Source organism: Scardinius erythrophthalmus (assembly GCF_964197995.2).
Source record: "Scardinius erythrophthalmus genome assembly, chromosome: 13".
In the NCBI taxonomy this organism is placed as follows: Eukaryota; Metazoa; Chordata; class Actinopteri; order Cypriniformes; family Leuciscidae; genus Scardinius; species Scardinius erythrophthalmus.
Genome location: NC_138233.1, coordinates 21,363,480 through 21,424,427, shown reverse-complemented (window position 1 = coordinate 21,424,427; position 60,948 = coordinate 21,363,480). Strand labels below are relative to the sequence as shown.

Sequence of the window (60,948 nt, the reverse complement as noted above, 5' to 3'; positions counted from 1 at the left end):
GTAAAAATATGCTGTACAGTACATTAAATCCATTTGAAATCATGTCTTTCACAAGCAATAGCTATTTCTGTCATCAGTACCAACACATTTAAGGATGGAAAATGAATCTGTTGAGTCTGAGTGGACTCTCGAGACATTCCTCCTCTGGCTACTGAAAAGTCTTAACAAAGACGTAAAGCTAGGACTGGCGGCACCTTAAGGGAGGGGACAGTGTGATTGGAGGGTGACCGGGGGGCTTGAATTATGGGTGTATCACTTTCAACATGACCTTTCAGTACCTCTCATCGCTGGCCCTCCCAAGACGACGCCAGCTATTCATCTCTCCACCTCCTAGGATTCACAGCCCCACGACCTGATGACCCTGACCACACAGTATCCTCTTGCACTATTTATACGCACTTTTCATAAATAAACTTGCCACTGAAGCACCATAACAAGCACACTGGCTCAGTGTTGACCCTCAAAGGAATTGACGCCACGGATCAGTGAATTAAAACTGCAGTGATTATTGTTTCTCCACAGAGAAACAAACAATTCATAATAGTTTCAAATTCACTGATATATTCCATAACAGCTGATGTTTGTCTATTTTTCTTTTTATCGTCCCTCATATTACTTCAATTTCTTTTCCCAAAGCTTTCAATACTATAGCAGAAAATATGGACTATTGGCCCTTCTATCAAGAGATATTGGATTTATACAGTAAAGTACATATCTCTATAAATAGGTTTTTATTTGTAAAGACATGTCCCCTTTTCTCAAAGCTATACAGGAGCCTAATGAAGCAAATCCCAGGAGGTCATGTGGCATATTAGCCTACCTAAATAGCCAACTCTTTAGTCTTTACTAATGGGCCTTTTGCTATTTAAGTCGTTGAATGTTTCCAAATATTGAAAACACGTTGAATTATTTAGAAGAAGAAGAAGAAGAAGAAGAAGAAGAAGAAGAAGAAGAAGAAGAAGAAGAAAATAACTTGATGCGAGAAGAGCTAAGAGCAAACCTAATCTGCTGTTCTATGGCTCCATCTAGTGTTCTACGTGTAAATTGCACCAAGGTGATATTCTTGATGTGATATTCTTGATGTATTTCAAAGTTTATTTTGCATCTGTTGTTTATGATTTCTATTTTGTAAGTATAACAATATATTTAAAGAATAGTAAATAACTATTTTTACTATTATACTTATAATTTAATTTTCTCAAGCTTAAATTGGTTTTACATTTTATGTTGATCTTTAATTAGGCCTATATAAACCGTGTCCGAGACGAATAAATAGCTAGGCTACTGTTACATACAGTATTCATTGTGTTTTGTTGATGAATCGTTCGGAACGAAATCTAACCGAAAGCACTAGAACGGAAAACTGTAGCCAGTTACCTTCTCGACGTCTTCGATTTTGCGCGAGCCGACTAACTTGCTAATCTTTTGTGATTACGTAAAGTTTGTTTTAAGACGTGTAGGTTTGTAAAAGAGTAGTTACTCACTTCTGAGAAGGCCTACCCTTCAACCTAGCGTTTGTCTTCCGTCGAGTCTTAATCAGATTCCCCAAAATTCGAACTGTGGTTAATGTCGAAGATGTTAATGGCAGATAGTAACAGCGTCTCGTTCGGTGAGTGACAGCTTGTCACCTGCTTTAGTGCTTTGTCTAGTCTACGCGGGGCGCGCGCATCTCTCGTTATCAGCGCGGTGAAGCTGTCAGTCACAGTCATTAATGCAGGTGACCGTAGAGCGCATTGAGCCAAGCGGACCGAAGTACCAGCATGGCTTTCCGGACAGAATTTATCACTGTGGTTTCGACAAGTCCCCGCTAGACTCGGAGCGAACACTTAGATGGAAGAGGACAAGAAGAGCTCAGGACAATATGAGTCCGGTCCGAGAGAGTGATGACAGCTTGAAGTAAGCGCCTTCTCTTTCGCCTACATCGATTCATACATGTGTGTCAAGCATTCATTCAAGTTTTAGAACAATAACCTGTACAGTCTTTGAGAATAATATTTAGAATTTCTTTGTTATTCAAGTTTAGGTAGCCTATATTGGGGTTTTCTGTCTGTCTAGGGAAAAAGTTATGTCTAGCTAGCAGCAACACATAGGCCTAGCTAGGCTAACTGTTACTTGAGGAATAAGGGGTAAATTAACTGTTATTTAGTTCTGCTGTATACATTAAAACTTAGAAAATAGTCAAGACTGTGTTCTTTCATGGCAAGACCTTCAATGTTTAATTGAATTGTGCTCACTACTTGATAACTAATTAATATAAGACTAATGTCATCGAATCAGGGTATAGTCTTTCCTCTGGCACGAGCATATCTAATTGCTCAATCTACACCAGCATTTAGTTACGACCGAAATCCCTCTAGAGCTGATCTTTAAAAAAAAAAAACTAAAGTAGGCAAATGTGTCTCTTTCCTTCAATGCAGTTTTATAAAAAATAAAGATAAAAAAAGGGCTGCCTTTCAGACACTGTCTTCTGAATAAAAGAGAAATGGAATTAGGCCTATACAATGCCTTGGAAATTGTTTAAAGGGTGAAATTGTGCTTAAGAAGAGTTTAAGAATACATTTACTGTGTTTTTATATAGCTAATGTATGGTTAAATATCACTACACAACTAAAGTATTTGTTTTATAGTTACTCAATCTTCCCCACAGCACATAGGCCTAGGCCTTCAATTTAATTCAATTGTTTTAAATATTATGGTTAATGATATAAAATGTATACATGTATTGATTGATTGATTGATTTGTTTGATCAGTGCAGTTCTTGTGATGCCAATATCCACTGTGCTGACTTTTGTATTCCATCATATGCAAAAAGTGACAAGGTTTGATTTTTTATCTGAACTCTGGAAAGGTGTAACATCTGACAGGCTTGTACTGAGTAAAATCACTGTCCCGTTGTGCTTGCTGCTAAAAGGCAGACACGAGAAAGAATCCATGTCAGTCAGCTGAGGCTTTCTGCTGCCATGCTGGTCATGCATGTTTCATTAGGCCCTGGCGTTCAACCTGCTGAAATTATTTGCTGTTTGCTCTGTGAGAGAAACCTGAGCCGCCACTGATGCTGGGCTTCCTTGTTGACCCCTGCCAACTGTTGAAGCCCTCACCCGCTGCTAATTAGTTTTCCCCTTTCTCTGTGCTACTTCTTCTGTAGCTGTGGTGTCAGTTTGTGCTCCTGTATGCACAGGGTGCTCTTGTTGTCTTCGTTATCTTCATTAACTTTTAAGAGAAATATCAAGATGACATAAAATGCTTTTTGGAACGGGCATTATATACTGTATTATTGCAATATCCCATAGGTTTGCAACTTTCATTACCTCATTTTACACAAGCTAAACGGTGCTATTTGTACTGTATGTTAATTTTTGTCTGATCTTTCTCTTTAAAACTTTAACCTGAAATTAATTCAATTAAATAAATAAATTAACTAAATGTTATTGTAACGTGTAGGACAACGCGCAAAAATCAAAGGGTTTTCAAAAGTCCTTTTTTATCGACAAGTAGAATCCGCAGGAGAAATTAGAATTAAGCAACTACACATTGTGTAACATAATGGAGAACAATGAACTGAGACAACCAAGGGCTTATAAACACAGGGAGTTATAAAGGGAAAACAGAACAGGTGTGGAACTAATTACAAACCATGACAACAGATGAACGAGGCAAAATGGAGACAAAGAAAACCAAACTAACAAGGCATGCATTTAAGAGTTAAACATCAGCTATAGAGGGCTGCAGGGATGATATATTTTTGTAGGTCAAAACCCTGGAAACAAGGTTTCATCGTCCCCAAGTCAATGGGTTTTATGGATTTTATAAGGTCTGTGGTGAAGATATTTTCACATTTTATTCTACGTCATAAAACACACCAATTGAAAAATGTCTTAAAAAAGGCGGTTGCTAAATGGGACGTTGTCAGGGAGGAAGAAGTTGTTGGAAGCTTGGTGGTAGTGATGTTGAATTTGAGCGACCGTGACCTTCAAAATTAATAAAAGTTGTGTTCATTTGTGAAAATTATCTTGATGGACAAAATGTGTGTGTATCATAAACTTTTGATCACAGAGCTTTTTTTGTTGTTGCTATAATTCAAAGGCCTAGCCTATAATCCAATAGGGTTTTTGCTGAGGGAACTAGTGTGATGCAGTGTGATCACCATCACTGCAGACCAAAAGCCTTTCTTCCAGTAGGAGGAGCTTATTCAGAATCTGTATCATCATTCCACTTCCAACTATATATATATATATATATATATATATATATATATATATATATAGTCATCAGTAGTGTTGTCAAAAGTACCAGTACTTCGTTACCAAGTCGGTCACGTTTTAAAAATTTCAGTAACGACTTGGTACCAAAGTACCGGTACTTTTGACAAAACTAATATATATATATATATATATATATATACATATGTATATAGTCATCATCAGTATATCATATATATATATATATATATATATATATATATATATATATATATATATATATTTATTTATTCGGAAAATTTTAAGCTTGGTTGTCTTATTCCTTGAAACATTTTCTAAGGGTTTCTAGAGAATGGTTATAGCCTACTCCAGGATAAAAAAAAAATCTTATGGAAAAAGAAAAAGTCCACTGGGATGGATGGTAAGGTGTCTGTGAGTCATCCAGGGGAGGGTGGGGACATTCGTGCACCTGTGTTGTGCCACTGTAGCGTATCCAAACACTCCCTTGATGGAGCTGAATGAACAGATCAGAGGCACCTCTGCACTGGGCGGGAGGACGACAAGGACATTCATGTTGACCTGCAGGGGAAACAAGAAGTCACACATTTCTGATGGCTGATCTGAAAGTGTGAATGTTGCTGTTTAGTCTTTGAGCTATTTGGCTGGGTCCCACTGATAGGAGTAATTTACCCATGCACAGTGCACTGAGCTTTGGGTGGGCCTCATCTTTGGCCACCCTACATGTACCTCCTGTACTCTCTTACTACCCAGACAGCTACAGGGCAGTGTGCCATGACAGACATGCTGGACTCATTGTAATTGGGTAAGTTGTTTGTGACGTTGTAGCATTTTTGAAGGAACAATCACAAATGTGTCATAACGTAATGCGTTATTGGAATTTTTATAACATATGTTACATTAACAAGGGCACTTGTGAAGTATGCAAGTTAATAATCCCATTACAATTGTCATTTATGTGACATATTGCTGTCAGTTGGTTTGAATAATCTTTTTTTTTTTTAAATTTCGTGGGTTACAGTTATAACCAACACTTATTTTGTTCATAAAGGTCTTGACAAACACTGATACTGAATGGTGACGAATCTTAAGAGACCGAAAGAGATATTTAAAATGATATAAAGCAATGTGAAATAAGCACGAAAAACTTTGTTACAAATAAATGAATGGTTTCTCTGTTCTTTATTTTACTGTATAACATTTCCAGATAAAGCTTCTTGTTGTCATAGTGATAAATGTGACACTCCAACATGCCTGTATATTGTACTTTGATCTTGTACTGTTTAAATTATTCATGATATAATTGTCTGATAGATTAGAGGCAGTTTGAGACAAAGAGTGAAAGCTTGACGGCGACAGCATCATGTGACCCTCTTATACCTGCAGGTGGATATGCTTTTCATAACAAAAGGTCTTTTAGCTATTTGCCTTGATTAGTTAATTTTAAATAGTCCTGCTAAAAGACAACAACAACAAAAATGATGTACTGTAGTCTCTAAAATAATATGAGGTTTTAATAGCTGCCTGCATGCAGTTATTATAAAACAATTTGCAGAATCCATTTTAAAATAGTTTTAAATGAAGTTTAGCATGTTAACCAAAGGATGCTTATTGTGCTTTTCAGTTCATAAGTGCCTCTTAATGTATCACTGTAGCATGTGTTCTGTACAAGTCATAAATGGACCTGTTTTCATTAACTGTATGGACCCATCTTCATTCTTCTTCCCATATCATGTATTAGGAAAAAGCTGCTCAACGAACCTTGCAAAAGCATTTATGCAGTGCCTGCCTCCTTCACCAGAAGTGTCAACAGGGTCTCAAACCGTGGCCTCGGGTAATACATTCATTATTTTCATTTTGGAATATTCATAACTTATTGTAAGGTTTTAGCTCTACAACATACTAATGTCCTTAGAGTAATGCCTCATTTCTTCATTGGTAGCATCTCGTCATGTGGTCAGTCGTCTGCCGGTGGCACTACCCCCGTGAGTCACCTCCCCTCCCGCTCCGGCAGCCCAGGCACTGGCCCCGGTCTCTCCACAGACCACAGCTCCATCTGCTCCTGGAGATATGATGTAATGCCTCTGTTCTTCTTCCAGAGGTTTTTTTTTTTTTTTTAGCTTTTTCATCAGGGTTGGGCAACATTCTGAATTTTAGAATCAACTCCTATTCAATTAATGAGGTTTATTTTATTTTATTTTTTTCAATTTTTAGTTCATGAGAACTTACATTTAATTGGCCACAACCCACAGGAAGCTCAATTGGAATTTGAATTGGAATGACAAGGGAATTTACAGATTATTATTTATTTACTTATTTATATATTTTTTTAAATATTAACTTGGGTTGAAATAATTTCATTATTTCTTATTCAATATAAAACATGTTGAATCCGAATTTCATAAGGCCATGTAAAGATAAAAATGCTGATTGATAATTATTGTTTTTGAAAATGTATGACAGCATGTTTATGGATATACTGTATGTATACATACAGTATATCCATAAACATGCTGTCATAGATATACATTCAGAGAATTCTGAGAATGCATAAATCTAATATGAATTAGAATTTAAGTCAAATTAAAATGGAATGAAATTCAAATAAATGAACTCTATCACTATATATATATACAGTATATATATATATATATATATATATATATATGTAGTGATAGAGTTCATTTATTTGAATTTCATTCCATTTTAATTTGACTTAAATTCTAATTCATATTAGATTTATGTATCCTGTTTGCTACCTCAGTTGAAAATTAGTTAATTGAATTGGAATGTAAATTGAATTCTCAGTTTCTGAATAGCATGCAACACTGCTATTGATTATCATTCAAATGCTCTAGGTAATAAACAATTGAAAAATAAGAAACATCTACAACAGGGCATTTTTCTGTTATTTAAACGCTCTCACAGTTTCCTGTTTTTAGTGCATGTGTCTAACTGTTATTTTTGCAAATGCATCACTAGCTGCTAGCACCATCTCCTCATCTGTGTTTAGTGAATGTTTTAGTGTTTGTTTTTTCTTGCATGCAGGAGTTTGAGCGGGCGAATACTCAGCGTGTGCGTCAGCTCTTTAACTCTGTGGATGAGCTCCTGTATGAGAGGAGAGGAAGCAGCCCCTCGGAGTCCCTGCAGGAGGAGTGTGAGGAGTGGAACGGACACACCCCCCATCTCAGGTACAGCTCCTTTCAGCAAAGAGAATTCTGACTGGTCTGAGGCTAAAAGGGTTAGGCAAACTTAGTTTTTTAAAGGTAATAAATTGAATTAAAGTGCTGGTGCTGTAGCTTTGTTTGGAATTATTCGTTGATGGAGCAAAAACAGAAAAAGGTAACTTCTAAAATGTAAGTTACTCAATATGAATGATGATGTCTTAAAGTTTAATATCTTCTTTCACAAAGGGTCAGCACCGCCATTATCATATCATCTTGACACCATTACGACACTGTGAAAAACTGGAGATAAATAAAATTACATTTAGATGCATAATGTGTGAATGCATTTTCCAAGGCACAGTTTAGCCAAGTCCACAGCTTATTGAACCACACAGCTAGTACATTTAACTTATAAATTAACAGACGAAATCCAAAAAACAAACAACACACCGTGTGTCTTCTAATCAGAAAGCACTGATCTATTCTTTCCGATCAGACACCTCTTAGTCCATGTGCATTCTGATATTCACACAGCAACTGTGGCTACATGGTTCAAACCAACACTACACATTGTTCACCTGTAGGTGTCGCTATTACCAAATTATTGTGCTACTCAAAGACAATTTCCAAATAAACATTCATAATACATTACACAGCATTGCACAGCCCTGCTAACTGATACTGTCTCGTTGTGTTGCATCCTTGAGCACAGAATTTTAGGAAACCAGTTGGAGCCTCCCAAACAGGAGGGTGTTCAGTACATCTGCAGACATGAGTCCAGTGCCAGAACCTATTCCTTCTCCACACCCACCTGTCTGGACAAGGACCATAGCGAGTAAGCCTCTCAATCAAATTAAATAACAGTTAAAAGTACTAAAACACATGGGTTAGATTTAATGTTTAATTGTTCAGTTGTTTCGGTTTAAGAAAATAACAGCTCTGGGGAGGGTTACTTTTATGATTTCAACTATACAAATATTTTTCTCTTTGAAAACAGAATGAATGAAATTGTGATTTAAATGAGGATCTATTTAATAGTTGTACTACACTGTTAATGAGTTGTTGACAATGCTGATTGTCCAGTTGAGTCTCCACTCCGGGCATTGAGCACAGCAGTGATGGAGGTCTGTCTGACTGAGGGCCAGTCTAGATGGTTTCAAACAACCTGTAAAACTTATCTGGGAACAATAGAAACCTCAGCTATTTGTTTTCAAGTAACTGTATTTGATTACTTTCTGTCTGTTTCATGGCTTTTTTTGTATGAAATGATTTGACATCAACCAGGTGTCATAACTTTAATTCGTTAATTTCTTAAATTGATTCAATAAATTCATAATATTACTGTTTTACTATATTTAATAAATGCAGACTTGGGGAGCATAAGATACTTCTGTTAAAAACATAAATAAAAAAAATGTAATTCTCCAAACTTTTGAATAATCTAATGTAATCTGAAATATAATATAATAAATTATATATATATATATATGTATATATAATTTTCTTCAACGATTTCTTGGCATTATACAATTATCACGGTATTTTGTTTATCGCTGGAGTTACTCCTGAACTTTTTAAGGTCAGTCTTATCTTACCAAAAAATATTGGGGTCCTTTATCTCTTGATTAATGAGCTCACTCTATTGATTTGTTTCTGGGTTTAGCTCTTTCGTTTTGCTTGACTGCACTTATCTATTGTTTTGAAATATGCACTGAAGCCTATCATACATTATACATTTGATAAAACACATAAAACCAACCCTTGAGGATGAGGCCTCTCACCTGATTAAAAATATGCAATATGTTCTAAAGATACTGCACTGAACATGTCCACCGGCACAGCATTTATCAGTCTGGGCTGGCTGTGGCAAGAATTTGCTTCCTCCCTCATTTCTCTCTCTCTCTCTCTCTCTCTCTCTCTCTCTCTCTCTCTCTCTCTCTCTCTCTCTCTCTCTCTCTCTCTCTCTCTCTCTCTCTCTCTCTCTCTCTCTCTCTCTCTCTCTCTCTCTCTCTCTCTCTCTCTCTCTCTCTCTCTCTCTCTCTCTCTCTCTCTCTCTCTCTCTCTCTCTCTCTCTCTCTCTCTCTCTCTCTCTCTCTCTCTCTCTCTCTCTCTCTCTCTCTCTCTCTGTCTGTCTGCAGGCTGTATGTAGCAGGCCGCAGTCTGGCCCCGGGCCTTTGGTGTGAGCAGTCTTTCCAAAGCCCCAGCTCTCCTCTCTCTGAGCATTCACTCTACCTCACTGAGGAAGAGGAGGTGTATGAAGCAGAGGGCAGCATAGAGGAGTTTTTAGCTTATGATGGAAAAGAAATGTACGTCACAAGTTGTCTTTTACTTAATCTGACTACAACCTTTTTTCCAAGATTCATGTACTTAATTTAATCTTTTCACATTTCTTGGTTTCTCAGAAGTGGAAGTTGTCATAGTTGGTTGAACTTCTATATCGGTGAATGAATAGATTACATTAATTATATTTTTGTGTTCCCAAAAACCTGCTTAAAAGAAAAAGAGAAAGATTGATAACGGCAGTCAGTAGAGAGAAAGATGTCAATTTTACCGTCACTCCCACAGCCACTGTATTAGAAACTCCCTCACAGTAGCGTTAACTAGTTTTTTGTAATCGAATGCATAGGTAATATAATACAAAGTATAGTGTTATAAATGTACATACATTTATAAAAAAATATATATATATAAATATATAACTATATCAATCCTGATGACTGTTAAAACGTGTCATCACAGTCTGTAAAAAGGGTCCATATACTATCATACCCCTCTATTATAATGCAACAGAAGATCTTTTTGGCTTCTTTTTTGCTTCATAAACAAACCATAATTATAGGGAAGACAAGGCAAGTTGTCACACTTTTTAATCTCTAATATCCCTCAGTGTAGGTTTATTTTGAAAGTACAAATTCCTTAAATTTATTGGCCTCTAAAAAGCCTGAATTGAACATTTGCCCCAAAATATATTGAGAAATTTTAGTTTGAAAAAATTGTACTTTTTCTATTTAGAATGTTGAAACAACATCCCAAATTTGAGCAAAAAGAACTGACTGTGATTACAATAGACATAGCAAAAATTAGCCCCAGTCTACCGGTGTCTACCGGTATTCCCATTGAATCAAAAATAGTAATTTTTTTCCCGTTTCTTTAGCATTTCAATAGGTATTCAGTAACTGGTCATCTAAATTCTACAATTACTCTACAGCCTTGTTATTACATCATGTTTTCTGCAGTTTTACTGGTGGATAAAACCATCAGGACTCATAATAGTGTGCACCCATTTTAAGGCATCCTGTCTTAGGATGGGAATCATTTATTGTAGCTCTGCAATTGTTTTAACTATAGGGAGGATGAGGAGGTGGATCAGAGGAAGTCTTCATCCATGGCCCCCAGGGGTGGAGTCCCACCAGTATCCCCTCATGCATGCATCCGTGACGCTGTTGCAGATGAGCTGTTTGATGACGTGTGGAGGGAGGTGGTGGGTCTTCTGGAGGAGCTCTTACATAAGTACTGGGAGAAACAACTCCCGGGTGTGTCTGAATTACTGAAACCAACTAAACAGAATTAGCCAACAGTGCATGTGTGATCAATAATTCTTGGGTGGGTGAAGAACACCGTTTTTGCATGCATAAAGACCCCCTGGAAATAAAAATCGAGTTTTGTGGCTTTTAGTCGATGTATGTACACTAGTGTGCAAAAGTTTAGGGTCGGTAAGATTTTTAATATTTTTGAATGAAGTCTCTTATGCTCACCCAGGCTGCATTTATCTGATCTATCTCCAGTCTTCAGTGTCACATGATCTTTCAGAAATCATTCTATGCTGATTTGCTGCTCAAGAAATATTTCTTCTTATTATTACAATGTTGAAAACAGTTGTGCTTCTTAATATATTTGTGGAAACAATGATACAAATGAGTGAGCCCTTTGGTATGGTAAATATGTAAAAAAAAAAAATTATAAATTCATATTCGAAGAATAATGATCATTGATAGAAACCTCAATTACAGTCTCCTTGATGCATCAGCAGAATGAACTGTATTTGACCCTATGTGATTTTGTGCTACTCTGTGCTGTGGCATTTTGGAGTAATAAAATTCTGTTGCTAATTTGCCAGCAGTTAAGTGGATTGTTGGAGATTTCCCTCTATTCCTAATGTTCTTTTGGCATCAGATGGAGCAACACAGAGGAGAACATTAGAGAGCTCCAGTCAAGTGCCTTCACCTCAGATCCCAGTTAAAGGACATCACCTTTTGTTGTCCAGAGGTTCTAGTAGCAGAACCACATTCCTGTCAACATGCAGCAGTAATGTACAGGTGACATTCTACGAGAAACATGCACTTTGCTGCAAAGTTGAGGTTCTGTCTGTTATTTTGTTCTCATGTTATGAATTTGCCATTTCTTCTTTCAGGACTCAAGTGCCTACAAGATTAATTTAAATGGAGTTATGACAATCCAAGCAAAGCCACTGCAACAGAGACATCAGGGATTTAGCGAGAGAGCCCTGTACGTATTTTGGAGTTTGGAAAGTTCTTATCTAACACTACAAAAACTAAACTAAACAGTTTTTCTATTGCTATTTCTATTTTAAAGACTATTTAATAAGATACAGAATTAAGGAGAATATTAACTAGAGATAAATCAACATGAAAACAAATGAAGGCCTACAACTTGATCTGTCTTTGCTTCTCCTAAGATATGACCCAGATGATGCACCAAGCGTCTTGATGTGTGTGAAAACCCAGGCTCTGAGAAGGTCCAGCACACTCTTACAGAAACCCACAGCCCATCGCAGACTCCCCAGACTCAGTGGCAGGGTTCAGATGTACCACAGCCTTATAGGAAACGGAAGCCAACTTTTACGAGGAACTAGACTGTAAGATCAGCATACATTATCAAAGGAGTTGTTCATCCAAAAATGACAATTCTGTCATCATTTACTCACCCTCGTGTCATTCCAAACCTTTATGACTTTGTTTCTTCTGTGGAATATAAACAGAGATCTTTAGTATCATTAAAGTGGTTCAAATGAAATTTGCACTATAAAGCCATATGACAACATTGTGTGAGAAACTGAATGAAAAGTTGGCATGAAACGAATTTTGCGATAGTCTTTTCTTTTCTGTTGTGACGTATATCTGAATGAAACGTGTTCTCAAACAAGAAAAATGTGACGCGGGGCTTGATTTTTGCTTATCGGTAATCGATTACATCGTTGTGGTTTGCTATTGGTGTGATCTCCTTTGAGTGACAGGTTGTCCCGCCCTCGCTTCAGTAAACATGTCATCAGAGAAGAGAAGAAAATAAAATAAAAGAGAAGAGAAGAGAAGTTACAAAGAGGAGAGGAAGTAATTTTGATTAAAGATTGGGCACATGAATAAAAATTATGTGCATGGATAAATCATTTATAAAAAATACTGCAATATTTCATTTAAAAAAAGAATTGTCAATTTCATGGTGACTTTAAAGTCGGTATTAACTGATAATATTGACATCCCTAGTTGGCACCATCATGAAACTTCATGAAAAAGTAACGATGTTTGTTTAACATAAAAAAACTATCAAATGGCTTTAGAACACTTGTAGTATACAAGACATATGGGCTGCTTTTATGGTTATTTTAATGTGATTTTATAGCATCCTTTTTAAAGCTTGGAAGCTCTAGTTGCTATTTTTTGCAGTTACATGGGGAGAAATACTGTATCTCCTTTTGTGTTTCTCTGAGAACATTTTTGAGTGAACTACAACTCTGTGTGCATCGTTTTATATCCTCACAAGTTTTACGTAACGATTGTGATACGAGAGGTTCTGCTGCAGTAACAACTTAATGCATGATGCAACTCTTTCATAATATGTTATTGCAGATTATTCAATGCAAGGTCTACTGGGGTCGCGTTATAACAGGCTGAGACCTTTTGAAATTCAGACTCTTTTTAAAAGCGCTTGTTAAATTAGTCCCTCAAGCTGCATTGTACCTAATTAATTGTAACACTTTTAACCTTGTCATCACTTGGAAAAATCATAGTAGTAGCCTTGAGCTCCTGCAGGGGTATCAGGCATGAGTAAACATGCAGATTGCTAATTAGAGTAAGTATGTGTTCTTGGGTTTGTTTCTCACAGATCCACTGTGAATGAAAGCCTGCCCTCTCCCCCAGTGAGTGCCGTTCAAAACCACAGGCTTCCTCAGATACACTCTGAGTCTCCAGAGCAGGATTGCTACGCACCTATTTCCAGGCTTTTGCAGGTAACAAGCCACACCGGTATCACAGTGACCTGCAGACTATTGATCTGCCTTATCACATACATACATAACCTTTCAAATGTTTGGAGTCAGAAAAATGTATACTTTTATTCAGCATGAAATTGATCAAGTGACAGTAAATACATTAATAAAGTTTCAAAATATTTCTATTTCAAATAAATGTTGTTCTTTTGAACTTTCTATTCATTAAAGAATCCTAAAAATAGTGTGCAGACTTTGATTTGTGTAAACAGAGATAGCAGCATTTATTTTTTTATTTTTTATGGGTGAAGGTCATATTGCCTCCATACAGTCTAGTTGACATGGCATTAGAAACTGTAAACATGGTTGCTCTTTGCTCTTTTATAGAAAGTTCAAACTACCTTAAACTAATATCTAATTAAAAAAAAAATATGTGTTAGTAAATGTGAATTTAAGTATGTTTGGCAATTCAGTCTGCACTGATTTGGTTTGATTTCAGAGTCAAAGCTGTGATCTTTCTCTGTGTCTCCTAGCTCAGAGGGAGGGTCATAAGAGGCGGAGCTACCAGTGTCACGCACACAGTAAACAATCTCCCACCGTTGAGAGAGCCCACCCTGATGCTGGAGTCTCTGTCTCGGCCCAATACTACTCATACATTCAGAGTAATTTCCTACAACTATGATCATAGTACAGTTTTTACACTGGGAAAAAAAGGTGTAGAATTTACTTTGAAACTATTTGTAAAAAATGCTAGTACATTTCAAATACAAATAATTACAGCAAGTAACACATTGATTAAACATGATATTTTTGAAGTAGAATGACTGAAATAGTATTTTCTTGTAAAAAGAAGTCCAATAGTAGTCATTGTGGTGTCAGATGTTAGGCAGTTATAGCTATGGGTAACCAGCAGTTTAATGTGAAACAAAACCAAATACCAAAAGAGTTCTATACAGCTTTGTAGAAACATGACACCACATCCTACAAGAAGTGATATAGATACTTTCCTGGTTCAGACACTGCTGTGGTAACACTGCTTGAAATAGCTGGTAAATTCGACAGAGTCTATTGTTTAGATGTAACCCATGCCATGTTTTTGTTCTGCAGTCCGACACCCCGATGAAAAGGTCATTCACTCCTATGGATTTTGCCTGTAACTTGAGGACAAGTCGAGGACTTGTCAAAGGTGCGTCACTTTTACAAAGTAGGTGCCTGATTTGGCCAGTGGCATGAAGGACAACACAAACAACTATGGCTTTGCTTTCTACAATTTTACTTCTTAAAAATAAGTCATTTAAGAAAAATAAGATGACAATAAAAGCTTTTTCTGTATGCCTCTTAGGTGAGAGCACACCTATGGGTGTGACAGGCTTCAGTATGGGTATCACCAGTTCTACAGCTAGTGGGTTCTTGGAGTGTGCCACACCTAGTAGGAGGCGTCTGCCCTGTGCTGATGGGGAAGGAGGGAACATGCCCCTGTTCGGCTCTATTGGTCAGTGCTGTACTGGCTTATTATCTTTCATCTAATATAAATGTAACAGTTTATTACACTCTTAGAAGAAAAGGTTCTACATAGAACCTCAAAGGGTTTTGTCAGCCGCCTCATATATAGAACCCCTATTATGCTATTTGAAAGGTTCCTAATTTCTGTTGTCCCCTACAATTGGTTTACATGCATCCAAGGTCAAAAATCACTTACATAATATATATTGCACATCACCTCATTTCTTAAAGAGTCTGAAAAAGGTTAATTCAAAGATTCAGTCTGTTTAAACCCCTCAGAGAGCCTACTCTGCTCTGATTGGTCAGATGGCCCAGTCTGTTGTGAATGGTCTACTGGTTACAACGCGTGTCGAAAACAAAACACCTATTACCTCAGCACTTGATACACAGTGATAGGAACAGTGGATGGCGTTGGTTTTTCTGAATCAATTCCAGCCCGAGTCCTCATCCTTTTGAAGTGCATACAAATTGTATTCACAGTGCTGAAAGCAGCATCTTCTTGACACACTGACAACACAAGCCAAACTCTTCCAGGCCTCACCTACAACTACAGAGTTTGAGGGCGGGTCAAAGTAGACGTTGTTCATGGCCAGCTAATGAAGACCATAGGCTGGCATTATGCAAATTTGTTACATTGTCATGTAGGTACAGTATGTAACAGCAAGTGAGACTGGAATTGCTGATGACTATTTTCAGCAGTTCAGAATCGATTCTTTCTTTAGGAGATAACTTTATTCGTCAAGCACTTTGATCTTTAAAACTTTGCAGACATTTTACATTCACATACAGCTATATTACACACTGCATGAAAGGTAATATTCAAAAAAGCATAATAGAGGCATTTTAAAATTGAGTCAAAATCCCTAGGGTTCTATATAGAACCCCATTGAACCTTTTTTTTTCTGTGAATTGGTTTCACATAGTTTAAATTCATTGCCCTTTGTTGATGTTTATGTAATACAGAATCTATCTTTAAAGCCTGAACCAATTAATTGTTCAGTCTACACAACATATGCTGTGTAGAATCAACAAATAAATGAACCAGAAAAATAAGCAATGACAAATAGGGCTTTAATTAAAAGGAATATGTGTGAGTTGTCAGTAAGATATGGACATTATTTAGCTTTTGGGACACTGGAGATTAATTAATACTTTTAATAAGGCAGAGTCCTATGGAAGCATATGGATAGCAACAATGCAATATGTAAAGTGGCAATGCATTTCTGTATTTAAATTTACATTTACATTTTTTGAAGTTTGCTACATTCATTACGGGACATTTAATGAAAATGCAATCGCAAGTATCTTAACTTTGCAATTAAGAAAAATAACATTTAAATGATCATTTTGCTACAGATGTTAAACATATCTAATCATTTCTGTAATACATTTTAATTTTAATTTTGCAACTTATAAAGTGTTAAAATATGTATTCAATTTACATATTAAAACTAGTGTATGAAATGGCAATAATTGAATTTTCATTTTCATTTTGCACAAAACGTTTCACAAATGTAATGGAAAATGTAAATTTAAATACAGAAATGCTTTGCCATTTTACATATTACATTGTCATTTTGCATATTACATTTCAAATTGAATATTACTACCCATATGCTTCCATAGTGTCCTAGAGAAGAGGTTCACATAATGAAAATATTTCTTTAAGACTGAGTAAACCACCAATACAATCTGCTTTCAGGTGGCCAGACTCATCGGAAACAGTTGAGCCGGTTTCCACTGCATGTGAGGAAGAAATTTCAGCCTGTCATGCCATAGCAGGGGAGTTAAATTTGTAATTAAATGAAAGAGCTTAACAGGGCAGACATGAATGCAACAGGGGGATGCGCACTGATATTCAATCACTGTCATAATATGACTTTATTGTACATATTTTGTTTCACCATATGTCCGTTACAAACTGTCACATGTAGTGCCTTTAGTGTATGGACTTGATAGTTTTTCCTCATGCATCCCTGTTGTTTCCTTTTTTACCATTTTGAAGGATTAATGCCAAACATGTTTTGTTAATGCATATCGAGTTTAATATTAATTTGTTTTACTGCAGATGTCTGAGGCCAACAGGTTGATAAAACAAAATGCATAGCCTAATTATTTATTTTACATTGATGGTTGATAATACTGATTGAACCCTCCAAACTGTTTATTTCAGCAACATTTTATTGAGACTTCTCCTCCTTGGTAGAGTCATTTGCAATACAATTGTTATAAAATTTGGCAAAGGTTCAGTAATATATCACAGCAATCAAATATTAGACGTTTGTTTCCTGGTCTTAAAATTATTTTATCTATGCTCACTTTCACCAAAATAAAAGGTTAATATTTTTGCTCTAGATTGTAATTTGATGAAGCAAGAGATAACTAGAAAAAAATCCAGACCATTCAAGGTGCTTTTCTATCTTTAACAATAGACTTGACAGACCTCTTCCATTGGAGAAAGACAGCTGAATTTGTGCTAGTAAACCACAACACACAGTTGTGCATTATTGCTGCATTACTTCTGTTGTCTGTTAATGTTTTAGCTGGAGGCAATTTACCCACAGATAAACTGCACGTGTCCCAGTTATCATAACTAAATCTGTTTGATTAGCCCAGGGTGTTTTTCTCTCACTCTCTCTCTCTCTCTGTTTGTTCTAAGAGAGTGAAACTGTTAAGTCTGAAGTTCACAGTGAAGCAATCCGTGCTCCTCTTTCAGAGCATTAGTTACAACCAGCTTCATCGAAACAAAATGGGCGTCCTTTTTGGATTATACATCCTGGGGATTATATTTATAGCCATTCTTCTACTTCTTTTGGTATCTACCACATATCATCCACTTAAAAATTATATAGGAAAATGGAACGAAATGAGACCAATTCCAGGAATGCCAGGCGCTTATCCAATCTTTGGCAATGCACTGCAGTTTAAAGCCAATGCAGGCGGTAAGGGATTGTGATCTTTTTGACTAGCATCAGCTCTTGTTACCATTGATTGATGATAATTTAACACTGCAGAATTATAAAAGTGTGTTTCTGTTAAAGATTTTTTCAATCAGATTATTGAGGGCACAAATGAAAACAGACACCTTCCTCTAGCAAAGGTGTGGGTGGGTCCAGTCCCCTTTCTGATCTTGTATCATGCAGAGAATATTGAGGTGCCTATTTCTCAAATTTTATCCTCTCCATTTACTTTTTGATGTGCATAATTTTTTTCCTCACAGTTTCTTCATACCTATGTTTTTTCATCAGGTGGTCCTCAGTAATTCCAGACACCTTGACAAGTCATACCCATATAGGTTCCTGCACCCGTGGCTCGGCACAGGCCTGCTCACTAGGTATGGTGGGTTTACCACCAATTTTTTGGTGAAAATTACACTGTGCTTTCTTTCTTTTGCAATTCTATTACAATTTGTTGTAATGCTCACTATAAATATGTGAAATTAAATAAATAGAGTAGCATCAGAAAAAAATTACACTGTCAATTTTTTGTTAAAATAGCTTCTCTTATCTTAATATAGATGAATAATAGACATATTTAAGTATTTACATTTGAATGCTAATTTCCCCACAAAATGTGTAAACACAGTGACTTTAGACAGTCTGGAAAAGCAACATTGACTTTGACAAGCAACCAATGGAGTGAGTTTTGGGTGGGATAATCTCTTTCTTCGACCAATGAGAGATCAGTTGGGGGACTTTGTTAATTGCTTATATTACATTCTGAATAATTTTTGCGACAACTTTTTTTCTTGATATTGTTTGACAATCTGAGGGTATTTACATTTACGCATTTGGCAGCCGCTTTTTTTATTCGAAGTTTCATGTGTTTATGTGAAATTTGCTGGGATTTACCCCATGATTTTGCCGTTGCTAGTGCCTTGCCCTACTGTTTAAGCATTAGGAAAACACACAAAAATGAAAAAATTTAAATAAATAAATATATTTTGTGATTTTTTTTTTTTATTCTTAAATACAGTTTTAAAAAGCATATGCCCTCGTGTTTTCTTTTTTGTAATGTGTGAGAAGTTCTGTTTTACCTTTTTCATTGGGTCACACCTGGAAAATAACAATTGTACCCAGAATTTTAACATAATGCAAGGATTAAATACATCATTATATTTGCAATTGGTGATGTTAGAAATAACTACATATGTGTTATGTATTAAGTAGAAAGAGCAGTGCTGTCTTGATCTCTCCGTTACCTAAAAAAAAAGCCTCACTCATGTCCTTCAAAGCTCAGAACATTTAAAGTCAATCTAAACTTTGTTTCACACAAGGTAGAGGACCACCTGCCAAACTGGCAGATCTCATATCTCATATTCAAGAGCAGCTTGCATCAAGCACTGCAAACAAAGTCTATCAAAAGCACAGTTTATAATCAGCCACACTGGACACAAAGTCTCTGGCCATCTGTCCAAATGCAGAAATTTAATACAAAATGATCCCCATGTTCACTTTAGGCCTTTACAGTATGTAAGATAGGTTGAGGTCACAGACTTGACTCTTCTCAACTTTTCTTCCCACAGCACAGGGGACAAGTGGCGTAACCGGCGTAAAATGCTGACTCCAACCTTCCACTTCTCTATCCTCTCTGACTTCCTGGAAGTGATGAATGAACAAACAGATATTTTGATTCAGAAGATGCAGAAGCAGGGAGATGGAGAGCCGTTCAACTGCTTCAGCTACGTAACCTTGTGTGCTTTGGACATCATATGTGGTACAGTACATCCAATCTTTCCTTAGCACAACGTGAGAGTGCTGTTGAGGTTGTCCTGCTGCTTTGTTTACACACTGCTCATGCATGCTAATGTAAATAGCCCTACACTTATCGCTTAGTTATAATAACCATTGATGAAACATATGGGATATGTTTGTCTGCAACAGAAACTGCAATGGGAGAGAAGATCTATGCACAGAGCAATGCTGACTCTGAGTATGTTCAAAGTGTCTATAAGTAAGTAGTGTACGTATGTATGTAAATACTTAAATGTTAGAGCATGTGTTCTTGCTAATAAATAGGGGAGCCATGTTGTCCTCTCTGAGAACTGACAGTGTTTATATTCCTTTTGCAGAATGAGTGACATCATCACCAAGAGACAGAGAGCACCATGGCTGTGGCCAGACTGGATCTACAACATGTTGCAGGAAGGCAAAGAACATTCCAGAAGATTGAAGATTCTCCACTCTTTCACTGCAAGTGTGAGTGCTCACACTTTTTTTTTCTGTGAATGTGTGAGACTTCCGATTCAATAGGTAAATAACTAAAACAATAACAGTAAAGTCCAGTCCAGTAAATTTTTAAACTATTTGCACTGAAAAACAATGTGTTTAGAATTATAATAATACATAAAAATAATATGATAAGAAATGCTAGCTTGCAATATCAAACAGCAATAACGGGCATTTTTTACAGGTAAAATAACTGAAAGAGAATAACACCGGAAGCCTTGCACATTCAAGTTATGATTTACGTTAAAAATAAGGTGGATAGCACATGCTACCCCCCCCCCCCCACACCACACACACACACACACCTTAAATCTAATTATAATTGTTATATACAAACCTTTAGATTATTCATACAGAATTTTCTGTTTTCTTAACCTGAAGGTCATCAAGGAGAGAGCGAAGTTCATGAGCTCTGAGCCTGATAGTGATTCTGACCAGGGGCAGAGGAAGAGACAGGCCTTTCTAGATATGCTGTTAAAAACTACTTATGAGAACGGACAGCATTTGAGTCATGAGGACATTCAGGAGGAAGTGGATACCTTCATGTTTGAGGTACAAATAAAACTATAAAAGGAAATTTGTCATGACAAAGGTTGAACATTATTTTAAGGACCATTCTTTTTAATAGGGTCATGACACCACAGCAGCTTCAATGAACTGGGCCTTACATCTGATTGGCTCCCATCCTGAGGTCCAGAAGGCAATGCAGGCAGAACTACAGGAAGTGTTTGGTACACAAGTCTTTTCCACAATGTGTTCTCAAGAAAGCAGCTTGGGAATGTTTCCTAATAACCTCATTTAAAGTGCAGCTGCATCTCCTGTGTTCTGATTGGCAGGTTCGTCAGAGCGCCACGTGGGGGTGGAGGACCTGAAAAAGCTGCGCTACCTGGAGTGTGTTATCAAGGAGAGTCTGCGGATCTTCCCCTCCGTGCCTCTGTTTGCACGCAGCATCTGCGAGGCCTGTCAAATCAGTAGGTGGCAGCAGTTTGTCACCTTGCCAAACAGTGCAGCAAACGGCGCAAGATCAAAGATCTGCATTTTTTGATGCCACTCTCATTATTTGCATCTCAGCATAACAGCAGATGTAACAGCAGATGTCATTTCCATCTCACATTGTCAAATATGAAGCACTCTGAGTGTTTATTCCTAGCTAAGAGCTAAGAGTCTTTCATTTCAAGGTTAAATGAAAGAGCAGCTGGATGGGAAATAGCAACTTTTCAGGACAGAAAGTGCAATGTGCAATAAATACATTCGTTTATCAATTATTAATTAAAGCTTTATTCTGTCTCCCACACAGTGGTATAGTTTGGCATGTGTATAGTGTGCTAAATCCTATTTAGTTGTTAATTTTCTGTGACATGTATAAAATAACTGACTGAGGTTGTTTTGTTGCTCGTTTGCAGATGGGTTCAAAGTTCCAAAAGGAGTGGATGCTGTTATCATACCATATGCTCTTCACCGGGACACGCGCTACTTCCCAGAACCTGAGGAATTTCGACCGGAAAGGTTTCTGCCAGAGAACAGCAAAGGGAGGCATCCATATGCATACATCCCTTTTTCTGCAGGGCCAAGAAACTGCATCGGTAAGAAAAAGAACAGAATGATAACACAAAAAATGTATCTAAAAGTGACATATAATAGAAATGATAAGACTAAATGCTATCCAGTATAATATGAATTAATGTGAAAAGGAGCACATTTTAATTTTGGGGCCTTCTTAATGGGGCTGTGGGGGTGCTTAAGACAAAAAGGCTGGGAAGCACTGCATAACGATATAACTGCACCATACAAAAGAGTGCATTTTATTACACGGGCCATATGCATAGAGATGGGAATCATAAAGAATTTATCGATTTTGCTTAAGTCTCACGGTTAGCTGAAAGCTGTATGTTTTTGATTAATGGAAAAAAAAATGGCTCATAAGAGACATTTGTCCAAGAATCAGACCAAAGTACAGTGGTTGCACAGTAAGTGTTTGGTTCACTAAAAAGAACCGACTCACTAGAGACATTTGTTCAGGAATTGGACTTCTCTGGTTGCGCTGCATGCGTTTGATTCACTAAAAACAAACGGCTTAGAGTAATTTGCTTTGTAATCAGACTACAATAGTTGTACACTACAGGATGTGTTTGATTCACAAAACAAATCAACTCATTTGCTCCCTAATCAGATACACTGGTTGTGTAGTATGTTTTGATTCTCTAAAATGAACTGGCTCATAAGAGTCATTTGCACTTGTAAAGTGACTACTCTGATCGTGTTGTATGTTTTTGATTCACTAAACAGAACCATCTGATAAAGAGTCATTTGCTCTATAATCAGACTACACTGGTTGTGTTCTATGTTTTTCATTCACTAAAAAGAATCGACTCATAAGAGTCGTTTTCTCTATAATCAGACTACACAGGCTACGTTTTCGGTTTCCCACTGTAGATTCAGTAGCGTTATTCAGGTTCTGAACTTGAACCAGTTCTTGGTTCCCAACCTATGACATTATTATTATCAGAACTTTTTAAAGTGAGGTTTCTTTTTCTATTATACTTCACCCAAGAGTCAATCTGCTTATTGAGCATCATTATCTGAACGAGAGACTCAGCGCACGTATCTCCCACACTCATCTCCAGAGTGTTTGGGCCTCTATCCCACCTCTGAATGAGACAGATTGTTTCACAGCGAGTGGTGCTCGCAGGTTCAGGTCACTGGCCACACACAAGAATAATCTTCTAACAAAACTGAAAGAGTGCCACATAGCTTTGGAGATTTATTATTTCAGCACTCGACTCATCTCCACTGCCTTCCAGGAATGAAAGCTCCAAATTTGAACATTTGTAGAAATTTTACTTCATGAGCGTCTCCCCTCTCATAGTCTTGTTGCCATTCCAAGACCTTATTTTTCTCTTTCCCATTTTCTCTTTTTCTGTGTATCTGTGGCTCCAGGCCAGCGCTTCGCCATGATGGAGGAGAAGGTAGTTCTTGCTACGATCTTGCGTCACTTTGACGTAGAGGCGTGTCAGAGCCGTGAGGAACTGCGGCCTCTGGGGGAACTCATTTTGCGTCCCGAGAAGGGCATTTGGATCAAACTACAAAGAAGAACCAAATAACTCTCAACACCATTAAAACTTACGGTTGCTTCAGTCCTCACATCACAGACAGTTGTTGTGCTGCTAGCGTTGTTGTGCTTCTAGCTTTGAGCAGACTCAAACGCAATGTGCTGTCATTTTTGTATTTTCTGTGATTGATTTTATGGGTAATTCTGTGGAATGGATGGTAAAAGGAGAGCTGAAAGTACCAGACTCTTTTCAGAAGCTGAAAAAGTAATAAAATTAGCAAAATATCTTCAAACAAACACCCAAAGCGAGGCAGATTTCTGATTCCATGTGGACCTAGTTATAAGTTAGAAATCGTGTACAGCCAGCCACTTAACAGCACAAAATAAGCCAAGATAGTGTGATCAGTTAATTGACAACCTCAACACTGCTACTTACCATAATGCACATGAAATATTGATTTAAGTTGAAATTATTTTACTATATGAGAAAAAAAGAGACCGCAGAGTACATTAAACTAGCACAGCAAGTGCGACAATGATGAATTATAGAGTTTAGTGGTCATTCAATAAATATATTTAACCACATAATGTCATAAATGAATTGAATCAGAATCAAGTAAATCAACTCATTTGAGGTAACTATTTTTGCACATTTGCACTCTAGTTTTCCCGTTATAATGTTGAATAGTCTTTCATTCTCACTTGCGGGGGTAATTACAGAAAAAGAGGATGTACAAAACTGATCATTTGATTTCAAGCATACACTGCTGTTTAAAAGTTTTCGGGTCAGTAAGATTTATTTCTTTATTTTTGGAGAATAATAAATGTATACTTTTATTCAGTAAGTATGTATTACATTGATCACAAGTGACAGTAAAGACATTTATAAAGTTGCGAAAGATTCTATTTAAAATAAATGTAGTTCTTTTGTAAACTGTTTTCAAGATTTACAATAATAAGAAATGTTCCTTGATCACCAAATCAGCATATTAGAATGATTTCTGAAGGATCATGTGACATTGAAGATTGGAGTAATGATGCTGAATATTCAGCTTTTCCATCACAGAAATAAATTACATTTTAAAATAGAAAACAATTATTTAAAAGCAAAGAGATTGGTTTCAAAAGCACGAACAAACATTTGGCGAATCGCAAATTGAGAGATCTGTTGCAGATCTAAAGCCCTCAGGGCTGTCCATTTATTAATCGTCTCGAATCACTGGATGAAAACAAGTCTTTGGCAAAAGTATTTTCAGACTAAACAGTGTCTGCACATCCAGACAGCACCTTATTCAAATACACAGATTGAGTATAAGTGATGCTTAATCAAACTGACATTCATCATGGTGGAATGTCTCGAGGCTTTCATTTTGTGGAAATGTTTTCTTTAATTAAGTCTCAGTGTGTATTTTGTCCCAGTAAACAAAACACTTTAAAAAGAAGCTCAGAGTGATTTTCATCAAAATATCAATTAAGCTCAGAAATGCTAAGATGACGTACAACATACCATGTCTTTTTGATATTAACAACAACCAAATCTTTCTATTCATCCCCAGGGAGATTTTGCTAATTATATGAATTTTCATGAATAAATATCTCAGTCTGTGATGTCCAGTACTGAATATCTTTCATTAAGAATTACTTCACAACACTCAGTTCAGTTTCTACAAGCGTCACCTGTATCTCTGTATCATGCTCTTTAAACCTGCTCTGTCAGCTCATTTGGGGCTGATGGGTGATAAGGAGCAGGGCTCCTCCACAGAGAGGCAGTGTTGCTCCTCCTCATCCCTCGTCTGTCCTGAGCAGTGCCGGTGAGAGGACACCTTAAATCGTCAGACTGATGGGAAAGTCACTTGATCCTGCCAAGTCCCAAACTGCTACTGCAATTAAATCAAGAATCAAGAAAAAAAATGATTTGATGGAAAAAGTATGGCACAAACGTAATGAAAGTGATTTTAAATGCATGTTTCTCCTGTAATTTAGATGAGTAGAAACAATTATGTAAATTTACCAGCAGCTCGAAGTGATTGTGATTGCAATTGTGCGGCTTTGCACCATGACATTATTTCATGTCCATATTGTGTCTGCTGGTATTCTTGTGTCTTGGCAGACAACAAATGGAGTATTCTGGGTAAAATGTCTGTATTAATGTTGTAAGGTATCAATCCATAATTAAAACTGGCAAGAAAAATAACAGACATTTGAAATTGATGATGCAGTTTGACGAGTTATAGATGAAAATGTGCATTCATATTTAAGAGATGAGAGATTTCAAAAAGGTTTATATTCCATCTGTGTTATTAGATCTCTAGGTTCTTGACTCAGTTTTAAAGAACCCTTTATGCCAAAAAAGTGTCTTGAATGATTGCATAATACTTTCATTTTATTTAAATTGTCCTTGTAATAAAGAATGTTGCTGCTTAATTCATAAAAAATAATTAAATTTATATTAAAAAATAATAATATGAGCTGTTTAAATCAAATAAAAAATAAAAATAAATAATGACAACAAAATCCATAAAATAAGATGGGAACCCCTATGAAGCACCTGGTAGAACACTTTAAGGTTATATATAGAACCTTTTCTTCCAAGAGTGTACATTGAGAGAGAGATTGACAGATAAACATTAATATCCAAAAGTCTTAAGACAACTAGTGAAAATGTTTTTTGTTTTGTCATTACATATTGAGTGAACAATTGAACAACTGAAATTATAAAATGCCTTAGTATTTGGTTTGTCCATCTTTTGCTTTGATGACGGCAGCACTCGAGCTGCATGAACTCAACAAGTTTGTGTGAAACCTGATGATCATGTTTTCCTGCATGATTTGAGAATCATCCAAAGAGCCTCTTGTGCTTTTATGGAAGCAAGAACATCTGACTGTCTGTGCAAAGAATCATATGATTATAGTCACAAATTTGATTATTTGATTAGCAATCTAGAAATAGAGCAGAATCTTAAATATTTCATTTATCATTCATAACATTTCTTTGTTTTGAATGTTCCAAAGTCTGAAAACTCTCTGCTCTGTTTTCAATTTCAAGGTTTAATAAAAGAAAATATCCAAGATTTTCTGTGAGGTCTCAGCCAACTGTACTTCTAAACATATGGTAGTATCCACCTGTACTAACTGTGCAATGGGAAGGTGATAATGTGCCAGTGTTTTCTTTAGCTGGAAGGCAGAGTCATTATAGCACAAAGAGATTACAGCAGATAACACAGTCTTAAGTGTTCCATTCTTCAAAGGACACATCTCATCAAAAGCCTCTACCTACGTCGCCGCACAGAGATCAATGCTATCCAAAACATAAAGGCGAGTGTCAAATCCCTTCTTCCGGAAACAACTTGAATTACTTTGAATAGTGGGGGGAAAAAAAACCTCACAGAACTGAAATACTGGGGGAGGGATGGCATCTTTCATACCAATCAATTAAGCAAGTATTTTCATCAATGAACAATTTTAATATTAACTAAATATAGCCCTATATTCATTGAAACTTAAAAAAAAAAAAACAACCTCCTTTTATAATGTGACACATACTACTATACACACTAATTGCTTCTCTGGTCTTTTCCCTGACTTGAGGCCTGGACAGGTCCGTCAAGAATAAAAGGCATAATTTCTTTGAGAATCTATTTGCAGTGGCCAATAGGGCAACTCATTTTCGATCATTGTCTTAGAACTTATGAAAGCTGTCTTTGTTTTTTCTAAAATACTCTGAACACAATGTAAATATGTTCTGATGTCAATAATTAGTGTAAATTGATTTGTCTCCTGGAATTAAAAAATAAATGGTAGTTTAACTATAGCGGACAATACAAACAGCCTTCTGTCATTTTATACAAATGCAACTTGTACCATCATTGCAATGTTCATTGTAATGTTGGGAGGCAATCGGGCTGCTCGATCTGCGCATCTGGTCATAAAATCTCTTCCCTTTTTGACACTAAATCATTAGTCCGACTCCAACATTCTACAAGATAATGGCCACTAAAAGACCCGGTGTCACATTAGTTGCCTTTTCAAATTTTAACCAGAGACATCTCTAAATCTCTCCCGTGACAACAAAAACATTACATCATGAGGCATGACAAGCACGAAAAGGCCAGGTGGCAAAGGACAATGGAAAGCACCCAATACACATAGGCACAGATTTGTCGCATTTAACTCATAGTTAAACTATTCCAAAATGTATATGATGTATTCCTTTTGTTGAATGTATGTCCCTTTGTTATATTAACCTAGTTAGGTTTCTTTAGTTATGTTAGTAATAGTTAAAAAGTTAGTAATATTCAAACTTCCTGTGGACAACCAATCTCCGGAAGAATCCAACGAATGCTTAAGCTCTTGAACTCTCGTTCAGCACCAAAACCAATGCAAGTAACAGTTTTTATGGATCTATAGATGCATTCTGAAGCTTTGCCCCTTTTAAGAAGGTGAATTTGATTCTCTGATGGGTCTCAAAAGTTGTAATTAACTGATTGTAAATCTTGCCATTCTTTGCTCTTTCTCTCTTTTTCTTTTTCTTTTCTTTTTTCTATAGATATATTCTTCGCTTAAGTTTAGTTTTATGTATCCGTAGTTTAATTTATTACAAATAACATTATATCCATGCTCTGATGTCTGAGTTTGCTGCTCACACATCAAAGTCAATTTAACATCTGATCTTGCTGCATGCTTGCTACATGCATTGTAATTAATTATATACATCTATTGTATATATATATATGCATACATGGGCTATTTATTTCCCTTTTTGGTTGATTTAAATATTTATTATTGATCATAATGCGTTATGATTACAGTTTTTCTCAGTCGCTTTGCTGCATTTCTCAGATCAGAAATGAAATTCTCAAAACTACTTGTTCAACATCCACGTCATCTAGTCACTTGTGCACATCATAAAATCAGTTTCTCATTCTTTTGAACAAGTTGCGATTGCTTTGGTGCATTCATGCAATTGATTATGTACAATTGTTGCTAATGCCATGTTGCTCAAAATATATTAAAAATTAAATATTCTCTGTGCAATAGTCTTACCCCTCAAAACATCTAGTCATTAGTTCATCGTATAAGTCATTAAATGCAAAATGGTTGATCTAGTTGTCAAGCATATTTTCTACACATTTCTATTAGACTTTTTGTAAATGTGCAATGAATCGAGAGGAAGAGGAGTAAGGATGCGTGGTGGAAGGGTACAGAGGCAAAACAGAGGAAGAGGCAGAAGAGGTCAAGGGCATAGGCTCACACCTTCTTAGAGACCTTCTGCAGGACTCTCATCCCTGATAATGAGAGGGGTCCATTTCGAGAGATTGGGATAATGTGAGATTCCATCACTCAAAGCCCATCAGGCAATGGTTTGTGACCCACTATAGAGCCGCGTTTCCACCGCAGGAACTTTCCCCAGGAACTAGGAACTTTGGGCTGGTACTCGATGTGTTTACACCGCAGGAACCAGGTTCTAAATGAAGTTCCGGGTAAATATTTCCCCCTCCGATAGTCCCTGCTCACGAGGTAGTACTTTTTCAAAGTTCAGGAACTTTCAGGGGTGGGACTTGTGCGCTGCACAAGCTGATTGGTTGTGTTCACGCCGCATTTTGGTTGGATGACTCCACGCAGCATTTTCTTTATTTTTAACCTCCCTTTTAAAAAGTGGCTTCATGCAGTAAAGTTGTCTGTCTGCAAATATGGAATTTAATAAAAAAAACTGGGGGACTGGCGACGAGTTTCAGGCTTTATTATTTGGGTATTTGTGGAAGAGGAAACTTTCTGCGCGTTCGTCACAGCCATCTCACGGCCAATGTCCGCAATAGCTGATAACATACAATTTTATATTTAACGTTAGCATTACGAGCTCTGAACACGCTTTATCAGTGCTCGTCTCTTTTATGCCACAGCTTTTAATATTAAGTCATTATGTTTACACATTTGTCATCTATTTCAAGGCAAACCATGTTACAAATTTACTATAACAGGATTGAAATAGCGCATTGAGGTGTAACAAACAACTATTTACAAGACTGTCACTATTTATGATTGATAGACGGGGTTCAGGCTTTTTTTAAAGAGTATTTACGCAAAAGGAAATTTTTGCGCGTTATTCCCAGTCATCTCACAACGTACCTTGTCTTAATTTTATACGCATACAAGCTTTCTGAACACGCTTTAGTATCAGTGCTCGTCTATTTTGTTATGTTAATTACCTCGTTAGTAAACCAATAACTGCAACACAGTTTGAATCTCCTCCAAACTTATAAATGTGGCGCTCAAAACTGATTACTGTCCGTCGCAGACTGGGAGGAGCAGTTGCGCGCAGTTTACCTTCCCGGTACTTTAGACCGCGGTGTAAACGCAGAAAGCAACCGGTCTGGGGCAAAAAAGGTTCCTGGGAAAAAAGTTCCTGGGACAAATTGTTCCGGGTAATTTCGGTGTAAAAGCGGCTTAGGATGCTGATGGAATTCCTCCCACCTTATTCTCCATTCCTTAACCCAATTGAGGAGTTCTTCTCAGCATGGAGGTGGAAGGTCTATGATCGCCAGCCACATACTCAGATGACCCTGCTGGCTGCCATGGATGTAGCCTGTGATGACATCACAGTAGACACCTGCAGAGGTTGGATAAGACATTCCAAAAGATTTTTTCCACGTTGCATTGCAAGGGAAGATATTCGTTGTGATGTAAATGAGAATCTGTGGCCCAACAGACTGGCACGTCAAGAGGTGTAGACAGACTCCACTGCAATTCCTCATACAGTGCTGCATGCAAAAGCAATTTCTCCCTAATTGGTCTTTCCTGTGTTTGCCTTTCTAATATTGTATTTTTTATTTTTATTTTTTTTAGACCAGTAGTAAAAGTGTAACTGTGAATCCTATCCAGGCTCTTTCAATCAATAACTGATGTACAGTAGTATGTAAATTTGTACTTTTGAAATGGATATATGGCATACAGAAGAAGCGCAGCTTTGTATATTTCAAACTGTCATACAAACTGTTGCCATAGTTTACATCAGGCAATACTAACAGAGTGCAGTGTTTTATTGACAACATGACTAAGCATTTTGACTATCTTGTTTGTGAACTATGGCACAAGGACTTTTCATTTGTACGAATTGTTTTGAAAATGCAAATACTTCTTTGCAAATATTAAGGATGATTTGAGAAAGACCACTTAACAGGATCGATTGATGTATGAAACTCCTATGGAAAATCAAAGTCAACAGAGTATTTATGAGTCTGGAGGGTGGAGGGCCGGGGGAGAATCTTTTGTTCTCCACTCCCCACTGCTCAGCGGGCAGCACCTTATTGTGGTAAAAGAAAGAACTGACACACCCATCTCTGAGCCCCCAGAGGTCTCGGATGACAGTGTGCGCTGCTCACAAGCCTCGCCACTCTCGTACCCCTCTGTCGCCAGACCCCTGGCAGAGCAGGCCCCCATGGAACGCTCCACCTCGCTGCCCATCAAGGGTACGTCTGTGGTTCACATGACCCCGCTGGTTCAGTTCTTGGGAGCTTGGTTAGAGCTTCCCAATCTGTCCCGCTGGGTCGCGAGAACCATTAGGCTTGGCTACACGATTCAATTTGCACAGTCTCCTCCCCGCTTCCGGGGAGTCCGTTACACCATGGTTGGTGGCAATGCCCCGTCATGCGTGGGGAGGTTGACACTCTACTGGCGAAAGGTGCGATCGAGACTGTTCCTCCGGCCGAAATGAAGTCCGGCTTCTACAGCCCCTACTTCATTGTACCCAAGAAGACCGGTGGGTTACGGCCAATCCTGGATGGTGTGGTGTGGCGCAATGGATAAGACACATGCCCTTGGTGTGAGAGACCCGGGTTCGAATCCACTGTGAGACACCAATGTGTCCCTGAGCAAGACACTTAACCCCTAGTTGCTCCAGAGGCGTGCGACCTCTGACATATATAGCAATTGTAAGTCGCTTTGGATAAAAGCGTCAGCTAAATGAATAAATGTAAATGTAAAATGTTGACAGCGAAACGCATTTTCGAATGCGTTCGTCCATTGGATTGGCGTGCACCGATCGACCTGAAGGACGCATACTTTCATGTCTCCATTCTTCCTCGACATAGACCGTTCCTACGGTTTGCTTTCGAGGGGCAGGCATACCAGTACACTTTTCTTCCATTCGGGTTAGCCTGTCTCCTCGCTTGTTCACGAAAGTAGTCGAGGTAGCCCTTGTGCCACTCCGGCAACACGGGGTTCGCATCCTGAATTATCTCGACGACTGGCTGATTCTAGCTCACTCTCAAGACCAGGTTTGCGAATACAGGGACCTGGTGCTCCGGCACCTTGCCCGTCTGTGCCTTCGGGTCAACTGGGAAAACTGCGGTTCCACTGAAGTTATTTCAGAAGCTCCTGGGGCATATGGCGTCCGCAGCGGCAGCCACGCCGCTCGGACTGCTTCATATGAGACCGCTTCAGCACTGGCTTCTCGATCAAGTCCCAGGGTCGGCATGGCAACCGGGCACGCTCCGAGTACCAGTTACTCCGGCCTGTCATCAGACCTTCATCCCGTGGACGAACCTCAGCTTTCTGCGGGCCGGTGGGCCCTTAGAACGAGTTTCAGGGCATGTTGTTGTGTCAACAGATGCCTCCACCACGGGCTGGGGAGCCATGTGCTCCTGGACAGGACCCCAGCGCCTTTGGCATGTCAATTGTCTCAAGTTGCTGGCGATACGTTTGGCTCTGCACCGCTTCTGTGCGTTGCTCAAGGACCAACACGTACTAGTCCGCTCAGACAATACCGCGACAGTAGCGTACATCAACCGACAAGGTGGTCTACGCTCTCGCCGTATGTCGCAACTCACCCGCCACCTCTTCCTATAGAGTCAGAAGCATCTGAGGTCATTTCGAGCCATTCACATCCCGGGAGAGTTGAACCTTGCAACCGACGAGCTCTCACGGTTTCAGCCACTTCCTGGGAAATGGAGACTCCATCCCCAGTTGGTTCAGCTGATTTGGGAACAGTTCGGTGACGCACAGGTAGATCTGTTTGCCTGAGATCTGAGACGTTTTGAGTGAGCTTTTGTCTGGTATCAATCTTTAGTCCTTTAATAATAGATCTCTTCTATAGTTATAACCATGTGCTTTTTGAAGTGTTCATGGAACACTTCAATATCCCTAGCAGACCCTGAATCAAGCCAATAATCCAAACCCTATATAATTGGAGTATGACTTTAGGTCACGCTTTCAGAGGCAGCCTGGACTTAGATTCCCCCGGAGCTACATAGATGCTCTCCATTTCAACCTTAATTTGGGCTTCAGTGTGGTGGATCTGCACAGATCTTCAACATGAAAGTGAAGGGAAATTGATTTTCTGGAGCCTGGTCTTCATGAGCTGAATATTTAAATTCCCCCAATCCCTTCAACAGCTCCAGGCTTTGGAAGATACCCAGTTCCTTATCGATGTTTCGCTAACTCATTGGTTTTTCATTGTAAAACATCAAGGGCATGTTGTGAAGAGCTGTCAAAGAAGATTTCAGATAAATGTATTTTTTTTTACTTAAAACACTGTAAATGGCAGTCTAAAGTTGGGTTTGTCCTCATCCTGACACAGTTAAAGAAAAGCTCTAATGAGATGGAGCGAGTTAACTATATGCTATATTGAACAGTACTTCATCTCTTCAACATAATACAGAGCTCATTACCTTGGCAATTTTTACACTATTAATATGCCTGGGGAGTGGAAGAAGTCATGTTATTGTTTGTGGTGTCTATCTGTCTCCTCTTTTGCACCAGCAGAGTGTAAAATTACTGTGTGGCATAGAATTAAATTATTTTTTTCTCATAACACTGATGAATTTGTCACAATATCTAGAAGCTCCATTCATTAATTAACACATGATCATATTCTGTGTTTATTATGTTATCAGTGAGAAGAAAAATGCCCTTCAAGTGCCTTCTCCTGCAATATAGATCTTTCTCCATTGATTTTGCATGCTACAAGCGGTGCCCAGTGCCTTTGGGTTGAGTTTATTATATCAGTCTTTGCCTGGCAGTGGCAAATAAAGCTTCGTGATCACAGATATTTAATATATAAGAAAGAGATCTATAGAGATCTAAGGTGGGTAAAAGCATTCATACATCCCTGTACTCTGTGTGTTGTATAATCTCTTAACTCTTTGGAAATACTGTATACATTATCTTGATGTCAGAGCTGATCTGTGTTATGTGGAACATGAGTAGGACTGTGCATGACATTTGGAAGGTCATATAGATAAACATATAGGGACAGAGTCATTGTCCCTGATGTCAAGAGTAAAGGTCAGCTATTTCCAGAAATTAACAAATAAAAGTAATATGTGACAATATTCCAGGGATTACATTTCAAATATACAGTTCATGACAATACATTTCATTAACTAAAAAGAGTCAAGTTCATCTAGTAGAAATTATGGTAACACACATGACACTACAACAATGCAAGGAACATTAACAAACAACACAAAACACCTATAATGCACAACTGATAACATAAGTAAACACTTTTATTCAATTAAATAAAATATAATCAAATGTAAGGAATCATACAGAGACTTCTGGTAGCACCCTTTACATATGAAGGTTTTAGTCAAGTAAAAAAAAAAAATGTAACATCACTGAATCAACCAAAACATATAGCAGCAAAATTAATTTATATATGTTAAATCAGGTAGAAATAGGTCAATAACAACTGCAAGTTCCCACGTTTTACAGGGGTAATTTAAACTTTTTCTTTCATATGAAATTCTTCCTATATGAAATGTCATTTCATATAGAATGACATTACAATTACACTCATTGTCCATTGAATCTAATATTTTTTAAAGGTATAGCGGAGGATTTTCTTTTTCCGGGTGGATCATCAAGACTATTGGTCCTCCTAAGTGTCAATCATTCTGGTGATATGTTTACGTAAGGCCGTCGTACGTGCTCGCCCCTAGGTAGTTTTCGCTTTCTGCGCTTGTGCACTTTCAGGTGTATATGTGTGGTGAGCTACAGTTTCAGCCATTCCTTTGAAAATGGCTGAGGGTCGCAAGAGAAAAAAGTCTACGAGGTGTATGAGAAGAAGAGAAAGGCCGCAGAAGATAGAAACAAGACCAGAGTGTTTTTGGGAGATTCATTCACACGATGGCGTGCGCTCAAAACACAGGTTGGGCATCCCACTGATGCCTCAGTCGCGAAGTTTCTACTCGACTGGTAAAGTTTGGCATGCTATTTGGAGAAATCCATTTAAAATCACTGCTAGTAAAAGTTAATGTAAGCTATGATAAGCGATGCTAGCCCTGGCACAAGTCACGCACCGCGTAGACACAGTAAACATCTCAATTTGCTCTCTCGTGCACACGTTTAATAGGCGTTCCCTCTCAGGAGCAGGTAAAGTGTTGCGCATGTGCATTTTTTCAAAAAGTGGAGAGGGCGGTTCTTTTTCTAAAATTCAGGAAAATCCTCCACTATACTTTTAAGTAACTTACAATTAGCAAATTAACAGTTTTAACTGTAGCATGTTTACTGTTAAAATTCTACATTGCAGAAAAATTCTCTTGATATACATATCACTGCCTAAACCTATTCATCCCAGAACTAAAAAATCTCACTATTGTTATAATCAAGAATATATTACAATATAAAACGTCTCGGTTACGTATGTGAAGACGTAGTCGACGTGTCGACTGATTGGTATCACGCCAGGGAGCCACAGGATGGCACAAACACAGGATGGCCTGTGGTGCGGAAGGATAGAGATCTGAAGTACATGTCTCTCAGGTCGAACGGAGACCTGACAAATTGAACGGAGGCTTTCGAAAAAGGGCCAGTCTCAATTAACACAGGACCAAGATGGTCATGACCCAACTCTCTAGGGTACAATGAAGTATGGGCTTATAGAAGCCGACCTTCATATCGGCTGGAGGGAGCGGCTGCATCGCGTCCTTCGCCAGTAGACTGCGATGTGCGCACACAAGACAGGAGCACTGCTCAACACTTAGGTGTGACTAAAGTCACAAATTTTAGGAGCATATTTGCTCAACACCTAGGTGTGATAAATATCACAAATTTTAGGAGCATATCTGCTCAACACCTAGGTGTGATGATGAATATCACTGAGCTTGGGCGGAAGCAGAGCGAAATGGAATCGCAAGCTGAGTCTGATGGTATAGTTAGGGGCCAGGGGACCACAGACTTAACCGAGGTGGGGCAGCAAGGTGGAGGACAGGGACACGGCTCGGAAGGCCCGAAGAAGGGTCTGAGTGTGGTGCACAACACTTACCTGTCTCCACGAGACGGCCAGGGATGCGTGAGAAGGAGGATGACCGGGTCCTTGAACCACACCCAGCTGGCGTACTGCCGAACAAGAGGGGGCTGAGGGGTGCAAGACTTTACAGGGTCGCACACCGCCAGACTTGCCCTCTTGGGACCCAGGAACAGATAAATTTGCTCTTTCTTTGAAATGTGGGTAATGCTTGCTCAGCTTTTTTGGGAGCCAGCGGTGGAAAAGACACAGACATTAACGAAGACTCCACCTGGCCCTCACCCGGGGGGAGGGAGTAGATCGGTGACCAACTCCAAGAGCATCCTCCTCCATCCCTGAGCAACCCGCTCAGGAATGCTTTTGCTGTCACTTGTCACCTGGCTTGGCAGCGTCTGGAGCGGGCTGGGCATCCCTACTGCGGCCGGCTCCATGCTGAGGCCTGGCTGGAGGCTGCTGCGGAGTCCCATCGGCAGTGGCGGCAGGAGAATGCCCTCGGCGACGAGCAGGTGGAGGAACTACCATCGGCGGCGGGGTGGAGGTAGCAGCAGGCTGCCGGGACGGGATGTGCCGGATGACCTCCGTCTGCGCTTGGGCGGCAGAGAACTGTTGGGTGCAGTTCTCTGCCGCGTCGCCAACCAGCCCAACCTGGTAAATTGGGGAGACCAGGAACCGAACCTTCCACGCCCACCATATCAACCAGGCTGAGCCAACGATGGCGCTCCTGAACCACTAAGGTGGACATCGCCAGACCGATCGCGCACGCCACTACACTCAGAGGGCGAGGTCGGATGCAGTGCAGTGCTCACCTATGAGTGCACGGTCTGGGCTACCATCGTGCATGTCCATGAGTGCCCTGGCCTGATAGACCTGTAGCAGCGCCATGGCATGCAAAGAGGTGGCAGCTTGCCCGCAGGCTTTGTAAGCTCTGCCCGTCGGAACGGACGAGAATTCACAGGCCTTAGGGGGGAGACGAGGATCCCCCATCCAAAATGCAGCGGCCGCCGGACACAGGTGCATCTGTGTCGCGACAAACCGCTCCTATGGAGGGATAGTCTTGCAATTCTTCTCCTCCGTCAAGGGTAGTGAGGGGGAAAAACTATTCAGGCAGTTTCTGGCAGAGAAAGGTGCCGTCCACAACCACAGCTCTCCATGCACTTCGGGAAAGAAAGGCACTGGGGCGGCGAGCTGAGAACCAGCGCGGCCCGCCCCGAGATATCAATCCTCCAAGCGAGACTGAGCGGGACACGGTGGAGGATTCCACTCGAGCCCGGCAGCCTCGACGGCCCGTTTCAGCATTGCTGACAATTCTGGATCCGGCTCGGGCAACGTTACACTCCCAGAGGGACATCACGCAGTCGAGACTTCATCTCCAGAGGCCAGCTCACTCTCCGATGCTGCTATCGTCATCCTATCCTCTGGGGGAACCCCAATTGAAACGGCTGATCATTCCATTACAGAGGGAGCAGCACATTCAATAGGAAATTCCACCGGCTGCGGTGTGATGGAGGAGTGAGGAGCCCACAGGGAATGGTTACCGGGCAAGACATCCATCACTATCCTCCTATCACCCATCCCACACGGCACCTGGGGGTGGGGCATGGTAATGGAGACTCCAGCTTCGCGGACGAAGGCAAGTCTCGATCTCAACACCGCGACAGTCATATTCCCGCAGTGGGAACATGAACCGTCCACAAAAGCTGCTTCAGCGTGCTGTAAGCCTAAACACGTGATGCAACAATTTTGACCACCAGAGAGGAACAGGGAACGACCGCATCCATGTTACTCTTTCAGGAAATAGGACCCATCACCAGTGCCGGAGCACACAGGGGAATGACCGCGACAACACTGAACAGTGAACTACAACAGTGAAGCACTCACCTTTCCGCCCTCTAACCAGCCGCCAACAAACACAAACATTTAGAAATTTGTTGCTGTAAAAACAGCAGTTGAGAGCTCAAAGCTCGCGATCACCACTGCACTCGCACTGTAGAAACCACCAGCACTGGGAGAGTCTTCCAGAACACCAACACACTCGCTCGTTGTAAACAACAGCACTCTTCAGAGACATTAAACGATCGGCTCCGAAGCGAAAGGCAACTAGTGCGTGCATCCACTTCCGTATTTATACCCGCGCCGCGGGGGCGGAGTGTGTGATGCAAATCATGCACGTCAAATCAATTGGCTCATTTCAATAGTACTTGAAGATGACTGGCTCCCTGGCGTGATCACAATCTGTCGACAAGTCGACTACGTCGAACGTGAGCGACTGAAAGGGAACACATTTTATGTAGTGACCAGAAAAAATGCAGTTACAGAAAAAAAAGATTTTTTTGAAAATAGTTTATTTAAATAGTATCTAAATTTCATACCCAGTAAAGGCAAGATGCAACAGTTACAAAGTAAACAAGCAACACTATGTTTGCTGTCAATTACACACTACATATGTCACACAGTGACACAAGATCCTCCTGAATGCATGCTCATTTTCATCCTCATTATTATCACTTAGCCTACTGTAAATAACCATTATCTGATTTAACCCAGGCTATGATTGCTGCCATGTGATATATGTTTATGGTTATGCAATATGCAATAGAAGTTAAAAATGTGTAGCGAGAGAAGGGAAGTGACAGGAAGGACCAGTTCAAAGACTTGTATTTATACCAGCAGAGACACTCAGCCGAGGTGAACAGCACCATACTGGCCTGGGTGACATGAGAGCTGCAGTCGGCTCATCATGAAGGTTACCATAAGCTTTCCCAGCTCTCCATAGCTTTTGTATCAGATTGCCCCCGTCTGTGTTTATTAACAACCAAACACAGGACAAATGGGGAAGCTGCACACTGCCTGGGAACATCAGTGAGGGAACTGATAGAGTGAACCTGAATAGAAAACTGAAAAGAAGCCACCCACTTCTCATCCTACACAGCCCTGCTCTTTAACTTTGAAAGTGTCCTCAGAGAATGGGAAAAACACATGGCATGATTCCAAAAGCATTGCCAATACATATGTGAGATGAGCAGCCTCCTTCTGGGATCAGACAGGATGCTTTGGTGTAGGATCTGCCAGCGCTTATTTCTTTGTCATTTGACACTCTTTGTTTTCTATATATGGGGAAATATGTATCATTAGGATGCACAGGTATCTGGGCTGTGAGCTGACAACTAGATAACTTGTGCTGTTGCCATAACTCAATATTATGGAGTTGAACCCCTGAGGCTTGATCTTGACCAGGTATTGATTTATTTCTGTTGAGACTGTAGCTGCTGCTTATGTCTGGATATCAAGTTATCATGACCAAAAGGGAGTGTTTTTTTTTTTCTGTTTGATTGTTTTGAGTATTAATTGTCAAAGGAATAGTTCCCCAATGAGGGAAAAATAATGACCGTAAGCAAATAATTACAGATTTGTGAATTGTTTCAATGGACTGGAGTAAGCATATTCTCCATGGCCATATTTTAATATATAATCATTGTTACAGGTCTGTGTTTTGTTGTTTTTTGACTCCCCTCTTACCCATCTTCCCACTCTCTTCACTCCCACTTTTCCACAGCTTTACACGCCCATTTCTTGAGACTTTTTCAACTCTAAGGTGTGAACGACCATGCTAAAAGAGGTTATGACACTTTAGAGTTATCATAACCGCTCGCTCTTGTGTTTAGTGGGTACTGGTTCTATGCAGATCCCTGTTTACTGTCTGCCTCATAGATGAGAACAACTCCAGTCCTACTCCAGAACTAATGTCCAGCCAACCTTCAGCCATGCCCGTAATGGACCAGAGCCCATCGCAGACTCAGAGCTTGAACCCGCTACAAAGCTAGAGCCAGAGCACATGCTAGAGGCCATTTTTATTCCGGAGCCCTTCAGTTCAGCCACTGGTTCTGCCCAGCTCCAAGTCTCTTTCATCACAGATGGTCCCGCACAGCCTCTTTCTCTCTTCTCCTCTGCCAAAGCCATCCAGTTCCTTGGCCTTACCACGCTGGCTACCTTCAGCCCTTCAAATCCTCTTCGGTGGTTTTGCCCAGCTGTTCTGATCCGCCTTGGATTTCCCGGTCATCAGCTCTGCCTTGGTCTGAAGATCCCTCAGCACCACCTCGAGCCTCCAAGCCCCGGACGTCACCTCAGCCCTCCAACCCATTGGCTACACCTTGGCTCCATGCTCCCTCAGCTCCACCGTGGTTTGTCATCCCTCAGGCTCCACTGGGGTCCCTCTGGCTCCACCTTGGTCAGTTGTTGCTCTGGCTATGCTTCGGACTTCCGAATCTCCAGTTTTGCCTCAACCCTCTACCCCTCTGGCTCAGCTGGGCTCCTCCTTCCCTCTGGTTCCGCCATTGCCCTTAGTCACACCAACTCTGTCGCGGTCTACCAATTTCATGTCTCCAACTTGGTCACATGAGCCTGCGGCTCCGACTTGACCCTCCAGGCCATCTGTGTCACTCTGTGTCTTCATCTCCTCAGTTCTACCTGTGTCTCCTCCATTCACACCGCCACCTCTGTCAGATGGACTACTGGGTCTGTCCTGTCTTCTCTCTCCACCGGTTCCGCCTTGGGCCTTCATACTGGTTCTGCTCTGGGTCTTACTCTGAGTCCTCCCTTCGTTGTCTCCTCCCTAGCTCCTGCCTCCATCGCCTCCCCCTTACACACACATGTCTGCTTCACTATCTTTGTCGGGACTCTCCATAGACGTAATAGTTTTACTGTACAAACTGTAGCCTATATTCTATCCCCTTACTCTAACCCAACCACTTAATGGAACCCATTACAGAAAACGTTCTGCATTTTTACTTTTTCCAAAAAACTCATTCTGTATGATTTATAAGCTTGTTATAAGTCAGTGTGCATTCAGGTTGAGGTCCCCACCGGGATAGAAAAACAAACTCACACACACACACACACACACACACACACACACACACACATAAGATCTTTTCGCTACAGTTTAGATTTTTAAGATCAATACAATCTTTTTTTAAAGAAATTAATACAGTTATACAGTAAGGAATCAAGGATACATAAAATGTATCAAAAGTGACAGTTAATACATTTATAAAGTTACAAAAAAAAATTATTTCAAATAAATGGCCAAAGAAAATAAAATGTATCATGGTTTCCACAAAAAAAATATTAGAAGACTAAGAGAAACTATCTTCAACATAATAATTACAAATGTTTCTGTCACCATTATGTTCAGTTTAGCTTTAGTTTCATTTTCATGGACTTTTATTTTGTTTCTCTCACCTGTTTCCTTTGTTCTCTGTTTCCCGCCGCTAATTCGTTACCATGGACATTCATTAACGATCACACCTGTTTGTATTCTGTTCAATATTACCACTGTGTATTTAAGTTCCTCCTTGTATTCTGTTCTTGGTTCGGTGTTGTTTGTGTGATTGTTCTTTCCCACTGTCTCGCATCTGTTGATTATCTGAGTTGACTTTGTTTAAATAAAAACACTTCTATTTAAATCTTCTTCATCGTTTTTGGACTAAAACGAGACTAATCCAGACTAATCCCATATCAGTATTACTTCTAAAGAATCATGTGACAGCTTTGCCATTAAAGAATAAATTACATTTGAAAATATTAGAATTAAAAAAACTGTTTAACAATGTTATTGTGAAATAATACAATTCCATATTATGACAATATTGCTGTTTTTACTTTTTTTTATCAAACGTGATCAAAATATGTGTAAATACACAAGAGATTAGCAGACAGATAATCACAGAAAATTACTGTGAGTGTGGCACCCTGTAACTAATAATATACAGTAAATTTATAGTAAATACAGACATTACAGACAGCGTAGTTCACTTCCAAAACTTTAATAAACATGCTTTTTAAGAAAATAGGAAAACTGTAAGGAATAAACTAAAGTTTAGTTTGTGGACATTGTAAGGAATGAAAGTCGACAGGCTTGCTTAGGACAAGATTAGCATGAAGGAATCAGCTCTGAGAGAGTGAGGGCAGACTGAAGCACAGCGATAATAAACTGCCGAGCAGAGGGTGGATTTATAGAAGTGGGGGACCTGAGCGATAAGAAGTGAGCTGCACCGGTCAGGGGTACTGGTTACCAATTGAGTCAGCAGAACCATGAGTGAAGTGATGTGTTTAAATTGGATTGTAGATGGGTCAGAGGGTTAATGGAGCACGGGAGATCAGGGGAAGTATAGTGTTTGTCATGTGAACAAGAGACTGGGTCGTTAGAGATTGACTCAACTCAATGATGTGTGTAACATTATATACTCAATGATGTGTAACATTATATACAGAAATTAGATTCAGTTATTTGGAAAATATCTCTAACAAAGAGTGATGAATGAACCAGGTCAGAAAAATACTCTTCATAATAACAAGTTTTATTTGTTCTAACATCTGTTGTTGTCAGTATTTGGGAGTATGAGAAGTTTCATTTTAGTAAATCGGTGTGTTCATCTAAATAAACCAGATGCCAGCATAGCATTTTTAAAAAAATTATAAAACAAAGTGCACACAAAACCTTGTTAGTAACATTAACTATTTTTTTTTTTTTTTAATAATAAGTGTATGTAAGTATTTATTACATTGACATGTTCAAAACACCTCCTTGGAGGATGTCATGAAGTTTAGGATAAAAAGCTGATATGTAATCAAGTCTAAAATGGGTCAAGGAATGATTTGCCAATAACAAGGGAAAAAGTCGATATCTGAGGCACAGAGCATAGCATGACACACAATGCAAATAGCTACCACTGCAGGCAATGTAGTAAATGGGTCACAATTACACATCTTTGCATGAGACTATGGTGAGGGTATAATTTTCTCATGTCTTACTGAGTAAAAACTTAATGTAGCATTATCTCTTCTAAAGCATCGACGTGATGGCTTACACACAGATCATTTGAGGATTGTGAAGTCTAGAGCACCCTGCTGATTTTAATCTCTACAAAGACCTGCACAAGCTAAATTATTACAGTGTGATTCGGTTGATTTGAAATTTCGTTTCAGTAAAGACTGATTCTTACGCATTTACAGGGAGATCAGACAAATAATAAGGCACTGCTGTAGTCATTCCTCCTTTTATTCAAGTTGGGCAGCATTGGTAACAGATTATGTCGTCAAAAAGGAGTGTATCTAGATGAGTTTAAATGCTAGTAATTTTTTTAATTTGAGACAAAAATTCTGCCTGTAGCACAGACATCCACTCAGATTCATGAGAAGGCCAAAAAATGGACTCCTTATGAAGTGGATCCAAGCTACTGGGGTGAAAACACTCTCTAAATATGAGTTTTTAATTACTCACTCTGAGAGCCCCCATGGCAGGGCTTTTGAGGTGATAAAAAAATGGGCTTTCTTTTTGAATAATATCGTGCTTTGCATCAATCAAGTCCTATATCACAAACATTTCACTGAATACAAGAATTATAAATGAGTTTTTCGAGCCTAAAATAGCTCTATTTTGTTTGAAACCCAATTTTCTTACTATCGATTCCCTGGCAGAAGGTGAGAACCATAAAGAGCGATTCATCCTAATAATGCTGTAATGAGTTCCAGTTTTCTCTGTAGAAGAGGGATGTGACTCTTTGGCATACCAACAGCAGAGATGGAAACATGATTTTTAATCCTTCTTATTGCTGTAACTTCCTTTTTCCTGTTTGTTTGTTTTATTGTTTGGCTATTCTTGTAATCTATGAAACAATACAGTGCTGAAGAATGGCATGAGGCTGACATTTTGGGTTTAACCTTGAGATTTTAAGACTGTCAAGTCCAATGATTGTGCTGTTTTACACTTGAGATGTTTCTGATCCAGTTAGCTACTGTTCCTTCTGGGGATAGAAAATTATCTGAAAAGTCGGAGGGACTCATTATAAACATTCTGAATCAGGTTGGCTCATTAAGATGAATGAGGTTACGTAACGTTCATCCAATAGTCTTATCTGATTTGGTTGAGGGTAGGTGAGTAGATGACTGTATCTATCAGGATAACCGCTTGTGCATATCTTCATTTTACTGAAATAAAATTCAAAATATAATTACCTCCTAAAACCAAGGAGGTCTAATTTAGAAATGTCCCTGTTAAAATCAGCATGAAAGGGAAGTTGCAATGGTCTTTTCTTCCCTATTGATGTATATCCGAATAAAATGGCTTCCCTGAACAAATAAAAAAAAAATCTAGAGAGGATGTGATTTTGTCAGTCGGGAATTGAGTCTCAGTTTTGCTGGACTGCCTAAATCAGCACACTTGGAACGCTACTCTGTCAAGCAAATTTGAAGATTCAAACCATTCGCCCCAGTTTCCCACACTTTGTTTCATTTACAATTAAGGCGTAAGATTGTTATTAACAAAACTTTTATACATCTTCAAATTCAATCTGTTCTGTGACATAATCTTTTAGAACCAGCTGTTCCAAACAACTTTAAGAGGAACGTACAACATGGAAAGGAAAGACTGGGCTGATGGGGTAGATTGTGAGTGTGAGCTAAATGCTGATGCCAGGATATATCCAAAGCTAGAATCAGTCGGTGGGCCTGGGGGCGAGGTGTCTGCTGAAAGTCACTCAACATGACAAAAGCTCCTCCGAACACAATCAGCCAGAGAGCCCTGCAGAAAGCGAGCAGAAGTCCAGAAGACAGAATCCACATTACTCAGCAAATCCTTGAGATTTGCTCTGGGATTTTTAGAAGTCTGTTCTGTGATGATGACGAAGGATTTCATTAGTTGTTTTTTTTTTTTACCAAATAATTAAAATAAAAAAAAAAATTTGGGCTGTTATTTGTTGTATTATGAGGCACAACAAAATGTTTTTTACATAATAATGATATAATATTGATGGCGCATAAATACTGTGGCTCCATTAGAAACACTCTTAAAAATAAACATTCTTCATGGCATCTATGGTATGAACAACATAACGTAATCCATAGTGGAAGCAAGTTCTTTATAGTGGTAAAAAAAAAAAAAAATAGATTCTTCAGAATTTTCCAATGTTTTTCACCCTAAATAAAAATAGGCCTAGTTCTTTTAAGAGCTGGTTACTGAAAGGATCTCTGGGAAAAACCTCCTTTAGAACTTTTATTTTTAAGTATTTATTTGAACCTAAAAAAAACTACATTTAAAACTTATAAGTTTAAGTAATCCACATGCAGTAACTAAACCTGTCCACATATCTAATCTAGTCTAGATTCTGTTTAATCAACATTTAATACACTGAATAAAATGTTGTTTAAAGTTGTAAATAAAACCAAGATTATTGGAGTGTTTTACAAGAAAATACCATTCAGTCTTTCACATTTAATTCAATGTGTTACTTTCTGTTCCTTTGTAATTATTTGTGAAATTTACAAGCAGTTTCTGAGGGAAAATTGTTTCAATTTAAATCCTGCAGCATTTTTTTCCAGTGAAATGAATCTTTCTCTGTATAAACAATGCATGGAATCTCGAAGCAAGAAAAGAAAATGTGTATAATATATCATTTGTAGCTTAGTGATATATTTTTTCCTTTGCACTCAGTTGAATGTGCAATGATGACAAATATCTACAGATATTAATTAGCTTTTAACTCAAATCATTTCCTATTTGAGAGATAAAACCATAGATAAAACTACTGAGTTGATAAAATGGCTGTCACAGTGTCTGGTTGGTGTTCCCTGGTTATCCTCTAGAGGTCTCTCCCCATACCGTCACCACATCTTCATGAACTGCAATTCCCACAATCCTTTGTCGGCACTTATCACTGTCATTGCATTCAGCTGTTCTCACTTACCTTGTCAGTATTTGTGTATTTATACCCTGCCTGTTGTATCATTCGTTCTGGTATCCTTGTGTATTGTGTCACCCGCTTCTCTGTGTTTCATACCTGTTTATTTTCTGTGTTTTGGACTGCTATATGGATTTTGACCTTTGCTTGTTACTGGATTATGATACGGATTACCCTAAATAAAACTGCACTTGGACTATTGCCGTTTCGTGTGCGTGTCGTGACAGAAGGATACCAGCAAAATGTATAGATCCAGCAGTACAGGTTTTCGTATCCGTTCCCCAACCACTGAGAAGGAGAGGAGGGGACGATTTAGTAATTTAATGGCTTTACGCCAGCAGGGCCAGTCGGTGGGTGGACTATCTCAATTTTTTTGGACTCTCTCAAGAGGTTTGGGGTACAATGATGCGGCACTAAAGGACCTTTTTAACAACTGCCTTGACAACCCTTTATCTCAATGTGAGATGATGGGGCTGGAGACTTTGGACTTTTGGGGGTTCACAAAGTACTTGCAGAATCGTAGCCAGTGGATTACGTCAGACCCGTTGGTTTCTTCTAACAGGAAGGCTGAGTCCACATCGGCATCTCTTGATGGGAGGACGGACCCTGCGCCTGTGTCCCTGGACAAGATGGCCACCGCCGAGCCAGTGTCTCCGTCGTCCACGGAATGTGGTCCACTGCAGATCGCACCATCAGCCAGCACAATCACTTCCATTGGAACCATCCGAGGGTGGAGTGAACTGATGTCCAGGCTGGCCGATCTGCCACTGAGATCTGTCCGAGCAGCCAATAGCCTGAGATTTTCACGAGTCTCAGCACTATCTATTCCCCAGACCGCCAGGCCAGAATCTCGCTTCGCTGAGACTGCTGATCCAGAGAGTGTTCACGTCACGTCTGCTGATCTAGAGAGTGTTCACGTCACGTCTGCCGATCCAGAGAGTGTTCACGTCACGTCTGCCGATCCAGAGAGTGTTCACGTCACGTCTGCCGATCCAGAGAGTGTTCACGTCACGTCTGCCGATCCAGAGAGTGTTCACGTCACGTCTGCCGATCCAGAGAGTGTTCACGTCACGTCTGCCGATCCAGAGACTGTTCACGTCACGTCTGCCGATCCAGAGACTGTTCACGTCACGTCTGCCGAGCCAGTGTCTCCGGACAAGACGTCCGCCGCCGAGTCAGTGTTTCTGAACAAGATGGCCGCCGCCGAGCCAGTGTCTCCGGACAAGATGGCAGCCGCCGAGCCTGTGTCTCCGGACAAGATGGCAGCCGCCGAGCCAGTGTCTCCGGACAAGATGGCCGCCACCGAGCCTGTGTCTCCGGACAAGATGGCAGCCGCCGAGCCAGTGTCTCCGGACAAGATGGCAGCCGCCGAGCCAGTGTCTCCGGACAAGATGGCAGCCGCCGAGCCAGTGTCTCCGGACAAGATGGCCGCCGCCGAGCCAGTGTCTCCGGACAAGATGGCAGCCGCCGAGCCAGTGTCTCCGGACAAGATGGCCGCCACCGAGCCTGTGTCTCCGGACAAGATGGCCACCGCAGAGCTTGTGTCTGTTCCTGAGCCGGTGGTGTCTTTTCCATTTCCTGAGCCGGTGGTGTCTGCTCCTGAGCCGGTGGTGTCTGTTCCAGTTCCTGAGCCGGTGGTGTCTGTTCCAGTTCCTGAGCCGGTGGTGTCTGTTCCTGAGCCGGTGGTGTCTGTTCCATTTCCTGAGCCGGTGGTGTCTGTTCCAGTTCTTGAGCCGGTGGTGTCTGTTCCAGTTCCTGAGCCGGTGGTGTCTGTTCCAGTTCCTGAGCCGGTGGTGTCTGTTCCTGAGCCGGTGTCGTCTGTTCCAGTTCCTGAGCCGGTGGTGTCTGTTCCAGTTCCTGAGCCGGTGTCGTCTGTTCCTGAGCCGGTGGTGTCTGCTCCTGAGCCGGTGGTGTCTGTTCCAGTTCCTGAGCCGGTGTCGTCTGTTCCTGAGCCGGTGTCGTCTGTTCCAGTTCCTGAGCCGGTGGTGTCTGTTCCAGTTCCTGAGCCGGTGTCGTCTGTTCCTGAGCCGGGGGTGTGTGTTCCAGTTCCTGAGCCGGTGGTGTCTGTTCCTGTGCCCTGGCCGCCCGAAGGAGAGTCTCCGCCCTGGCCGCCCGAGGGAGAGTCTCCGCCCTGGCCGCCCGATGGACTGTCTGCTCCGCCCTGGCCGCCAGATGAACTGTCACTCCCTGTCCCCGTTTCCCTCCATGGACCTGGCCCCCCTTCCCTCCCCCTGATCCTCCACTATTCCACCTCCCTCCTGGACTCTTGTTTTTGTTTCTTTGTGGGTCTTGGAGCGTCTGGAAGCCGCTCCGTAGAGGGGGGGTTATGTCACAGTGTCTGGTTGGTGTTCCCTGGTTATCCTCTAGAGGTCTCTCCCCATACCGTCACCACATCTTCATGAACTGCAATTCCCACAATCCTTTGTCGGCACTTATCACTGTCATTGCATTCAGCTGTTCTCACTTACCTTGTCAGTATTTGTGTATTTATACCCTGCCTGTTGTATCATTCGTTCTGGTATCCTTGTGTATTGTGTCACCCGCTTCTCTGTGTTTCATACCTGTTTATTTTCTGTGTTTTGGACTGCTATATGGATTTTGACCTTTGCTTGTTACTGGATTATGATACGGATTACCCTAAATAAAACTGCACTTGGACTATTGCCGTTTCGTGTGCGTGTCGTGACAATGGCAGCAGAATTAATTTGGCTCTTTACACACCTATTGTATCAAAGACGGCTGTTCACAAAGAGATATTTGCGTTCACTAACGATGTGTCTAGAGAATTTGAAATCTCAGGAGAGAGAGGGGGTAGGGAAAGGGAGCAAGAGAGAGATAGAGAGAGAGAGACAGTGGAATTCTGTGACTGGTCCCCTGGGCGAATGTACAGGAGGTCACGGCGCACATGCTAATTGAGTGATATACACGTGTGTACAGCTGCTCTTTTTTCTATTTCCAACTCTTTGCGCAATACTGCTGTAAAGAGCTTGTCGTGTGAGCACTTGACTGACCTGCTGTGTTGCATAATCCCGGAAGAGAGCCGTCTAGCAACTGCTTCTAATAGTCTGGAAAATAAATCGGCCAAACTCCAAACAAATCATTAATCCGTTGTATTTAAAAAGTTAGGGTTAGGGGAGCTCATGACATATTCAGAGCTGGAGTGGAAACATTCAAAGATGCTTATGTCAAATATTAGAAATGTTTTTCATCCGTTTGAATTTATAATTGTGGAGTTTAGTGCTTTACTGAAGCTCCTAAATGATGACAGTATTTTCTCAGATATAAACAGCTTTGATCACCCCAAAGTGCCTTCTGTAAGTAATTCAGGCAGTCTTGTCAAAAAGTAAAAGGTCACCTCTTCATATTGTGGTAAAATATTTACTTTTTTAGAACTTAAATGTGCATACACTCTTGGCAGTCCAACACAGAGCTTAGAGTCCAGCCTGAGATTGCTGGTGATCCATAAATCCAAATGAAAAAGTGCAAGGTGCTAAAAGGAGAGGCAGGAACAGGCTATTAAACCAAAAGTCATGCTCCCTTGAGATCTATGCACCTTGGAAATGTGAACTAACTTTTTAGGCCCTAAGTTTTACTTTATTATTGTTATTTGATTTTTTTTTTTAAATAATTTATTTGAAATAATGACATTTTGATGGTACTGTATATTATTCATTACTAATAGAACAACATCACACTTTTGAACGTTATATTTCACTTATAGCAATCCTTAAAAAAGATATTTCAGTCATCAATCATAATGTGTGTACAATGTGTAAGGATTTTCTAATTGAAAATGAATGTATTTCCTAAAAAGTGTTCCCTGAAGGACATGCTAGATTAGAGTTATAGTGCACAAGGTGACATCACTTTGCTCCTTTCTTTGCATATTACTTCAACCCATGAAACTCCATTAGTCCATGTTTCGTAAAGCCTTTTCATGGGAACATGTGGGTTCATCTCAATCCTAGCCGTAGTACACCAGATGCAAAGCTGGAGTCAAATGGTGTGAATTAAGGATGAAAAACAGGGATCTTGTGGTTGAAAATCCTTTAGTTAAGTGAAGCTGTAACAGTCCTTAAAGGGTGAAATGATATCTCACTGCATCAGATATCCAACACCCCTTTCCGTTAATCTCATCTGAAGGTTTAAGAGCATAACTGTTGCAGAACTCATGACAAACGGTTTAGCTGCAGGTGGGCAGATGGTTAAGCAACTTAAAGTTCTTATTTAATTCATATCCAAAGAATAAATCAGATTCTCACAGTTATTAAAGCAGAGTTATCACTGTGCACCCTGTCACACTTACTGGGAACAGTTTTTTCAGGAGCAAGGGCCAGGCTGCCCGGGTGAGAATTAAGTCGTTTTTAGAACTTCATTGTCAAAGTATATTATAAAGCTAGAAACTAGGTCACTTCATCCAGAAATAACTACACCCAGTGTAAGGTGGCAAATTAGATTGACATATTCATGAACTATAGAAATATACAATAATTATTTATTTAAATTAATTGAAGCCACCAAACATGAGTTTATGTAGATGAGTTGAAGCAATTAGTTGAAATTACATCAAGAAAACTTAATTTCACGTTACTTCCAGTCAACTAAACTAATTTGAGTCATATCAATTACTGTATAAACTGTTCTTAAGAGTGGCATATGCATTTCTTTCAGTGTAGATATAGACTATGAAAATATGGATGCAAAACTTTGTTAATCTCCAACTACACATCTCAAATCATGCAAATGTATGCAGAGTTGCAACATTCGGATAGTGTAAATCCACAGTATAGACCAAATGGCTTTTAACCGAAAATATTGGTTGCATTTATCTGCAGAAGGACTAAATGTTGTGAAATTTAGTTGACTTCTTCTGTTTCAAAGTCTTAAATAAGCTGGGGGGGGGGGGTTAAGAGAGAGAGAGTGGTACTTTTATGTTTGTAGATTCAGTTTGTCAAGCAGGGTGGGAAAAATCTTCCTAGTTCACCCCACTGATACGTGTTACAACTGCATGATGGTAGTTATGATCATGTTTTACTGGTGAGAAACATTAAACAAGTTTTTTATCTATTTTATTAAAAAATAGAAATAGAGAGCTGAGTTTAATTTACCCAAATAGTTATTCAAAGGGGTTAAAAAGTTGCTGACTCATAAAAAAAACAAAACTTTTATTTCATGCTTATTTCTGTACAACTGGGCTACACTGTTAGACTTTTCTGTAATTTCTACAGTTATTTACTTTAAATCCCCCAGTATTATACTGCTATTTCTCTTTACAGTAAATAACTGTGATTCCCATTGCATCATGGGAATTTTCTGTGACGTCTAACACCACATACAGAGACTTACTGTATTTTTAAAATTTGCTGTATACTACTGTATTTGACGTAACTGCCTCTCTGGCTGGCACCATTCCACCGTGCTTTTTATTTCCTAATTTTTGCTTTACACCTCGTGTCTACAACGCTATAATAGGCAGAGGCTGTCTATATTGGACACATTGAAGCGACCGGACCTTTAAATGCAAACCTGTTTGTCCCTTGTCAGAAATAGCGCGAGCGCTTGGAATCGTATCGGACTCGTATTAAATATAACGGCCGCGGCGCATCACTACACTGTCTGAGGGATTTGTCGTGTCGTGTCGTGTCAGAGCATCCAGTGTAGGTAATGGGTTCTTTCTTTTGTTGGTTCGCGACGTTCGTGTCTGGCCCGGGGAAGAGACGGAATTCACTTCACCGAGAGAGAGATCAGCAAGCAAGGTAAATAAAATATAAAAGGGTCATTCCAGAATTGGAGGACATTTCATGTCCCACCTATGAAATTTCAAATAATCTATGTATAATATACAAAAAAATGAGTCACTGTGTAAAAAACACTTGTCCTGAAACTAAATATATATAGACTTGAAGATTTTTTTTTCTTAAATATTAATGAAAATAAAAAAAAGTCTATAGTACCCACTTAAATGCCATTTTTCTCTTGTCCCACCTTCTAGATGACCAAATTGAATGTTAAATATAACTGTTAAAATACATTTTAAATATCCCTTTTTTTGCAAGATTTTGTTTATATATGCCTCTTTTAATTGTTAAAGCATTTTTTTAATTGATATAAATATTTTAAATAATAGAAATGTTGCAATAAAGTTATGTCCCCAACATCGTGCAACCCTGTTACCGAAATATTTAGACTGGCAGAAGAAGAAGAAAAAAAACAGTGAGTGACATGATACACAGGAAATAACATCACTAAGCAGTTTGCCACCAGAATGGGTAGAACAAAGGTATATTCTCTCTTTGATTTTTCATGTTATTATACAATTTTTAGCCTTGATTGAATGTGTCACTCTAACAAATGCAACCCTGTTACACTTATTATCAGAATAAGACAAATTAATTTGAAGGTTTTCTTCTTCTTTTTTACATAAGTAAGTTTGTCCTAAAGACAACAGTTAGAGCTAGCTAAAGAGCAAGTTTCTATTCATGAGAAAAAGCTAACATTAGCATTAATTTGCAACCCTGTTACTCACAACCCTGTTACCATAATTAGAGTAACAGGGTTGAATCTCCTTCAGTCCACTCATAAGGGACAATCTATTCATGTGACCGGACTTCATTTAATTTACAAACTAAATATTTAGCATCTTAATTAATAAAAATCAATATTAGAAGAATAAATTAATGAAATTTTAAAAGAATAATTCCAGAATACAAAATAATGAAAGAAATATAACAAATGATAATAACAAAAGGAGAGAATTTGAGTGAAATATTAACAAATATAACACCCATTACATTAAGCTAAATAATTAATATAATTTTGATTATAATTTAGCATACATTTCATGTTATTAATGTATTACCCTGTAACTTTTCGCAACCCTGTTACTTAAATTTCAACCCTGTTACCGTATAATTTTTATTAAAATAATAATAAATTACCTGTTTTAGCTCACAGGGGCTTGAGCTATTGTCATTACCGTAGTTTGAAGGATTATATGCATTATGCATTTTAGCAAATACTTGAAAATATATGCTGAAATCAGTCAAATAAAACATGTCAAAAGTAAAAAATTTGGCAAAGATGGAACTCAAAAGTTACTGAAATGAATTTAAATCAATTTAAATCAAGTGATATCTAAAATTAAATATTTATATAGAGTGATTGTGACTTTCTATACCTAATGGCAGGAAATTATATTTAAAAAAATCAATAAATATACTTTTTTCGGGTTCCTGAGTATTGGTAACAGGGTTGCATCCAGCACCAAAAAAAAAAAAAGTACTATAAAAAGTGTGCCTTTGATACCTGAGCTGGACGAATCAAATTATTTAATGGTATATTGCCTGTTTTTATGAAATACATAATAAAAAATAGTAAAATAAAGGGCCAATTTTTCAAAATTATGGATGCCTAAATGTCCTCCAATTCTGGAATGACCCAAAAACCTTCTGTGTGTGTTGACAGGATTGTGCCCAGTTTAATGTTATAACGTTAACGTTAGCCTAACGTTACTCGTCGTCAACATGGCGGTAACGAACTTTACCATGGTAAACTGAGCTAACGTTTCATTTTACACACTTTGTTAGATTGAATTGTCGAGTCAAAATATGCTAACGAGTACGCGTTTACATTTACAATAAATGTGAATAAACTAATGTGAAATTCTGTTTATAGCCTAATGTTGGCCTACTGATGAGAACCTTTATAGTTTTAGCATTATTTTTCAAACTATACCATATTATAGTTTTTTTTAATGGAATTTAATATTTACTTCCATTTTTGTGTTTAAAGGCAACTGCAACAAAGCGCCAATTCGCGCCAGTGACTTCTAGCAAGATTCCAGAGGTAGGCAGCCCATTTGTGATATATTTTGAGATAAGTTTGCTGAAATGATTAGCATACACTATGTGAAAATTGCTTTTGAGCCACTGGTGCAGACTAGGTAGCTTACAATATCTTATAAAATCTCTATAAACTTTATATCAAATAAGTGACCTTTGCATTATGTCTAACTTTATTACACAGCAAATGAACCAATCAGAAGATGGACCATTGTCTTTGTTCAGTCTCACCAGATTAAATGTATCCAGGTAAGCACTGCAGTAAAACTCTCACTAATTCATTCATACCAAATCTAGCATTCTAAACAACTTAAGTTTATATTTTTGCATTATTTTGATATTTTATTAGCCAGAAGACTCTACCATTGCAGTCCCACCTGACTAGGAAGGTCCTAATATCAGCGCACAGGTGGGTTAACTACTGTAGGAAGGAGAACGATCATCACACAGAGATTTCTTGCATGTATCTTACTGTGTATTTGTCTCAAACAGGTACTCCTTCACTGCAGACAAGCTGAAATGGGCTAAAATCATCGATTTCAGTCTTTCTTTCTATGGATCTCAGCATTTTTGGACAGAATTTAGGATTTGTAAGTATTAAAATTTAATCTGGCATAATTTAATTTAGTTCTTTTGTATGCTATTTATTGACAAAAGCTGTTTACAAATATATATTCTTAAGTTTTTGTGAAAATAAAAATAATGTGACACTAATATTCTAATACTTGTATAAGCTAAACAACCAATGACTCTACATTCATTTAGTCAAATGCTAATGTTTTTTTTATGGTTTTATGTATGTTTTCAAAAATGTTTGCAGTGAAGGACAGCACATAATGTGTTAATTTAACACGTTTACACATCTTTGTGCTAACCTCTCTGACATATTTACTTTGTTAAAATCATTAACACAATGAATGAGTTAAAATTAACACAAAAAATGTTGTCTCTAAACATTAATGTGTAAAAATTTCACACATCATTTCCAGCATTGGCATGTTTATTTTGTGATATATACGAAATGTTTTAAATAAAAAAATGGTATTTTGTGATAACTTTGTCTAATTGGTTTGTATGAAAGTAGTACTTATGTAGGATAAAAATAAAATTAATCATATATCAAAATTATCAAATCTAATTTATATTTAGTACAAATAAAAATAATTACAGTAGTGTACTGATTAGCTTCGTTTTTACAGTAATGCACTGTACTGATTAGCTTTGTTTTTACAGTAATGCACTGTATTTACACAAAACTGAAATACGGTTTGGTACTGTAACTCTTAATTACAGTAACTTACTGGCAACAGTGTTGCCAGTAAGTTACTGTAAAAAACCCTTGAAAAGTCTAACAGTGTAAAGTGCTCCTTGGTTAACATATTTTCTCTGATTTATATGTTATATGTTGATGTAATTAATGATTTTACAACATGACAAGCTATCATTTAACATTAAGTCAATTACTATGTTGTTGTTTCCTCAGTTCAGCCCACTCTTTATCTCACGGTGGGTGGAACGACCAGTTAATAGAACATAAATATCCTTTAATCCTCTCCAAAATTATTGAAAGTGTGTCTTACTTGGTTTGACTTCCTCCACTCATTACTGAGAGGTGCTGCATCTGCCAAAGTCAGCATGGAATTAGAGCTGTGGTGGAGGACGAGGCCTGAGGGAGGAATATGATTTTAGGTGCATTAAGCGGCTAATAGGTTGGATCTTAAGAGCATTTTTATACTGTCTGAGGGAATGGGGATGACATACTGAAAGTATTAGAAGCAGGAAATCTTCCAGACCACAACAGCAATGCAAAAAGGACAAGAATAACAAACAGGGATTACTATTTTTTTATTATATCTACATTTCTTGACAACTCTCAAAACAGTTTTAGCATGTTAATGAAATTAGAAATGTTAAGGTGGAATTTTGTTTTGGTGGCCTAGATCTGCTACGCTGCTGCTGCTGTTTCTGTTGATTATTGTTGCTGCTTCTGAAGAGCAGGTATGGATCTGCTAATGCCAATAGATACACAGACACACTTGCTGTGAGCATGTAATAAATGCTGCTGCTGCTGCTGCTGCATGAATACATAAATCCTATTGCAGATCTAGGCAGGTGGAGCTGGGGGAGGTGGAGGATTTCAGAGTAAAGGCCTCATTTGTAAAACATTTATAAAACTAGATGTACCGCATGGCGTTACAAAATATGACCGCCGCTCACAAAAAATAAATGATGTGGAGCAATTTGGCTGTATTGCGCGTTCATGTATATAAGTTGTATATTTTAAAAGACTGTCTGGAGTATTCCTGTGGATCATGGATAATTTAGAGTTTTGTAATTATTTGCCATTACTATTTAAGTTTTATATAAAAAGTCATTAGTTTAAACACTTAACATCCATAATGTGAAAATTGTCACATCCATAACAGTGGTTTTCCCTACATAATGTATTACAAAAATGAGTTTCAAAAACACACTTATTGTGTTCAAGCAAGTCTTTTTCATGCTACATCGGCAGTTTGTTTAATAATTCACAGACAATTTCTACAAACCTCTACCAAACGGTTGAGGTGCCTGTTGATGGTAAAAGTCAGTTTATCTTGTAGCCCTTGTCCCAGAGTTTTAAAAAAACAATGTTAACAAAATTGAACTCATTCCCACTGTACCTAGTAGAACACTTAAGTAAATGTCCCATTGGAATTAATGGGATTTTATGGATTTAGGTGAAGAAATTAATGGGATTTTATGGATTTAGGTGAAGAAAGTGTACACATAATACATTTTGGTCTGTACCATGAAGAGAAAACTGATTCAACTATATAAACTATATATTTTCTGAAAGCGTAGACTCTCAGGATGTGATCTAACATGGCATGAAACATGTCCCACCCACCTCATTAGTATACTGCCTAAGCATAAAACATTGGGTATTGGTAAATTGGGTATATGGCTGATACCTAAAAAAAGTAGTAGTATGTGCATGTCTGTCTGTGTGTGTGTGTGTATGTGTGTGTGTGTTTGTGTATGTGTGTGTCTGTGCGTGTATGTGTGCGTGTATGTATGCGTGCATACATTGTGTGTGCGCATGTGTGTGTTTCTGTGCATGTGGATTTGTATGTGTGTGTATGGGTGTGTGTCTGTGCGTGTGGATGTCAGTGTGTGTGCATGCTTGCGTTTGTTTGTATTCCTGCATGTGTGTGTGTGACAGTATCATCCTAAACCAGCAACCCTTCGCTCAACAGCACCATCTACAGGCCGATGAGTGTATAGTCACTAAATGTGCACATAAATGAATTTATTTTATACCCCCCCATGGATGAAATTCTATGAAACTTAGCATACCCCCAGAGGATGTCAAGTTAATCATACACATGAAATATGGTGCAGTTCTGAAAATCTCAACTGAAGATAGGGGCGATTAAAGTAGAATAATATTGCATTTGAATTTTTTATGGGAAGGGGGGCTAGGTTGATGTGGGCCCTTAAGACCAACATACCATAAAAATTTCTTCATCCTCTGTGCCACGGTTCAGGTAGTTATTTAGGAAAAACTGCATTTTTGGGGTTTGGGGGGGCCCAGCGAAATTTTTCCGTAAAAGTCTAGTGGGGCTACATGCCCACCAAATTTCATGTTCCCCGGTGTTTCGGTGTCCCTGGTATCGTTGACGAAAAATTCAGTAGATGACGAAAAAAAAAAAAAAAAAACTTTGACAATCCCTATATGACCACTTTCGCTAGCTATGCTAGCGGCGGTCATAATAAACAATGATGTGAAATGTTTACAACACACGTTTAAATTACAAAGATTAAAGTGCAAATATGGTGCAACCCAAAGAACTTTTCAAACCCTGGAGTCTTGTAAAACGTGCGTACGCACAGATTTGAACTTAGAGTGTGCGCACGCTAAAATCCACGCCAATGTTCAATCTAAGTTATTCTTGCCGCTCGTGATTCTCAGGTAAAGGATTTGGACGTTGACTGGTGCTCTTTTATATGTTAATGACATGAATTAGGTGGTGTTTACAAGGCGGAGATCTGAAGCCATTCAGCTGTGCACAATTACAAGATAATTTGTGATTTATAAATTTCTCTTCTGGAAGAGAGGCACATTCGTTCTCTGAATCACACAATACTCATATTTGAGAAATTATCATAAGATCAAATGTAGACATAAGATGGTTTCTACGCAACATTTTATAAATGAGTCCTCAGCAATCTCATTGGTTGTAGAATCAGCAGACCAATCAGCTTTTGCCATGCAGTAATGATGTGATTGCTTGCAGACTGCATGTAAAGAACCTATCAGCTTGTGTGCTCTAGAGTTTCATTACTGAACTAGATAAGGCAATTTACTAAAAGCATTGCCTATGCAAAATACCCACTAAAATTTAAGCCTCATATTTTATGTGGCAGAGGAGTCATAACAGCCTCTTTGGAAAAGCTATATGGTTTTGTTTCAGGTGGCTTGAAAAGTTGCAAATGTGTTGCACAACTCTACCAAAGATCATTCAGAGGTGACGTAGTTGTGTCAAATAAATGCCATGACATGGCAAAATTACTCTTAAACTGCAGCTGGAAGAAGTCAGCTGAGCCAAGGTCTAGTGAGAATGAGAAAATGTGAATGGCTCATGTCATAAACATGTTTTCCACACTCACTTCCTCCTCAAAAACCATGATTGATCACATTCCCCAATATGTACATAGGCTTAAAAATGCCTCTTTCCCTTATTGATATTGTTGTTGTAATAGACGTCCACACCAGCAGCAGTACTAATCCCCCGAAGACATATTGGCGATCACAGGCAAACAGCGTTACACTGTAAAAAAAAATTACATCCCCAAGTCAAAAATTTCAAGTGACCGATAACATCTAAATTTTTCAATTAGTCTGATGCATTATTTCTCATTGAGCCAATGTTAACAGACTATTGCAACAAGAATTTCACTTGGGCCAATTGAAAAATGTAGATGTTATCGGTCACTTGAAATTTTTGATTTGGGAGGGTTAGAAATTTTTTACAGTGTAGGCAGCTCAAGCCTTTTGCTTGTGCCTGGGCAAATGATTTTCCCTGTAATCCTGTTAGTGCTAGAAGTACTTTCCAAACTGAGAGAAGATGAGAGAAGTAAATGCTTATTAGACCCTTCTGATATGTGCATGCCGCTGACTGGTTATAGTATTAACCAAAAAAAAATGCACCCAGGGACATTAACGATAGGCATTGACCCCTAGTAATTGTGAAGTGTGTGATTACATTTGATTAGACACATTTATGCTGAGCAAGTAAAGTGGATCGAAATAATTGCTTTTGGTGTGAGATGTATTTTGCGAGACCCAAACTACCTACTTTGATCTCTTATTGTGGTCATCAGTTCTGTCACAGTGTTCAACAGAGATATAGGCATTATATTACAGACGGCAAGACATCTGCAGAAGAATAAATGCTAACAGCATAACGTATTGGGTCCTTTTATGATCAAAGGATTCCAACTTTGCATCAAGAAATCACAAGGAAATACCTTGAGGTCCATTAATAAAGTTGGCACATTCAGAAGTGGGGCATGTTTTCTGTTAATTTCTAGCTGTGATAATATAATACAAAATAATATAATATAGAGCATGAACAAAGAAAACACAGGAAACTGAACTAAGAACAGTGCAAAACTAACTCAAAGTCCAACTGAAGCAAAAACAAACACATATCAGATTATTATATTATATTATATTATAATCTGGTATGTGTTTTGCACTGTTCTTAGTTGAGTTTCCTGTGTTTTCTTTGTTCATGCTCTGTTGCCATGGTTTTTGGTTTGACCTTATGTGTTTCAACTGTGTCTTGTTAATTATCTTGTTTAGTCCCAGTGTCTGCGGGTGTATTTATAGCCCTTTTTTTGGTTCAGATCGTCTGATCTCATCTATGTAATGGTGGTTGTTCTGTGTGTCGCAGTTTTGCTTCATTTGACCCTGAGTAGGCTTATTTTGAGTTTGATTTTATTAAAAAGAACTGCTTGCAATTAGATCCAGCTCTTTTATTCCCACCTTTGTTTTAACTGACGTGAGATCTGTAACAGGTAATTGAGCTAACTCCCCAATTAATGACTCCAAGAGCAGAGGTGGCAAAAAACAAGGAGCAATTTTTACGGATGAAAGGTGCAACAACAAAGGAAGCCGGGCTTCCAAGATTCAGTGAAAAGCAAAATAGACACAAGGGCCCAAAGACTTAAAACTACAACAGACTTAACTTGCAGCATGCAACTGGTAACATAGGCTCAAGACTGAACAATAAAGCCCGGCACAGACCCACTTAAATAGGGCAAAACACACCAGGCATAATGAGTGGTAGTGTTCAGCAGGAGCCTGGTGAGAGGCGCCACCTAGTGATGGGAAGTTCGGATCATTTTACTTACTCTCTTGTTTGATCTCGTTCATTAAAATGAACTAATCTTTTTTCGAGTCATTTCGTCCATTTAAGGGGCTTTTAATGTTATACTTTTAACAGGCAAATTCCCCGAGCACATCCACCTATGCAATCTTGATCATATTCTGAATTAAGAAATCATTATAATGCAGTCAAAAATAATTTACAGGGAACATAAATAATTACTTTACCTTCCGAGTCTTTCATTCATTTGTCACGTGACAGACACAATGAACGGATCGTTCATGAATGACTCATCACTAGCATCACCTGCCGACCAGGAGGAAAATAGCAGTCTAGTTATGGGTTCCTTACAAGATAAGTCTCATTCATTACGATGATTCCAACCACTGTGTGTTTTCCCCATATTTGTCCCGGAGCCCGAGCCCAACAAAAGACCTGACCATGTGTTAGTCGGCATCATCGTTCGTCCCTGCACATTCTCCCGCCACTGAGGGTGAGCCGTGCATAACTTCTCAACAGCAGTGTGAGGAATTGGAGGAAGTTGTCTCCCAGAATTTCCCATCACTGCTGGTCCTGCCTAGCACCAAGCCTTTTTTCGCCACCCAGCCCCAAGTCTGTGTTGTTGATATTGCTCCAACTCCCACCTCCTCTGCCTGTCCTGTGTCGGCTAGGAAGGCAGTTTTTCGGAACTATTTGCTCGTCCCGTGTCAATCAAGAAGGTCGTTTTTAATTCTTTGCCTGTTCCATATCGGCCAAGAGAGCGTATTTGAACTAGCTGTTTGTCCTGTCACATCCAAGGAGGCCGTCACTTAACCCTTTACCTGTGCACACATTTTTTCGGCCCTGTCTTCACTGGCTCACTTCACCCCTTCGATTCATCCTTCGCTGGCTCCACCTAGCAGCTCTGTTCCGCTGATCTCATCTATGTAACAGTGGTTGTTCTGTGTGTAGTCCCCTTAATAATTTACCACTGAACCCAAGGTAAAACACTGATAAAGGCCTGAGTTCTTAATACGAATGGATCCGTTTTGACTGTCTTCTGACTAAATTGTACCCCTAACGGATTACTAATTTGATCATTATTTAGCCCAATTATACACTATGAAAATTAGTCTCAACAGTAGAGTACACCCTACACTACACACTTGCAGATCAACTTCAACAAATATATTGAAGTTAATTTAAAGTACACAAAGATTAATTAATATAAACACTCTAACATGTTGGATTTAACAATAAACAGAGATATATGAAAATCAATAAAACAACAAAATGAGCAATTAATTACTTCAACAAACTCTGCTTCAGTTGTTAAATCTAGCACATCTACTCTCTTTTCAACACTTTTCTTCAATTAAAAA

General features: G+C 39.0%; 2 protein-coding genes across 2 annotated transcripts; both read left to right on the top strand.

Annotated features, from left to right (window-relative positions):
- Positions 1 to 1,711: 1,711 nt before the first annotated feature.
- fam149a (family with sequence similarity 149 member A) lies at positions 1,712 to 16,890 on the top strand (the record flags this gene model as incomplete). Its single annotated transcript, XM_081383614.1, has 15 exons — positions 1,712 to 1,896; positions 5,960 to 6,052; positions 6,161 to 6,293; positions 7,267 to 7,409; positions 8,098 to 8,220; positions 9,524 to 9,691; positions 10,734 to 10,918; positions 11,559 to 11,701; positions 11,797 to 11,891; positions 12,082 to 12,261; positions 13,506 to 13,629; positions 14,142 to 14,270; positions 14,716 to 14,794; positions 14,951 to 15,109; positions 16,814 to 16,890. 15 exons carry the CDS (start codon positions 1,712 to 1,714, stop codon positions 16,888 to 16,890), a joined length of 2,016 nt encoding a protein of 671 aa, XP_081239740.1.
- A 970-nt stretch (positions 16,891 to 17,860) lies between these two features.
- Positions 17,861 to 24,994, top strand: cyp4v2b (cytochrome P450, family 4, subfamily V, member 2b; the record flags this gene model as incomplete). Its single annotated transcript, XM_081381976.1, has 11 exons — positions 17,861 to 18,053; positions 18,153 to 18,265; positions 18,360 to 18,445; positions 19,637 to 19,827; positions 19,995 to 20,064; positions 20,183 to 20,309; positions 20,721 to 20,891; positions 20,968 to 21,070; positions 21,176 to 21,310; positions 21,743 to 21,922; positions 23,277 to 24,994. The coding sequence occupies 11 exons, from the start codon at positions 17,861 to 17,863 to the stop codon at positions 23,438 to 23,440; spliced, it is 1,533 nt and encodes a 510-aa protein (XP_081238102.1). The 3' UTR covers positions 23,441 to 24,994.
- Positions 24,995 to 60,948: the final 35,954 nt, after the last annotated feature.